This window comes from Oncorhynchus nerka, linkage group LG10 (genome assembly GCF_034236695.1).
Source record: "Oncorhynchus nerka isolate Pitt River linkage group LG10, Oner_Uvic_2.0, whole genome shotgun sequence".
Lineage (NCBI taxonomy): Eukaryota > Metazoa > Chordata > Actinopteri > Salmoniformes > Salmonidae > Oncorhynchus > Oncorhynchus nerka.
The window spans coordinates 52,856,362-52,910,266 of record NC_088405.1 but is presented as its reverse complement, the minus strand read 5'-3'; the positions used below and the strand labels follow the sequence as shown (position 1 = coordinate 52,910,266).

Below are 53,905 nucleotides of genomic sequence, written 5' to 3'. Positions count from 1 at the left end.
GGTAGGTAAAAATGGGTGGGCTATTTGCCGATAGACTATGTACAGCTGCAGCGATCGGTTAACTGCTCAGATAGCAGATGTTTGAAGTTGGTGAGGGAGATAAAAGTCTCCAACTTCAGCAATTTTTCCAATTCGTTCCAGTCACAGGCAGCAGAGAACTGGAACGAAAGGCGGCCAAATGAGGTGTTGGCTTTAGGGATGATCAGTGAGATACACCTGCTGGAGCGCGTGCTACGGATGGGTGTTGCCATCGTGACCAGTGAACTGAGATAAGGCGGAGCTTTACCTGGCATGGACTTGTAGATGACCTGGAGCCAGTGGATCTGGCGACGAATATGTAGCGAGGGCCAGCCGACTAGAGCGTACAAGTCGCAGTGGTGGAAGGTATAAGGTGCTTTAGTGACAAAACGGATGGCACTGTGATAAACTGCAGGGAATCGCCCGCAGCAAGAGCAACATCATTGATATATACAGAAAAAAGAGTCGTCCCGAGGATTGAACCCTGTGGCACCCCCATAGAGACTTCCAGAGGACCAGACAGCATGCCCTCCGATTTGACACACTGAACTGTCTGCAAAGTAATTGGTGAACCAGGCAAGGCAGTCATCCGAAAAACCGAGGCTACTGAGTCTGCCGATAAGAATATGGTGATTGACCGAGTCGAAAGCCTTGGCAAGGTCGATGAAGATGGCTGCACAGTACTGTCTTTTATCGATGGCGGTTATGATATCGTTTAGTACCTTGAGCGTGGCTGAGGTGCACCCGATCTGAGAGACAAGGTAAGAAGTGCCTTCTACACCATCAAAAGGAACATACATTTCGACATCCCATGTAGGACCTGGCAAAAATACTTAAATCAGTTGTAGAACCCATTGCCCTGTATGGTTGTGAGGTCTGGGGTCCGCTCACCAACCAAGAATTCACAAAATGTAACAAACACCAAATTGAGACTCTGCATTCCATTCCAAGATGGCGCAGCAGTAAGGATGTGTTTGTTTTCATCCCATGTAAATATTGTCTTTTTCTGGGGTTTTTTGTATACATTTCAATCTCTTTTTCCATTTTCGAAATAAATATACATTCCTGCAACCCGCCTCAACCGATGTGGTACGGATCAGCTATTTATTTTAGCTTTTAATTGGAACCTCCATCAGAGGCTAGACAGCGAATTAGCTACTAGCTATTCAGTCATTTTTAGCCTCTGCTAGCGGTCTTTACCTTTAGCTCGGACTCCTGCCGCTTTAGCCTAGACAGCCCAGATAATACCTGCCAGTCTGCACAGAGCAATACCAGCCCTGAGCATATCGGACTACTCTTTTTCACTACATCACCGGATTCCTGCCGCATCATCGGGACTCCTGCCGCTTTAGCCTAGACAGCCCAGATAATACCTGCCAGTCTTCACAGCGCGATACCAGCCCTGAGCATACCGGACTGCTCTTGTCCACTACATCACCGGATTCCTGCCGCAAGCTGGACCATTACACCAGATCTTCACGGCTAGCTAGTTGCTACCGAGGAGCTATTGTGGCTAACGCCCTTAGCTCCAAGCTAGGCCCATCTCCCAGCTAGCAAACAAAGTACACCAACTACAACACTTCTCTTACCAATTGGCCTGGATCCTTTGTTGACACGGAGCCCCTCCGATCCATCACGACTGGTCTGCTGGTCAACTGACATAACTCGACCGATGAGCTCTCAACCGGCCTCTGGGTCGTGGATGTTTGGTGATGATCTATCTGCAAACCCCGGCCTGCTATAGCACCCTGAACGCTGTGTCTTCCGCTTTCTCAACGTAGTAATCGACTACCGAACTGTTTCCTGTTTCATCTAGTGCTGCTCATTGGACCCTATGATCAATCGGCTACACAGCCGATGCCTGCTTGACTGTCCATTAAAACAAACCGGAACCCCCAATAGAAGCTAGCCGGCTAACTAGCTACTAGCTAGAAGTCAGTTAGCCACTGCTAGCAGTCATCAGCTAACCTTAGCCCGGTCAACTCCTGCCAGTCTGCACAGCGCGATTCAACCCAGGGCATACCGGACTGCCTTTTCTCCACCAAATCTCCATATCTCCGGATTGCTACCACAAGCTCTGAACCTTTTCACCTGGATCAGCGCAGCTAGCTAGCTGCTATCCAAGTGGCTACTCCTGGCTAACGTCTCTGTCCGGAAGCAAGCACCAGTTAGCAGGGAACTAGCCTCGTGCTAGGCCAATCTCCCGGCTAGCTGAAGAGGTCCATCTGCCACTCCTTGGGCTACAATACCTATTTTGCCAATTGACCTGGACCCCTTTTACTGCCGACATGGAGCCCGCTGATCCATCACGACTGGTCTACCGATGTAATCCAACCGAGGGGGTTTCAACAGGCTCCTCCGTCGCGTCCCCTGAAGCCCATCTGCTAGTCTGCTAGCTGCGGCCCGCTAGCTGTCTAGAGCATATCGGACTGTTAACTGAAGAGGTCCATCAGACAATTTCTTGGGCTACAATACCAATTGGCCTGAACCCTTTTACTCCCTACACGGAGCCCTGCCAATCCATCACGACTGGTCTGCCGACAGAGGGGGCTACAACATACTCTTCCGTCGCGACTTCCCCCTAAGGCCCTTCTACTAGCATGCTATCCCCGGCCCGCTAGCTGTCTGAATCGCCATGTCTCCAGCTCGCCTAGCTACTCACTGGTCCCTATGATCCCTTGGTTACGCATGCCTTTCCCTAATGTCAATATGCCTTGTCCATTGCTGTTTTGGTTAGTGATTATTGTCTTATCTCTCTGTAGAGCCTCCAGCCCTGCTCAACATCCCTTAGCTAGCCCTTTTTCCACCTCCCAAAAATGTGGTGACCTCACATGGTTTAAATGGTGTCTTTAGAGACAAAACCTCTCTGATCGTCACTCATTGCCTAGGTTTACCTCCACTGTACTCACATCCTACCATAGGATGTACATTCTGCTTTGAATCTGTTCTTCCGCACCCAGAAATCTGCTCATTTTACTCTCTGTTCCAAACGCACTAGACGACCAGTTCTTATAACCTTTAGCCATACCCTTGTCCTACTCCTCCTCTGTTCCACTGGTGATGTAGAGGTTAATCCAGGCCCTGCATGTTGACATTAGAAGCCTCCTCCCTAAGTGTGTTTTATTCACTGCTTTAGCACACTCTGCCAACCCTGATGTCCTAGCCATATCTGAATCCTGACTTAGGAAGGCCACCCTAACTATAACATTTTCCGACAAGATAGAACTGCCAAAGGGGGCGCAGTTGCAATCTACTACAGAGATAGCCTGCAGAGTTCTGTCATACTTTCCAGGTCTGTGCCAAACAGTTCAAGCTTCTACTTCTAAAAATCCACCTTTCCAGAAACAAGTCTCTCACCGTTGCCGCTTGCTATAGACCAACTTCAGCCCCCAGCTGTGCCCTGGACACCGTATGTGAATTGATTGCCCCCTATCTATCTTCAGAGCTCGTACTGTTAGGTGACCTAAATTGGGACATGCGTAACACCCCGGCCATCCTACAATCTAAGATAGATGCCCTCAATCTCACACAAATTATCAATGAACCTACCAGGTACAACCCCAAGTCCATGAACACGGGCACCCTCATAGATATAATCCTGACCAACCTGCCCTCTAAATGCACCTCTGCTGTCTTCAACCAGGATCTCAGTGATCACTGCCTCATTGCCTGCGTCCGTAATGGGTCTGCGGTCAAACGACCACCCCTCATCACTGTCAAACACTCCCTAAAACACTTCAGTGAGCAGGCCTTTCTAATTGAACTGGCCCCGGTATCCTGGAAGGATATTGACCTCATTCCGTCAGTAGAGGATGCCTGGTTATTCTTTAAAAGTGCTTTTCTCACCATTTTAAATATGCATGCCATATTTAAAAAATTTAGAACCAGGAACAGATATAGTCCTTGGTTTCTGACTGCCCTTGACCAGCACAAAAACATCCTGTGGCGTACCGCATTAGCATCGAATAGCCCCCGCGGTATGCAACTTTTCAGGGAAGTTAGGAACCAATATACACAGGCAGTTAGGAAAGCAAAGGCTAGCTTTTTCAAACAGAAATTTGCATCCTGTAGCAAAAAAGGGGGACACTTCGCCACTACGGCCTATTTATTGCCTTACCTCCCTAATCTTACCCCATTTACACACACTGTATATAGACTTTGTCTATTGTGTTATTAACTGTACGTTTGTTTATTCCGTGTGGACGAGGTGCAGGGCGATCCGGATGGAGATGGTGGAACTCTCACAGCAGGGAAGGATCTAGCACGTCCTTCACCGGAACCCAGCATCTCTCCTCCGGACCGTACCCCTCCCAGTCCACGAGGTACTGAAGGCCCCTGGCCCGACGTCTCGAATCCAGGATGAATCGAACAGAGTACGCCGGAGCCCCCTCGATGTCCAGAGGGGGCGGAGGAATCTCCCGCACCTCAGCTTCCTGGAGCGGGCCAGCCACCACCGGCCTGAGGAGAGACACATGGAACGAGGGGTTAATGCGGTAATCGGGGAGAAGCTGTAACCTATAACATACCTCGTTCACTCTCCTCAGGACTTTAAATGGCCCCACAAACTGCGGACCCAGCATCCGACAGGGCTGGCGGAGAAGCAGGTTCCGGGTCGAGAGCCAGACCCGGTCCCCCGGTGAGAACACCGGAGCCTCACTGCGGTGATGGTCTGGCGCAGCACGGCGTGCTGAAGATGGTGGCGTCCCATGTCTCCTCCGCGCGCCGTAACCAGTCATCCACCGCAGCAGCTTCGGTCTGACTCTGATCCCAAGGAGCCAGAACCGGCTGATACCCCAACACACACTGGAAGGGAGAGAGGTTAGTGGAGGAGTGGCGGGTGATGTGTGGGCCCAATAGATCAGCCGGTCATGAACAGCAGACGGAACGTACAGACGCCCAGTGGGACACTGGAGGGGAGCGGGCTCTGTATGCAATGCCCGCTCAATGTCCGCGTCTATCTCCCACACTACCGGCACCACTAGGCAAGAGGCCGGGAGTATGGGAGTGGGGAGTATGGGAGTGGGATCCATGGGCCGCTCGTCTGTGTCATACAGCCGGGACAGTGCGTCTGCCTTCACATTCTGGGAATCTGGTCTGTAAGAGAGGGTGGAAATGGGGGAAAACCCAGCCAAACTTGCCTGGCGAGGGTTCAGTCTCCTCACCGCCCGGATGTACTCCAGATTGCGGTGGTCAGTCCAGATGAGAAAAGGGTGTTTAGCCCCTTCAAGCCAATGTCTCCACGCCTTCAAAGCCTTGACAACAGCCAACAACTCCCGGTCCCCCACGGCGGAACTTCGGTGGCGTACCCGAGCACTGAGAGAGCATAGCTCCTATCCCAGCCTCGGACACGTCCACCTCCACTATGCACGCCAAAGAGGCATCCGGATGGGCCAGCACGGGAGCCGAAGTAAACAGATCCCTCAGATGACTAAAAGCCCTGTCCGCCTCAGCTGTCCACTGCAAGCGCAACGGGCCCCCCTTCAGCAGTGAGGTAATGGGAGCTGCTACCTGACCAAAACCTCGAATAAACCTCCGGTAGTAGTTGGCAAAGCCTAAGAACCACTGCACCTCCTTTACCGTGGTGGGAGTCGGCCAATTACACACGGCTGCAATGCGGTCACTCTCCATCTCCACCGCTGAGGTGGAAATGTAATACCCTAGGAAGGAGACAGACTGTTCAAATAACATGCATTTCGCAACCTTGGCGTACAGGTCATGCTCCAACAGTCGACCAGCTCGGCGTGTGTAGCGGAGTATATCAGAAGGTCATCAATATACACCACTACACCCTGCCCGTGCAGGTCCCTGAAAATCTTGTTTACAAAAGCTTGGAAGACTGATGGAGCATTCATCAACCCGTACAGCATGACGAGGCACTCATAGTGCCCAGAGGTGGTACTAAACGCCGTCTTCCACTCATCTCCCTCCTGGATACGCACCAGGTTATAAGCGCTCCTGAGATCTAGTTTGGTAAAGAAGCGCACCCCGTGCATTGACTCTACCACTGTGGCTATGAGCGGTAGCGTGTAACTATACCTCACAGTTATCTGATTCAGACCACGATAGTCAATACACGGGCGCAGACCTCCCTCCTTCTTCTTCACAAAAAATAACCTTGAGGAGGAGGGTGAAGTGGAGGACCGAATGTACCCCTGAAGCAGGGATTCGGAGACATATGTTTCCATAGCCACCGTCTCCTCCTGTGAGAGGGGATACACGTGACTCCTGGGAAGTGCAGCACCGACCAGGAGATCAATCGCCCTGTCGATGAGGTGGTAATTGAGTCAGGTAATTGCATATTCAGGGGAAATGCGCACGGTGGAGACCTGGTTTGGACTCTCCACTGTAGTGGCACCAACAGGAACCACTAAACACCTACCTGATACCCCAGTGTGACATCAGCAGCAAGATTTGTGACCTGTTGATACAAGAAAAGGCCAACCTTTTATTTTCCTTTTTGTACTTTAACTATTTGCACATCGTTATAACCCTGTACATAATATGCCATAATATGACATTTGAAATGTGTCTATTCCTATGAAACTTTTGTGAATGTAATATTGTTCATTTTTTATTGTTTATTTCACTTTTGTTGATTATCTATTTCACTTGCTTTGGCAATAAAAACATATGCTTCCCATGCCAATAAAGAGAGAGAGAGAGGGAGAGAGAGAGATTTAGAGATAATGTGCAGGGGGAAACTATACCTCAGCCCTTCAGGATATCACTGATTGGGATAAACCAGGTATTACAACTGACATACTAGAGAAATCCAGAGATTGTGGCAGTTATGTCAGAGTATAAATGTAGTATATTTAATACATATGTAGGAAAAACACACATAATGTATATAGTTGGAAGGCCATACAGTATGTTAGCATCTGAATATCCCTCGTTTTGGAGACAAGGGCATTTAGTTCCCTCATTGGATTTAGTGTTTTAAAGGGTATTTCCTTGTGTGCTCCTTGAGTGGTCTGAACAGGGTGACAGATTGAGTGAGTGCAAGAATAGAGTGTAAATCTTCTTCGTGGTAGAAACCTGTGATAGAGCTCATGTGAGTATCCAGGGCCAGAATGAAAAGGTCAGTCTGTCTTCTTAATGAAGTAACACAAAGAGGGGTATCTGTGTATGAGCTTGTGTTCCTACATGAAAAGGTGTGTGTGTGTGTGTGTGTGGGGGGGGGGGGGTCAACATCGCAAGGGTTATGGGACTCGTGTAGATACTGACATCATGCCGTTCTATGTTTTGATTGGCTTGGAATGTGTCAGTTGGTATGTGTTTAAAGTCGAGCCCCACCATCCTCTACCCTGGGGAGCATTCGTAGGTCATGGTCAAAGTGCTTGTCTTTCACCGATACCCCCCCCCACACACTCCCAGTCCATCAGCTGTCAGTCCTGTCAAAACACTGTCTCACCCTCTGGCCTCGGGGTCAAAGGTTAATGAGCTCTGTGACAAACTCAACACAGAGAGCAGCACTGGGAAATCGAATTAGACAAATGGAACTGTAGCCTTGTAGTCTTCACTGCTCTCTCATCACTGCTTATTCCTTAGAGAGGGTAGAGATGTGTTTTAGTCATATCTCTCTCTCTCTTTCTCTGTGTGTGTCTACCGCTCTCTTTCTCTCATTCATCCTCTCATTCACTCTCTATCTATATATCTCTCTGTCTGTCTGTCACCTCTTCCTAGCACCACGTGACCATGCTGGTGTGGAGAGGCAGTAAACCATAAATGAGAGAGCTGTGTGGAGTATGTAGCCAAACGGTTTCTGTAGACAGGTAGTAAAATCAGGAGTAATCAGGAATAATAACTCACAGCTCTGCTGTGGCGGTCTCCCGCCCCCCCGGGGAGGTCTCCTAGAACAGTGTTCAGCGACTGTGCTCTGAGGTGATAATAATGGTGCTAAGTCAGCCCACCTGTTGGAACAGCAACAGTCGCACAGATCATTCAGTTCTGTTCATGACCCCAGACCACAGTCACTTATCACACGCTGAGTAGGGCTCCGCCAGATCACTGTGCAGGCAGCAGTCTGATGAACTCTGGGCATGTTTGCACAAAGTTGATAATGATTCATTTAGATTGGAATCTGCCTCGTTATTTATGGAGATTGTATTTTTGCAGTTCTTTTCCCCTCTGATCTCTTTAAACTGAGACTCATGCCCCCCCCCCCCCCACCCCCACCCCATTATGACCATCCATATCCTCTCGCCTAACCCTCAGAATCCATGCTAACCTTGCGAGGAAGAGCGACAAGCAGAGCGAGAGGGCTGTTCTGTCATTAGATCAGACCCCTCCTCCCTCCCTGCCCCCTCCATCCACTTCCAAAAAAATGTGTCACCTCATAAAAGGGACCCCATAAGCTGTTCTGTGGAGTCTCTCCAAGACGAGATTCACACAGAAATAGCTGCGCTGTGTCCTTGTCTCAGGTGGAGAGGCCGAGGGGTGAGTTAGGGGCGGGGCTTGGCGGATTGCTGTTGACAGGACGCAGAGCGTCCGCGTCTCCGTTTGCAGGCCCAAGATTAGCGCCCTTATTTCTGAACCACAGAACCATGTCACCCACCTGTCCACATCCCTCTGCTGCAGAGGTCACCCCCACACACGTACACACGCCATGACACATGCTCTCACACACACACACACACACACACATGTGCGTGCGCACACACACATGTGCGTGCGCACACACACACACACACACACACACACACACAGTACTGTACGTAAATACACTCCCGTTACACAGAAAACATTACGTCAAATTTTGACACACATGCTTATCACGTGCACCAAGAGTTACACACCACACACTTTGTGAGCACATTTTTAGTCGGCTGTCTTACTTGTCTTAGGTAGTGGCCCATTCTATGATTATAACCAATAACCCTCTGATCCATATTGAACTGCACAGTCGTATTGCTGCCCACACATTATAATGGTCAAATGGTGCAGTCCAAAATTAAGTTACATGAATTTATCTTACAGTCAGAGTTCCCATCATCAAAAGTCTCTCTGTCTCTCTCTCTGTCTCTCTCTCTCTCTGACCCTCTCCTCCCTCTCTTCCTCATATCTCCCTGTGTGTCTATCTCAGTCTCTCTCACTTATTGCAGCTGTTGGGGTAGAGAGGGGGCCCTGTCTGCCACACAAGCGTCTCCTGATTAGCAGTCATTAGTGGTTATTATGACTCCTCCTGTGTGTGGATCTGAAGTTCCATTTAAATGCTGTTTATAACCCTCTCACTCAATTATCCTCCATTTAAAGGAAATCATAGTGGCTTACTCTGATGCAGAGTGTTGAATTACTGAATAAATTTGCTAATTAAATGTGTTTTTCCTGAGGTTGTCATGAATCCTGGCAGCAAGTCTCTCTCAGCAGCTGTTAGAGTTCGCAACAGTGCACACCATTTCCCAGTTTCACGCAGATACAGAGAAGTTGGAAAGTTGTGTGTGTGTGTGTGTGTGTGTGTGTGTGTGTGTGTGTGTGTGTGTGTGTGTGTGTGTGTGTGTGTGTGTGTGTGTGTGTGTGTGTGAGTGCGTGCGCTGTTCAGGCCCCTCATGGATATCTTAACAAAAATGCTGTTGTTTTAACCCCACTGCGACACAAAACCCAAACTGCACCACCTGTCTCACCACCACTTTAGCACAGGCCCATTACCCATTCATAGAGAATGATGTGTAAACATTTTGGAATTCCTCCATCCAATTAAGAGAGCCCTTTGCAAAACAGTGGATTTGGGTTTCCTCTGCACTAACAGCAATGATAATGAAGACAGCTCTAAATGTCCACTAATTAGCCAGAGAAATAGAGGCATCTGGGAGATAAACGCAGTAGCCCACTGAACTTGGTCTGGCACACAGCGGAACACGTCACTGATCTAGAGGATTACACGACACTCATAAAAGGCTGTCAAATCATGTAGTGGGCCCAGAGTTTTTCATGACCACGTGACTGGACCCACGGGATCTAACAACTCCTGACCCTACTTAAAGAATATCCATGAATTTACAAAGAATACTAATGAAGCTCTCGTCAAATGTCTGTGTTTTTCTGCATCTCCCATTACATGGACGACGGTGATATATGTATATAACTTTACAGAGACACATACCCCCATGTGTGAGCCCTGTTTGCATTGTTGTCTGTAGATGGTGCTATTAATAAGCAATAGTTTACTTGGTTGCATCTTGCGCTGTAAAGGAGTTACTGTGAATTTGACAGTAGCGTACAGGCAGCTCGGTGGTAAGTAAAATGATGTATTTCATATTGCAGTACACCTGCTGCAATACGAATATGGTATCAAAACAAGTACTGTGTAATGACACACAGTACAATACTGTAAAATTGACTGAATTATACTGTAAAAAAAAAACTCAAAGCTACCGTAATCGGAATGAATGAATAAATGAATACACGGATTAATTAATTACATTTATTGAAGGGAGGGGTTTGTATTTCACAGTAATTTACTGTAATTACATGGGATTGGTGCAAGCAGGTTGGCTACTAAGTGTTTACACATTACAGTATATTCATCTTCCAGAGGCCTTGACAAAGACTTTCAAAATGGCAGCGACTACAAGGCACAATGCTTTGACCATTTAAGGTTTAAGACTTTCTAACTCTCCAATCTGTCCCCTGTACATGTTTGGTTGACGGGGCACTTTAACCACATAGGAGTAAAATTGGTACAGCATTCTCACTCACGGGTGCAACAAATCTTACAAGGCACGCCTCAAAATATGTTAATAAGCCAGAAACAACAATACCAAGTAACCCACTAGTGTTCAAAAGGTTTTTGGCGCTCTAAAGATACAGTATGGTACTGTATTCTGTGGGGTGGAATTACAGTGTCATTCAAAATACAGCAATTTCCCCACAGTGTTCCACAATTTACAGAATGCTGCAGTAAAACGTTTTCAAGTTTTTTACTGTGGATAATACCTAAAATTACCATATAAATGACAGTTTTCTGTTACAGTGTATGAAATAGGACCCTGTAAATCAAATCAAATCAAATCAACAACAAAAAATGTCACATACACATGGTTAGCAGATGTTAATGCGAGTGTAGCCAAAATGCTTGTGCTTCTAGTTCCGACAATGCAGTAATAACCAACGAGTAATCTAACCTAACAATTTCACAACAGCTACCCTTTACACACACAAGTGTAAAGGGATGAAGAATATGTACATAAAGATATATGAATGAGTGATGGTACAGAACGGCATAGGCAAGATGCAGTAGATGGTATCGAGTACAGTATATGCATATGAGATGAGTAATGTAGGGTATGTAAACATATAAAAGTGGCATTGTTTAAAGTGGCTAGTGATACATGTATTACATAAAGATGGCAAGATGCAGTAGATGGTATCGAGTACAGTATGTATATGCATATGAGATGAGTAATGTAGGGTATGTAAACATTATATCAAGTGGCATTGTTTAAAGTGGCTGTAAGTCCATCTACTCCTGCACTTTAAATACAGTATTTTTTTGAATAAAATATACACTTGCTGCATAATCCAATGTCTACTATTATATCCATTATTACTTTGTTCACAATAACAAGAGCACACATTATAGGGATGCCAAAGGACACTCAGGACAACGCCTTGAGTGTTGAAATGATTAATGTTTAGGCCACTTTTTGGTAAAGCACCCTTAATAAGAGTCTAGTTTGAACAAATACATTGTGGAAAACAGACAAAACACATTAGAAAGCTGGTTCCTAACCCAGTCCTCACCTGTCCAAACCCCTCCCAAGCCATTATTGTTTGGAATGAGTGAAACCCACAATCCCACCCCTGTAATAAAGAATTCCTCTTAGCTATAGAAGACTGGACAAATACAGTGGGGCAGTTTGTCTTTTAGTAGATGGAGGAAAGTAAAGATGCGGGGGGTGAAGCTAACATGGCTACAGATAAGAAATTGGTGTTGTTTGTTGAGAGTCCTGTCCAAACAGAGGCATTAATCAAGACGAGAGATGAAGAGTCTAGGACACCTCGCTACTGTTCTCATTAGCAGGCTTACATTCTCAGGGGGCAAAGGCAAATATACATTTACACATTCACTCCCCAGTCTGGCCCAGCATCGCTAGCAGAAATAACAGTGTGGCACAAAGACCTAGTAGGCTATTTACCCCGCTTTAATGGAGGTTGCCATGGCGCTTCACAAATTATTGCAATTACGCTCACCATGCAGGTCGCCCATGGTAACCGGCTGGTGGAAGGCTAGGATGGAGGGGGGAGTGATAATCTGTGATAAACAATAGGTCAAATTGCTGAATAGAAAGCCCTTGATTAACCAGAACATGTAAAAGAGGGCTTGTTTGGTGCCTTTTCTTTGGGCTAACTCCTCTTCGCTTAGAGCCAAGGTGGGAGACGGACGTTTACAGCTGCACAAAAGACTACCAAGGGAGAGAGAGATATATAGAGAAAAGAGCAACGAGAGACATTGTAGGTTGGTTGCTTTAAATGCTGTGCCCATGGAGCTTTGCTCTTGTTTTGTTAAATGACCTAGAATTCATAGCGGAGGTGCATGTGTTCATCACATTAGAAATTGACTGGTATAATTATGCAATTGGGAGAGCTTTATATCCTTGGAATGAGCTGTCAGCTGCTAGAATTGATTTATTTCCTTTCCTCACCTCTCTGACATCCTAATTTCTCCCCATAATAACTGACTAAATAATGTAGGCTGCAGTGCTGTCATAAGGCATCTCTGCATTTAAGTGTTCCCTTCATAGTAGCCATGAAGAATTTCCACAACAACAACAAAAAAACATGTCAAATGTATAATATACTCACAGCCTGGACTTACAAAGGTAGAGTTGAGCAACCGTTTTCTAGAAGAAGGGACGCGTGAGTCCATTTTAGGCAGTGGGATTGTAGCTGGGGGTCAGATATCCAATGCACTGTAGGTGATGGCCCAGGTCAAAATGAATGGCAGAGGAACCTGTCAGATTGACTGGGAGTTGATGGGATCATCATTAGATATGAGCGAGAGATTCATTCCTCATTTCCTTCCTTCACATGGAGTGGCACGGACTTCTCCTCCGCTGAGTAATTTGCCTCATCAGATATTCAAAAAATAGGACAAATATTGCTCAGATCAATTTGCGTTTCTTCCGCTGGTTAACCACGAAAGGTGCATGCTGCTGCACACATACCTGTCTAGGAATAGTGATTTATTAGTGCGGTGGTGTGTGATAATGTCATACCAGTGTGAATTTAGCTTATTTCGCCAGGGGAAAGGCAGCTGCCAATTAAGTCTGAGTAGGAACTGAGTAAAGGTACCTCTATTACATGCACTTCTGTTATGAAGGAAAGTAAATTAAACCCCATCACAGTACAAACAACCCCACCCCCTGTCTGCCCTGCCCACTATCATGATGGACCAAAATTGCTCAAAGTAGACGGGATTGATTCACTGGTTCCTACTGATTTTGAAAGAAACCTCTGGTTTTATAATGATTCTATTCAAGCTGTTACAATGGATGCTGATTTGCGCTAGATAGTTGAGAGAGAGGGGGGGGGTAGAGGGAGAGAGAGAGAGAGAGAGAGACGGAGAGAGAGAGAGAGAGAGAGAGGGCGAGAGAGAGAGAGCGAAAGAGAGAGAGAGACAGAGAGAGACAGAGAGAGAGAGGGCGAGAGAGAGAGCGAGAGCGAGCAAGAGAGAGGGAGAGAGAGAGAGAGGGCGAGAGAGAGAGAGGGGAGGGAGAGAGAGAGAGAGGGCGAGAGAGAGAGAGAGAGGGCGAGAGAGAGAGAGGGAGGGAGAGAGAGAGAGAGGGCGAGAGAGAGAGAGGGAGGGCGAGAGAGAGAGAGGGAGGGAGAGAGAGAGAGGGCGAGAGAGAGAGAGGGAGGGCGAGAGAGAGAGAGCGAGAGCGAGCAAGAGAGAGAGAGAGACGGAGAGAGACAGAGAGAGAGAGAGAGAGGGCGAGAGAGAGAGCGAGAGCGAGCAAGAGAGAGAGAGAGACGGAGAGAGACAGAGAGAGAGAGAGAGAGGGCGAGCGAGAGAGCGAGAGAGAGGAGAGAGGGAGAGAGAGAGAGAGAGGGCGAGAGAGAGAGGAGAGAGAGAGACTGATTTGAGGTCGGGTTATGGGGTCGTTGAGCTGCATGTTTGTCCAAGAGGGCTGGGATTTCGTGGACAGTGACTTTCCACCTCATTTTTTTTATTGCTCTCCCTCCTATATCTCCCCCTTTTTTTTATCTCCCCCTCACTTTTCCCTTTTCTTCCTCAGTTGTATTGATGTACATGCAGGCGTCCATTATAGTTTCCTTTTTTCTCCCGTTCAAATTGCAGCATGTTATTTCTCCCACAAATTACTGCAATAACAGGTATCTCTCTGTGATACTTTATAAAGGGGAGCAATCAGGGATAATTGAGTGCCTTTCAAATGGAGCCCAGCACATTCACTCCATTTCAAAGACCATCCATTTACTGCCTAATCGCTCTTTAAGCACTGAATTTCTGGAACACAAATTCATGTCATAATTTTGCATAAGTGTATTTAGGAATCACAGTCTTTTGAGCAAGGATAATTGAAATCAAATCCCTTTCACGAGAGCTGACATTTCTACATTTCCCAATTGAAATTAATTTCTAAAATTTAGAATGAATAACTTCAAATTGCAGACAATTATAGCTTTCAATGGGAACAAATTATGCGCAGCAAAAAGTGGAGACATCAACTGGTGCTTCAGTTAAATGTCTTTGTTTCCCACAGTGTTTGCCTTGTAAAGATTTACATATTGACTCAGGAGGCGACCCTGCTCTGTGGATTGCTTTTCATTCTCATTTTTGCCCATCAAATTAACTCAAATTGGCTCTTCTTGTTAAGCTTCATCAAACCTGTTTGGGATTTTATTTTTTCAACGGCAGCTGCAGACATAACTGTTGAAGTCTGTACAATGGAAGTTGGAGGACCAGAATCATGCTGCATGAGCAACAAGCTCTCACAGTCTCACTGCAGAATTAGACGTTCATCCACGTTCTCCAAATGTCAAATTTCGAAGTTGCTCCTGCTGCTCTGCATGGTTCCAATTCTCCAAACGTCAAATTTTGAAGTTAAGGGTTAAGTATAGGTACTCATTCTGAATGGTTAAGGTAAGGGTTAAGGTTTGGGATAGGTTCAAACATTAAGTTTAGGCACTCATCCTGAATGGTTAAGGTAAGGGGTAATGTTTGAGATAGGGTTCAAATAAAAAACTTGTGTCCTTGACTGGGATCAAACATGCAACCTTCCGATCGAGAGTCCACAACACCATGGCAATACCCAAGCCTAGTTGATGGCAATAGCTCTCACTCTTGCCCCTAGCTCTTGCCCCTAGTGGCTGGTTTTGAAGGCATTTTCCTCAGGACATGGATAGATGTCTGATTTCAGTTTCAATCCCGAACGACCTGGCTGGATGGAGCTCTAATCATTTGCTTAACTGTTGATTTTAGGTGTAGCAAAGCATTCTGTTTGAATTACTAGACTGGACACCAACGTGGACTGAATAATTTCAGGTATTGGACAGATTCAGGTATTGGATAGATTTAAGGTGTGTTCTTTCCCTGGTGACCATTGTGCAGGTCTGTGTGTGTGTGTGTGTGTGTGTGTGTGTGTGTGTGTGTGTGTGTGTGTGTGTGTGTGTGTGTGTGTGTGTGTGTGTGTGTGTGTGTGTGTGTGTGTGTGTGTGTGTGTGAGGGGGGGGCTTGTAGAGGGGGTTGCAGTCAAAGGACGGCGAACATTGAATTGCTCTGATAAAGAAGTAATTTCACAGATGGTTTAGTCCAGCGTTGCTCAGGCTGAAAAATCTGCAACTTTGTGGTGAAATAGCTTTTAGCCTTACAACAAAATAAATCAACAAAGAGGAGTCATGGGGTGTCATAGTGTGTGTGTGTGTGTGTGTGTGTGTGTGTGTGTGTGTGTGTGTGTGTGTGTGTGTGTGTGTGTGTGTGTGTGTGTGTGTGTGTGTGTGTGTGTGTGTGTGTGTGTGTGTGTGTGTGTGTACTTGGTTGGAGATGAAGGGTTCATTATAGTGCATTGTGCATTGCTGAATTGACAGGCTACAGTGCATGGGTCAACAGTTGCCAAGCCAAACGAAAGTATTGAGAGCAATTAAAACCCTGCACATATCTTCTTAATTCCCCCCTAAGTGTTATTCATGCGAGGATTGCATGGCTTCTATGGTGACACAGTGGCGCAGGCCCAATAATGACAATTAACAGAAAGAATAACGCCTAATCAAATTGACAGTCACTGCTCATCGGCTCCGCACACAATGCCTTATCAAAACAAACTGTTATGAAGGAGGTAATTTCTCCGCGTTTCTCCATTGCTCGTGTGTATGACCGGAACAACAGTGGCAGGTGTTGTGTTGGGTTAGGGCAATTACTGACAGATTTACAAACAAAACAAAAGGTTTCCACAGCTCTGTTCCCTTCTCTCACAGACAACACAGGGAACGGTGCAGGATACATCTCTGCTCCTCCATAACAATATTTCTCATGATACATTTCTCATGATCTCTTTGTGTGGGTGGCAGTTTTGATGATCAACTACTTTGGAGGATAGCTCTGATAGAAGCCCAGCTATTTGTCCAGCCACTCCTGTAGAATCTATTCCTACAATTCCTGACCCCTCAGACTGTCTATTTTTTTTCTCCAGTGAAGCCAGTTGAAATGTTTTCAATAGGGGGGTAGAACAAATGATGTTCCTATATATTCCCCTCAGGTCAAGACATTTTGACAGCGCTCATTTTAGCAGTGGATGCAATCAAGACACGTCCACAATGCAAAGTGGACCAATCACTGTCCTAGGAGCGGGATGAGGAGACCGAGGGAAGGAGGAATACTCTGCACCGTCACACTGCATGGACGGCCCATGTTGATTGAAAACAGTCCTCAGACTCAGGGAATTGATAGGGAGAGTAATTGACGAGAGGGCAAAAGGATAGCCCTTCATAAATAATGGGACATGGAGCATGTGTTTGAGCTGGCAGGCTAGGCCTCGTTTGGAACGCTTATGTCCAGCTCCAGGCCTGGTATTTTCATCTGGAGCACTGAGGGACCTAAGGGATCGTTATCATCACACGTTGCTGTGATTGATGTCACTTGATTGAAAAAGGGGGCCCTCTTACAATGGATTCGTTTAAATGTGAGTGAACACTTTGGGAGTTTGGAGTGAAAGGCAGGGAGGCTGGTTGGTTGTGTAATCAATAGATGAACGCTCATCTGTCTAAGCCGGAGTCGAGGGGAGAGGCTAACATGATTATGTCTTCGTCCTCCGTTCTTCAGACACCACTTAGGCATTCATGAACTATTGCTGTATATATTTATTCATCACTTTATTTGTATTCCCCCTGATTCAGGGGCCACTGTTCAGCAGCGCGCAATAGTTCACCCGTATAATTTTGAGAAAACACACACACATACACGCATCAAGACAAATGAACACACGCCTCTACTGACAATAAAATCCATTTGCATGTTAAACTCCCTTCAATAAGACATTGTAGTGATTCCCTCATACATTTCTACATAACTGAAAGCATGCAAGACCCTATTGGAATACCTACTACAGAAATATGTGTAATCATGCAGTACCAAACACTATAAGCTGCTTGGCTAGAATTAATGAAAAATACATTTGCATCTTTTTTCAACCACTACACTCAAAATGGAATACACAACTTGGTCCAACACGAAAGGCATCCCAGTTGGAAATTTGATTCATTCTTCCCTATGAATATTTCTGCCAATGCTGTACGGATGAGACCATAGAACAATGATTGGACTCAGTTCTGTGGTTCACTGATTAGGCCCCTGTAATTTAGTACCGACCAGATTTGGCCCCTGGTCATCTGCAAACAGACCTACAAAAGCATAGTTCCCTGAAGAATGTGTTCTCTCACCTGCATCACATAGAAACCTTCTAAACCAATTTCCCCTTAATCATTCACAGAAACATTTGTTCCCTTTTTTCCTCTTAAAACACAATTGCTCAGGAATAAGCTCTGATTTATGAATAGAACGGGCAAAAGCGAAGAGAGAGGGACAGAGAGAGCAGTGGAGGAAGGAGTAGAGGAGTACGTATGATTGAGATTCAGGGGACGGCGTTCACAGCTGATCTACATGTAGACCACAATCCTCTCTGCCTGATTGCTGGCTACCAAGTTAAATGTGGCGACAATTTGAAACACAGTGTGAGCTATTCAGTGAAACATAAAAACATAGACAACTGAATATCCAATATCGACAGATTCTCATTAGACTTTGATTCTATTCTTATTAGAACAACTTTTTATTTCCCGTCTTGCTACTGCTCTCTATTTTCTCTCATGCCCTGTATCTGTAACTCCTCATGTCATATAATGTGGTCTGTGCGATTACATGCATATTTACGTGTAATTTACCACATTGATAACTTAAAATGGTCCTTGATCCGCTTTGCTCATTTTCTCTCAGACCTTCATGTCTACCCGGTACTCACTCAGCCCACCTACCACCCCCTGAGCCCTGCAAGCATTGTGAATCCACTGGTACAATTGTCAAATTAATTATTCATTCTCTGCAATTACCCTTGCACAAAGAACTTTTCTCTGCTCGGAGTGATGATTAAATTAACAGCTATTCCAGCTGCCTAATAACATCTAATAGAATATTCATAAGCAGCTCAAATGGAATGTGTTATCTCCATTAACTTCATCATGCTCACTTAATTACATGCTTGTTATTGTATTTACACCTTGTTAGCACTCACTGAAGCTGATACACTCACTGACTGGCTGTACGCCTGTAGAAGAGATTATCACAGCATCTCTCTCTCTCTCTCTCTCTCTCTCTCTCTCTCTCTCTCTCTCTCTCTCTCTCTCTCTCCTCATCTCTCCCTCCTATTTTCCTGTCTCCTTTAGATGTAGTTTTCATAAGTTCTTTTGCAATCTTCCGTTATCTTTTTGTTTGGCTATTTTCTCCTCTCATTTTAGGTCCCATTCTCTTTTCTCTCCATCTTTCTATTCGTCGTCCTGTGCTGTAAGGCATGCCATTTGACTTGTGATATGACCCCTGCTGTGCTCGAGCGGTTCTCGCAGGGGGAAGTGTTCAAGGGGAAAAGATGACGCATACAGCGCCTACTGCTTTAAAGTGATCCATCTACCTCTCCAGTCCTCGCATCGTTAAAATACAAATCGGAGAGCGAGAAAGGAAAAATATCTAATCTTGAAGAATTGATGCCATGTTTTCTTTTAGGTTGATTACCTTTAATCCTCCTCTTTATGCTTTCCTGCATTCTCTTGTATTGGGATTGGTTGGTGCACTCATCATGTGCTCATCTCTCAGAGTTTCACCCCTGACCCTCAATCTGTGCCAGTTGAGCAGTATTTGTCCAACTCTTGGTAAAAGGCCTGGCTGTGTGATGGCCATTGTCACAATCCCTGTTACTCAGCGATGGTCATTAATAGTGTGTTTGAAATGATAAACAATGATCACCTTTGAATAAAAAATGATTGTTAAACGTATTATTACGTCAATTTACACTCCTATACTTACACTCTACTTATTCTTTGCAAATATATTTACCTCTTTCCGTATGTTTCTCTTTCCTTAGATTCTCTCTCCCTCTGTCCTTTACCTCATTTACCCCTCTAGTCATCTCATCTAATTTGTACCTTCAGAATACATCAACGGAAGAATAGGCATGAAATGGTCTTCCATGGGAAGGTTTGAATTATGCCTGAATGCTCAAGAAAATGTTTGTCTATAGCAGAATTATAATGATGTTTTGTAAATCTCCCTCTGTCTCTGAGCCACCTACCCAATGCCCACCCTTTCTCTTATTTTCGCTCCCTCTCTCCTTCTTCTCTTCTAGTTGCCCACATGGCAGTAAATCAAAGTTTGGTTATCACTCCCCTACAGCTGTGCGGTGGAGTAAATAGTCCCCTTTTCTCCAACACGGTGGGAAAAGTCAATAGCCCATCTACAGAGTGGGTAAACCCTCTCTGTCTCTCTTACTCTCACTCTCTCTCACTCTATTTTCTCTGAATTCCAAGGAGAGGCTTTCCACTGCAGTCCTATTATAGTGCACTATTGTCCATTTGATAGTGAGTTACTTTTTTATGTTATTGATGGACTCATTTGTAGGGCCAAGAAAATGCCTGGCATCTGAGGCAGAAGTTGCCCAGTGACAACTTCCACTTGGTGGCTGACGCTGGCTAATGCTCATGCTGCATTTATTAGCCCCTGTTGATCCAAATTATATAACGTTCCATTGTTTCATGTCCTATTGTCGGAAATAACACAACTTGTGTGTGGTTACCCAAATGTGTTCAAATGCATCTTGGCATTCAGATGAGTGTTTTAGCAAGGCCTGTGTTCCTCTTTGAGGCTACGCCAAAGACTGTCGAACAACCGTCACAATGTGACAGGTGTTTGGCTCTTCTTAATTTTCTTCTTGCCTCCGCGTCTTTTTTAAATGCCTGGATTAGGCTAGGCCTACTCAGTGAAATTCGATGTATTATGTTGCTGATAGGCCTTTGAAGGGGGATTGGTGTAGGCCTAGTCCTGCTCTATTATTCTCTCACCGTTATTCATTACATTGTCGAATATGTAAGTAGCCTACTTCAGGGAAATAATGGAATCTCCAGCCTTTTAACAGACAAAGTGATTTCCTTGTTGCTCTGAATGGAAAGCTATGAGATGACAAACCGCTTAATAAAGTCGTCTAATTTGATGCAGGAGACGGAGCTGCAAAGGAATTAACGCAAATCACACAATATGAGTGCCAGATTTAAGTCATTTAATGCGTTTCAAACTCTATCAGTCCTTATCCGAGGACAGGCTTCGTTAATCGGTTTATAATCTATTTTTAAAGATTCTTTCTCGAGATGCAGATGAGTGGCTTCTATGTTACTTTTGGAAAAAATATAAATTTTATGCATAGAAATTGACGTTCTAGGTAATTAACCAATCACAACCCTCCTGCATGATTGCACATTCAGCAAATCACGAGCAGAGGAAGTTCTCTTTGAATCCAATTTTCCATTAACTGTGTTGGTGGTGCTCATAAAATATATAATAAATTTAAAAGTAGCAGAGAGCCCACTCTGGAAATGTGACGTACTTGTGCACTATATTGTTTAAAAAATATGTTTAAAAAATAACCAAATCAGAAAGGGTGCTTTTGAGATATTAATATCAATCGTTTTAATGTTAAATAAATTCATGTGTAAAATTGTATTTCAGAATGTAACTATACTCCATATTTTAGAGCACACTATTAGGAGTATAGTGACACCAAGCAGTTGTCTGTATCATGTATGGTTCATGAATCATTGGGTCTTACAGGGGGCATATATAGGTCTTAAAACTTAAAAGGGCCTAAAATGGCCACTTCCATCGTGATTTTTTTGTGTTACAAATGTAAAAAGCATATCAAACATCCTTGTAAAAACGGTAAATGTAATAGCACCTATAAATGTAATAACTTTTCAATTTGTAATAACTTTTCGATTGTGTATGTAACAAACCCAGTAAATAAAAGAACTTGCCTGGAAACGCGATAAAATGTTGAACGGTAAAATGAACTTTTCCGCTAACTGTAATAAGATATTACATCAACCAGTGGGTATTACATTAACCAGTGAGTAACAACTTTTTATGAATTACGTAATCTGATATACCTTTCTTGGCCTTTTATAAACACATTTCATGCAATTCTACTAGACTTTATATGACGGAAGACATTAGCATAATCTTTTTTTAATAATACGACAAACATTACATTGTAGCCTACACTCTAAGAATTAGATGTTCAATAATGAACCTTGAAATGTAAAAAAGGTTATTTTCATCTGGAGAATTCCTCTTTCTTATTATAAATGGTTCTTGGAGGAACCTCAGGGCGAAAAGGTTCCTCGAGGAAACGTTCAATATGCTCGCGCCCTCTTATTATCAATAGCTTGCGCACAACTACTGTCATAAAAAAACGTACACTCAAGTTTATGCACACTTCATTTTTTCAGGTGGTATAACGTCCACTGAAGACACCAGACGCAATCGTATGGAAATTCAGTTGTTCATGTACGAGTGCATTTCTCATCGAGTGCCTTCAGAAAGTATTCACACCCTTGACTTATTTCACATTTTGTTGTGTTACAGCCTGCATTTAAAATTGTTTAAATTGAGATTTTTGTCACTGACCTACACACAATACCCCATAAAGTCAAAGTGGAATTATGTTTTTACAAATTTGTACAAATGAATTCTAAATGAAAAGATGAAATGTATTGAATCAATAGGTATACAAACCCTTTGTTATGGCAAGCCTAGATATGTTTGTGTGCAATAATAGTGTTTAACATGGTTTTTTGAAAGACTACCTCATCTCTGTACCCCACACATACAATTATCTGTAAGGTCCCACAGTCAAGCAGCAAATTTAAAACAGATTCAACCACAAAGAGGGAGGTTTTCCAATGCCTTGCAAAGAAGGGCACCTATTGGTAAGACATTGAATATCCCTTTGAGCATGGTGAAGTTATTAATTACACGATGGATGCTGTATCAATACTCAGTTACCAGATAGGATGGAAACCGTTACGGAATATCACCTTTAGGCCAATGTTGACTTTAAAACAGTTACGTGATAGGAGAAAAGTGAGGATGGATCAACAACATTGTAGTTACTAACACAATACTAACCTAAATGACAAAGTGAAAAGAAGGAAGCCTGTACATAATAAAAATATTAAAAAACATGCATCCTGTTTGCAAAGTAAAACTGCAAAACAATTGATAAAGAAATGTACTTTATGTCCTGAATAGAAAGCATTATGTTTAGGGAAAATCCAACACAACACATCACTGAGTACCACTCTTCTTATTTTCAAGCATGCTGATGGCTGCATCATGTTATGGATATGCTTGTCATCGGCAAAGACTATGGAGTTTTTTTTAAATAAAAAGAAACGGAATAGAACTAAGCACAGGCAAAATCCTAAAGGAAAGCCTGGTTCAGTCTGCTTTCCAAAATACACTGGGAGACAAATTCACCTTTCAGCAGGACAATAATTTACCATGACAAGATTACAATGTGACAAAATATTGTACAATCCGGGTATGCAAAGCTCTTTGAGACTTACCCAGAAAGACTCACAGTTGTAAATCACTACCAAAGGTGATTCTAACAGGGATGTGAATAGTTACATAAATGAGATATTTCTGTATTTCATTTTCAAAAAAATGTATATTTCACCAAGGGATTTTGTGTGTATGGGTGAAAGAAAAAAATATTTTATTTTGTGAAATAAAATGTGGAATAAATCAAGTTTATGAATACTTTCTGAAGTAAGCATTATATCACAATGATATAGGAAAGAAGATCCAACTGAAGATTGCAACAGACTATTAATTATTGCTCCAATCTGTCACATGTACTTATGTTAGCTTTTTCAAAAACTTTAAAACTGGCAGTAATGATGTTCAAAGTGGATCAACCTACAGAATAAACCAACAGCCCACAACAATAACATTCTCCGTAATGGTTACATATATTTTGGGGATATTGCTATGACTGTGTTATGTTGTTGTTTATCTACCTTAGTTGAATGCATTGACTGTCAGTCACTCTGGATAAGACCGTCTGCTGAACAACCCAAATGTAAATGTAAAACCAACACTTGCAAAGCAGGTTGGGTATTGTTCTAATGAACCATGCCCCCAAACAAGTACAAATTCGGTTGGTGCAGACCAGATCCAAATCTGAACAAGTCATAGACTTCTAGGCTATGTTTCACACGTTTGAACAACACATTACAGTATGGCAGTTTAGTACAGCAGATCACAGTTGAGCACCGTAGAGTGTATTACAGTATGGTACGGTATGGTATGGTACAGGACAGTCACGTTTTATTCAGTAGAGTAGAGTACAGTAGAGTATGATACAGTATAGTAGAGGTTAATCCAGTAGAGTACAGTTTAGTTCAGTAGAGTAGAGTACATTATAGTAAAGTAGGGTACAATACAGTACACTATACTTTACTTTATTGTACTCTACTGTGCTCTACTGTACTGATGTCGCCTGTACTCTACTGTAGAGGACAATATAATGTGGACCTCTATTGCTCAGTTGGTAGAGCATAGCTTTGGTGCTTGCAATGCCAGGATAGTGGGTTTGATTCCCGGGACCACCGATATGTATAGTGTATGCACGCATGACTGTAAGTCGCTTTGGATAAAAGTGTCTGCTAAATGGCATTATTATATATATATATATGTATTTTTTAATTTCACCTTTATTTAACCAGGTAGGCCAGTTGAGAACAAGTTCTCATTTACAACTGAGACCTATTACTGTACTAGGTTTCTTTACTGTACTATGTACCCTAATGTACTGTACTCTGCTGTGTTCGACTGTACTGTACTGTGCTGTCCAAACTTGTGAAACATAGATGTCTATGATTGGTTCTGATTTGGTCTGGACCAATTATAGGCGTCTATTTTTGGGCCAAATCAAGGCTGGTCCGCACCTGACCAAAAAATACTTCCAAAAGATGTCGCCTGATTTGCCTAGTTAAATAAAGATTAGAACAAATATTTTGCAAAGAAATGTCAAATGCTTAGTGGGTTAGGCCTATAGGCCCTATAAGAAAGGCAATCTGGCTGGTGAAAGATGAAATAAGGCTGCTTGCTGTAAGTACTCCTTTTATCTAAATTATTTCCTAAAAAATCCACTTGATTGTGTCATTAAAATGAGGCGAGATTAGCAAGTAAAAGGTTTTCAATAAACAACAATTAGTTAATTAATTAATTAATCCAAGAGGTAGTTTCAGACGATTTGGTTCAGCACCATGGAAGGAGTCAAATGGGGGAGAAGATTACTTTTTGCAAGGAGCAGTAGGCTAACTGCTATCGAGTTAACTTCAATGGGAGGACTCGCGGATTAAGACGGGAGCTACTTACTGTTTTGCCGGACACCCCCACTGGCCCCGCAAGGTCCACGAGCTCTGGGGGCCATTGCGCCTGTCATCGATGTCTATTTGTATATATGTATATCTATATATATATATATATAAATCATTTGTACAGTAACCTTTCCAAAAACTATTTGATAAACATGTTAAGTGTCCACATGTACTAGGAAGCTAACAGTTTGTTGCTTGGTCTTCAAGAATGTGACGAATGAAAGTGCCTCAAGCCTTGTGAAATAAATAATTTAACTGAAAGTAAGGGGATAGTGGTGAACAAATGCGTGGTCAAGGTTACGAAGGCCCCAGTGCAATGAGTGGCATGAGTCATGTGTTAAAAAGCGCATATCAGAACTAGAGCCTAATGCTTCTTAGGTAGTTCTTTATTAGTTTTAGTTCATATCTTCGCAGAAGCGACAGTTACAAGGATGGTTAAAAACGGCTTGATTGCCGTAGCAACATCAGGGAAAATGGTCAGAATGAGTGGTGCTTCAAATAAGCCATTCTGCAACATATTTAATTGAATCTCTCGTTCTCCTTAATTGCCGGCCTCAACACGTGAACCAGCGTTTGAGTTGTGTGGTTGCAGTATCAACAGTCCCATTTCTCTGGACTACATGCATCTTTCAATATTAAGTTTAAATGGTGTGAAGCGCAATGGACATATCATCCAAAATGTCTCAGGAAAGACTGTCTGGGTTATCAATACTTAGTATATAGAAAACAGTCGGCCCCGCAACCTTAGGTCTAGGGCCTGCACACAAAAATGAAAGGCGGCGCAGTCGCATACTCTAGCTAATACAGCCCTCTACATATAAAAAGGAGAGAGACAACGGACACAGATACACTTTAAGAGAAAGAAAGAGAAAAAGAGACAGACATGGAGAGAGCAAGGAATACTTCAGGAGAATTGTTAGGCTATTTAATGTGTCATTTTTATAGAAAAATAAGTGTATAAATAGCAGCTACATAAGCAGTTCAGTACTATATATATATGGCTATAGATAGCATTGGCTACACTGCACAATAAAACAATCCCTTGTAAGATAGTGTTTTGAGGGTGGACTGGCTCTATTATTCGGCATCCAACAAATGTAAATGTCAGGAGTTTGCTAAATGGCACTGGCTTTTGGATTGAAACCGGTGCTTGGTTGGATGACATGAAAATAGAGCTCTTTGGCCACACCAGTGGTGGGTTTGGTGTCAATGAGAATGCATGAAGCAGAAAATAACTCACTTTCTACTGTGAAATATTGTGGTTGATGTTATGGCGCTATTTTGCTTCCACTGGTCCTGGGGCCCTTGTCAACGGCGTCATTAACTTTACCCAGTACCAGGACATTTTAGCCAAAAACCTGGTTGCCTCTGCCAGGAGGCTGACACTTGGCCGCAAGTGGATCTTTCAGCAAGATAATAACCCCAAGCACAAATCAAAAATCAGCAAAGACATGGTTAATTGGCCACAAAAATCTACATTTTGCAATGGCCACCTGTCTCCGGACTTGAAACCCATTGGGTTTGGATTAAAGAGGGCAGTCCATGAACGCAGACGAAATATATCAAAGATCTGGAAGGATTATGTATGGAGGAATGGTCTAAGATCCCTCCCAATGTGCTTCTCCAAGTCATAAAACAATTAGGAAAAAGGTATTGAAAATAGGGGTGTCAATAATATTTTACCTCTACCTTTATGAGAAAAAAAGTATTACTTCTTATTAAACAAAATACTTTTTTTCTGAGCAATTGTATTAGTATAAAATAATATAATTTCCCAAACGTTTTGAGCATACAATATAGCTCAGTATTTGAACCATTTATTTTATACAGTCATTTTTCCTCATCTTTATCAAAGTTTAAATGATTTCGAACTCCACTGTATGACCATATAAATCCTTAATCCACACCTTCGTCCCTGAATCCAGCTCTTGAGGTCCATCAGTGAGACTGTAGGCTACACCAGTATTTGGAGAGGCCGCTGTTTACGTCGTCTGTTGCAAGCTTGTTATTATATTGTTTCATGCTGTTGAATACACCTCTCAATTCTGTCCACATAATTATTTCACTTTTAATTTTTTATTTCACTGCAACACAGTTAAAAGCAACGAAAGGTGAAACGTTTTCCAGTTGACAGTTTATTGTCTTAGCTTTTTTCAACTGATTCATCTGAAACCAGGAAATCATTTTTAAAATAAAATTCAATGTTCCTCCTGAAAACTTCCTTCTGGCTCATACAGGACTGATCATAAATACAAACTTGAATAACCAACTAATTTAAGAAGACTGCGAAAATCTATCAACAGACACCATGTTATCAATACATGAAATGTACATTATATGATATCTAAACTTACACAGTCTGTAGTCTACAGCATTTCTCTCCATTTGAACCTCTCCAGGGCCTAGATCTATCCCTTTGGTGGCTTGTAGCACAGTGTTTTTCCAACTCCGGTCCTCCAGTATCCCCAACAGTACATGTTTTTTTGTTGTGACCCCGGACAATCACACCTGATTCTAGTTGTCAACTAATCGTCAAGCCCTTGACAAATTGAATCGGGTGTTTTTGTCCAGGGCTACAACAAAAATGTGTGCTGTTGTGGATAGTGGAGTTGGTAAACACTGCGTAGCACCCTGTGAGAAGCTGCTAACGGGTCATTCCTGAGGGTGAAAGGGCAGGGAGTCCACTTACCAAAATAAAAAATAAATCTCTCTTCTTCAGTTCATGAGGAAAGCATGTTTCACTGTTGTGGAGAGTGTGGGGTAACAGAACTTTGGGACAACTAACTGGGGAGGAGTTTAGACAAGGTTAAGTTGTGCTATACCACTTCTAAGCTGCTATTCCTTTGGTCATGACTCATGCTCCATGTCGGGGGAATTGGAGGGAGTTTGATGTCTCTCAACACACCTCCTTCCCAGTCATGCTGGAAGGTAGGATGTTGAGTTGTGTCAGCTGAGCTGAGTGCTCTTTAGCTTTGAGCCGCAGTGCTGCGATGCTGGATGCCCGGCGGTCCACAGGCGAGGAGGGGGAGGGCTCTGACAATGCCATCGGGGGCTGGACTGGAGTCTCTACAGCGGGTATGGGCTGGCGTAAGAGTGTCAGAGGACCCATGCTAGAGAAGAGTCTGCCGATGGAGGAAGAGAGAGTGAGAAGGTTGGAAGAGAGAGGGGATATACAGAACATGACGGAAGGGAACGAGAGAAAAGTGAGAAATAGTTCATTAGACATACAATCCAGATGGCACCGATCCAATCAGATGCAGCCTTACAAATGTAGAGCTGTGGGCAGTGCTCACCTTCCAAAGGAGGGGCTAATAAAGGTGGGGTGTCTAAACATGGCTGCTCCCAGGAAAGGGCCAAATCCCAGGGGGGAGGCAGAGCTGGCAAGGGGCTGGGTCAGACCCTGGAACGAGGTGGCTGCAGCAGTCCAGGCAGACTCCAGGGAGGGGTGAGAGTGGGGCGAGAAAGGACTTCCCTCCAGGTAGTGGCTCAAGTGGTGTGCTGCACCCAGGGGTCCAGAGAAGGGGTGTCCTGGGGGGTGAGTCGGAACCCCGGCTTTCTCCCGCTTCCGCCACTTAGCTCGCCGGTTTTGGAACCACACCTTAGAGAGAAGGAGGAAGTGAAAGACCATTAGGCCTAGGATTGAGGTTAGGTTTTGTTGATTTCAAAATTTTGGGAAACAGTTGTCTATTTATTAATTGTTTTACATATTACAATTTGGGCTTATCAATAAAGCACATTATGTGCAAATTGAAAGTAAATCAACTTATGTGGAGACAGTGAGAGAACAGAGAGGGAGAGAATGTGCAACCAGGTTCCCCTCCCATTCAGACTTGACACTGGCTATAAAATGAAACATATGGAATTTACAAGGTTTTATCACCTCTCCAAAGAGTGATTTGCTCATCTACAGCTCTGAAGCGAGTGACATGTGGGAGGGGTAAATGCGTAGTCTGGTATCTAAGGTTGAGACTCAAGTTTCAAAATGTAAGCAATGTTCTAAATGAGGATGGCAGGGTAGCTAACCTACAATGGCGTTTATCTCACTTAAGGTGTGAGAAATCCGATCAATGCGCGGCTATTATAATAAGAAGATGGGAAATCAAATAGCATTACCCCGCCACCGCTATGCAAGGAGGTCACTTTCGTCAATACTAGCTCTGTTTGCGCTGTTAAGTGCATGATACCGTCATCAACGCCCTGAAGCAAATTCATTTTTCTGGTGTGTTTGAATAATTTCTCCTCTCGCTGCATGTCTAAAGTGAACTGTATTACAAATGTATTACACGTGTATTACAAATGTAGTAATAATAATACTCCTAATGTACAATTAGGTCTACAATATACAATGTTATTATAATTAACGTTATCATAGGCTACCCTATAATGTTGTTGCATGTAATTGTTGTTGCACGAAATTAAATACGATAGTGGAATGACTAGCACTAATAGGCTATTATAGCCTGGTCACAATAATGTAAAATATGAACTAACAATAATTGACACTCACTTGCACACGAGCCTCAGTGAGATCCAACCGCATCGCTAACTCCTCCCTAAATCGAAAGAAGAAAACAATTGCACATGATTTTCAGTTATCATCACAGATTTCGTCGTACAATTCCAAATCCAATAATGACAATAATACAAGCCTAAATGATAACGATACAAATGACATTATATTAAATCAATATCGTCGTTGGATTAGGCTGTGTGCGTAGGCTTCTTTGAAAAATAAATCATATCAATTGTGCCTACATGATCTCTACTAACAGCCACGAATCTTCTTCCAAACGTTCCTTTGTGAATCAAGCAATAAATATCCTATCTCACAAATATGTTTTTGTAAAGATGCAATTATGCCAACAATTTTTTTTATCTGTAGCAGTCAACTTTAATTGACATCATGAATTTAAGCGTTTCGTAAAAATATTTTTGGGAAATCTTTTTTTGGCAACCACAATTAGGCTATCAATAATAAAAATCCACAATAACAATTCATCATAATTCAGATGAGAACGACTTTGTGCAGATCAACATTACAATTGGTCTAAACTGTTATTATATTCCTTGATAGGGATTGTTGCGCGCGCACACATCTTTTAATATTTCGTTTTGTTGTGTGATTTATATTATTAGTGTATTACATGTATTATTATTATTATTGCGTACTTATCATAATTAATCATAATAATGTCATTAATAATATTACTCTTCTGATAATTCTCAAATGTAAAAATAAAATGTTTCATATTCTTACATTTCTAAGCCAAACAATGTCCATGTCATTATTTTTTTTTTTATCACCTCAATGCAAGAATTTACTATTAAGAAAGGCTCACTTTCGAATCATATCTATAGACTTCCTATTTGGATTATCAATTATTATTTTGTATTTAAGAGCACAGTGTTTATTTTTATGACCATAAGCCTCTAGGCGTATATGCAACAGATTTTCAGAGTGTTCAAATAACTGATAAGCGCAGGCAAATGAGAACGCTACCTCGTGAACACATCCGGGTAGTGCGTCTTCTGGAAAGCTCTCTCCAACTCCTCAAGCTGATAACTGGTAAACGTAGTCCTGTATCTCCTCTGTTTTCGCTTTAGCATCCCCTCCTCTGAGTCACTGCCAGCTGAGAGGCACACGCTGTCCTCTCCGTCTTTTACATCTCCATTGATGTACAAAGTCTCTCCGTGCTTTGGGGATATTTCTGTGTCTTCGCAGATAAGCTCCTTGCCAGTGTCCTCCTCGAACTTTAGGGCGCCAAGCTCCGCGTGCTCCTCTGTCCGTTGCCCGAGGTTCCTATCTTCATCGCTCTGACTGTGGGACGCGTTTTCCCTGTATGATTTACTGCGGCTGATGCTAACTTGTGGCGCCTGGGTGATTTTCAGATTTTCGTAGACTTTGTCTAGAGGACGCTCCTTCTGTTCTTGCTCCTCATTCTCGTGAATACCCCGTCTGGAATCCATGAGCTTTCCCCCTGGGCCATACAGACGCTGCAACTTGGGGGGCAAGTGCATGTCCGCATCTTTCTGAGAGGCTGCAAAGAGATATAGTTTATTTTTAAGAAATGTATAAATAATAAACAGCGCAACATGCAATATGATACGTTTCATCACATTATAATAGCCCTTTTTATAAGACAATGTTGTTTATAGGACATGGGCTTCTTTAAAACCCCTTAGGCCTAATGAAATGTACTTTAAATGCAAAGGTCATTCGCCTCATTAAATAAAATGCAAGTGTGTTTAGCTGCAAATGCAGTATACATGTGGAGATGTTTTCTATAATTGCATATGGGTTACAGATAAAGTTAGCAGTCAACCTACAACATATTATCTTACCTTCCAAAGGCGCATTATGCTCCGCACTCCCAGTCAGTAGCATTGGTAAACTTTGCATTCCTGTGAGTCTGACTTTGAGGGGACTTCGTCGGCCGAGAATGCTTTCGATGCAGTATGATGAAAGCATGGGCGATTTAGGTTTACTTTCGATTGTGCCCGAGGCATCTTTCTCATTTGGATGGCTCATGTCTTGCGCCTAACAGGTGAGCCTCTAGTCTGGACAGAGCTTGAATTCGTAAACGCCTATTCTTCGACCGCCCTGCCTCCCCTCTCTCCTCCTCTGTCTACACTGACATCTGAATGCTACTTTACTTACCACCGTTTCCAAATCTGTCGCATCCACGTATCCTTGGCTTCCTATTGGTTGCCAGATGAGAAGAGAAACATCTTAGCCCCGGATTGATTGTCAGTCAAGATCAATTTCAAGAACCAGCCAGATCATAGCCTATCTTTTTTCAAGAGCTGTTTCCATATCTTTCCATGTTTAGATCAGATGGCACTTTGACATATGGATACAATTGTGTTATAGAGCAAGGTGGGGAGGTGCTATCTAGAACCTACAAGGGTTCTAAGGCTGTCCCCATAGGAGAAACATATGAAAAAACAGTTTTGGTTCCAGACAGAACCTTTTTGGGTTCCATGTAGAACCCTTTGTAGTAAGGGCTCTACATGGAACCCAAATGGGTTCTGCCTGGAACCGAAAATGGTTCTCCTATGAGGACAGCATAATAACCCTATTTTATAAGAGTGTATAGGCTATAGGTTATAGGACAGGTGAAATGGAGGACTGACATTTGAATATGCAGAGATCAGTGCAAAAGTGTGTGTATGTGTATGTGTGTGAGGGAGAAAGGGAGAGAGAGAGAGAGAGAGAGAGAGAGAGAGAGAGAGAAGAGAAAGAGAGAGAGAGAATGAGAGAAAAAGCTGTTAGGCTGTGTGTGTGTCATTTGAGCGGTCCTTTACATGTAGCATCAACTGCGAATTGAATATGCCACCTGCTGCAATTGTTTTGCCATTGCAGGTTAGGAAATGAACGGTTCTCGTTTTCTCTCTCTCTCTCTCTCTCTCTCTTTAATTTCTCTCTCGCCATTCAATGTGCTATATTTGCTGTGAAATACACAGACAAATAATTACATTAAAAAATCACATCAAATACATTCACATAAGTGCCAATGACATTGGATATGGTTTATTTATATGTAATGTTTTATTCGCCGGCCTCATGTGCGTAATTGTTGTAGTTGAGGAATAAAGGAGAGTGAAATGTAAGTATTTATTTTCATTTAGATTCAAAATCATCTACATTGATTTCAAAATTGATATTTGAAAATAAAAGAAACCGTAACTTGACAACACATGAGATATTGGCAAAACAAACTAACAGTTAAAACTAAGTAAATATAAATAAACATATCTAGTAATGGCACAATGAGGCCAGGTGTCAAACTCATTTCTCAGAGGCCCCGTGTCTGCGGGTTTTCGATCCATGCTAGTACTTGATGGATTAATTAAGGTCACTCATTAGTAAGGAACTCTCATCACCTGGTGAATGAATGAATTGCACTTTATTTTCGCGTCCAATCGCCAATTGGCACATAAACAAACATTACAATAATTCAATGGTAATTATTCTCCCGCTGTTCTCTGCACTGCGCATCGCATAAAGACTGAAAAATACAAGGAGGTAAAAATCAATACATAATAGTAAATAAGGTTATCCAAACAATAATTATATCCCTAGAGCAGTAAAATTATATACATACATACATACATACATACATACATACATACATTTCTTTGTTTTTATTTTCTACATTGTATAATAATAGACATCAAAACTATGAAATAACACATACGGAATTATGTAATAACCAAAACAATGTTACACAAATCAAGATAAATGTTATATTTGAGATTATTCAAAATAGCCACCCTTTGCCTTGATGACAGCTTTGCATACTCTTGGCATTCTCTAAACCAGCTTCACCTGGAATGCTTTTCCAACAGTCTTGTTAAAAGTTAATTTCTTTCCTTCTTAATGCATTTGAGCCAATCAGTTGTGATGTGACCAGGTAGGGGTGGTATACAGAAGATAGCCCTATTTGGTAAAATACCAAGTCCATATTATGGCAAGAACTGTCACATTCTGACCTTTATTTCCTTTGTTTAGTCTTTATTTAGTATGGTCAGGGCGTGAGTTGGAGTGGGCAGTCTGTGTTTAGCCTGATATGGTTCTCAATCAGAGGCAGCTGTTTATCGTTGTCCCTGATTGAGAACCATATTTAGGTAGCCTGGGTTTCACTGTTGGTTTGTGGGTGTTTGTTTCCATGTATGTTTGTCGCCACACGGTACTGTTTCGGTTTGGTTATTTCACGTATTCGTTTATTGTTTTCATAGTGTTCAGTGCTTTTCTTATTAAAATCGTCATGAACACTTACCATGCCGCATTTTGTTTGGATCCTTACTCCTCTTCAGACGAAGAGGAGGAAATCTGCCGTTACAAGAACAGCACAAATAAGCAAAGAGAAATGACAGTCCATCATTACTTTAAGACATGAAGGCCAGTCAATGTGGAACATTTCAAGAACTTTGAAAGTTTCTTCAAGTGCAGTCGCAAAAAACATCCAGCGCTATGATGAAACTAGCTCTCATGAGGACCTCCACAGGAAAGGAAGACCCCGAGTTACCTCTGCTGCAGAGGATAAGTTCATTAGAGTTACCAACCTCAGATTGAAGCCCAAATAAATGCTTCACAGAGTTCAAGTAACAGACACATCACAACATCAACTGTTCAGAGGAGACTTTGTGAATCAGGCCTTCATGGTTGAATTGGTGCAAGGAAACCACTACTAAAGCACACCAATAACAAGAGACTTGCTTGGATCAAGAAACACAAGCAGTGGACATTAGACCTGTGGAAACCTGTCCCTTGGTCTGATGAGTCCAAATTTGAGATTTTTGGTTCCAACCGCCATGTCTTTGTGAGACGCAGAATAGGTGAACTGATGATCTCCGCATGTGTGGTTCCCACTGTGAAGCATGGAGGAGGAGGTGTGATGGTGCTTTGCTGGTGGTTTATTTAGAATTCAAGGTACACTGAACCAGCATGGCTACCACAACATTCTGCAGCGATACGCCATCCCATCTGGTTTGCGCTTAGAGGGACTATCATTTGTTTTTCAACAGGACAATGACCCAACACACCTCCAGGATGTGTAAGTGCTATTTGACCAAGAAGGAGAGGGATGGAGTGCTGCATCAGATGACCTGGCCTCCACAATCACCCGACCTCAACCCAATTGAGGTGGTTTGAGATGAGTTGGAGCGCAGCGTGAAGGGAAAGCTGCCAACAAGGTCCCCGCATATGTGGGAACTCTTTCAAGACTGTTGGGAAAGCATTCTTCATGAAGCTGGTTGAGAGAATGTCAAGCATGTGCAAAGCTATCATCAAGGCAAATGGTGGCTATTTGAAGATTCTCAAATATAAAATATATTTTGATTTGTTTAACACTTTTTTGGTTACTACATGATTCTATATGTGTTATTTTAAAGTTTTGATGTGTTCACTATTATTCTACAATGTAGATAATAGTGAAAAATAAAGAAAATCCCTTGAATGAGTAGGTGTATCCAAACTATTGACTGGTACTATACATACATACATACACTGATAAATAAATACAAAAAAAAAGAAACAGAAAGCATTTGAACCCAGTCAGGCACAAAGAGAAGATTCATATGGGAGACAAGCCTATACACAATCTATATACCGTTGAGGTCAGAAGTTTACATACACCTTAGCCAAATATATTTAAATTCAGTTTTTCACAATTCCTGACATTTACTCCTAGTAAAAAGTCCCTGTCTTAGGTCAGTTAGGATCACCACTTTATTTTAAGAATGTGAAATGTCAGAATAATAGTAGAGAGAATGATTTACTTCAGCTTTTATTTCTTTCATCACATTCCCAATGGGTCAGATGTTTACATACACTCAATTAGTATTTGGTGGCATTGCCTTTAAATTGTTTAACTTAGGTCATACGTTGTGTGTAGCCTTCCAAAAGCTTCCCACAATAAGTTGGGTGAATTTTGTCCCATTCCTCCTGACAGAGCCGGTGTAACTGAGTCAGGTTTGTAGGCCTCCTTGCTCGCACACACTTTTTCAGTTCTGCCCACACATTTTCTATGGGACTGAGGTCAGGGCTTTGTGATGGCCGCCCCAATACTTCGACTTTGTTGTCCTTAAGCCATTTTGCCACAACTTTGGAAGTATGCTTGGGGTCATTGTCCATTTGGAAGACCCATTTGCGACCAAGCTTTAACTTCCTGACTGATGTCTTGAGTTGTTGCTTCAATATATCAACATCATTTTTTCCACCCTCATAATGTCATCTATTTTGTGAAGTGCACCAGTCCCTCCTGCAGCAATGCACCCCCACAACCACAACATGATGCTGCCACCTCCGTGCTTCACGGTTGGGATGGTGTTCTTCGGCTTGCACTCTCCCTTTTTCCTCCAAACATAAAGATGGTCATTATGGCCAAACAGTTCTATTTTGTTTCATCAGACCAGAGGATATTTCTCCAAAAGTGTGATCTTTGTCCCCATGTGCAGTTGCCAACCGTAGTCTGACTTTTTTTAAGACAGTTTTGGAGCAGTGGCTTCTTCCTTGCTGAGCAGCCTTTCAGGTTATGTCGATATAGGACTTGTTTTACTGTGGATATATATACTTTTGCCCATTTCCTCCAGCATCTTCACAAGGTGCTTTGCTGTTGTTCTGGGATCGATTTGCACTTTTCGCACAAAATTACATTAATCTCCAGGAGACAGAACACATCTCCTTCCTGGGCGGTATTGACGGCTGCCTGATCCCATGGTATTTAAACCTGCGTGCTATTGTTTGTACAGATGAACGTGGTACCTTCAGGTGTTTGGAAATTGCTCCCAAGGATGAACCAGACTTGTGGAGGTCTACACCTTTTCTGAGGTCTTGGCTGATTTCTTTTGATTTTCTCATGATGTCAAGCAACAGGGCACTGAGTTTGAAGGTTGGCCTTGAAATATATTTATTCATTTATTTTTATTTCACCTTTATTTAACCAGGTAGGCTAGTTGAGAACAAGTTCTCATTTGCAACTGCGACCTGGCCATGATAAAGTGTAGCAATTCGACACATACAACAACACAGAGTTACACATGGAATAAACAAAACATACAGTCAATAATACAGTAGAACAAAAGAAAACAAAAAGTCTATATACAGTGAGTGCAAATGAGGTAAGTTAAGGAAATCAATATAGCAATTAAACACTGGGATGGTAGATCGGCAGAAGATGAATGTGCAGGTAGAGATACTGGGGTGCAAAGGAGCAAAATAAATAAATAAATACCAGTATGGGGATGAGGTAGGTAGATAGATGGGCTGTTTACAGATAGGCTAAGTACAGGTGCAGTGATCTGTAATCTGCTCTGACAGCTGGTGCTTAAAGCTAGTGAGGGAGATGTGGGTCTCCAGCTTCAGAGATTTTTGCAATTCGTTCTAGTCATGGGCAGCAGAGAACTGGAAGGAAAGACGACCAAAGGAGGAATTGGCTTTGGGGTGACCAGTGAGATATACCTGCTGGAGCGCGTGTTACGAGTGGGTGCTGCTATGGTGACCAGTGAGCTGAGATAAGGCGGTGCTTTACCTAGCAGAGACTTGTAGATAACCTGTAGCCAGTGGGTTTGGCGACGAGTATGAAGCGAGGGCCAGCCAACGAGAGCGTACAGGTCGCAATGGTAGGTAGTGTATGGGGCTTTGGTGATAAAACGGATGGCACTGTGATCGACTGCATCCAGTTTGTTGAGTAGAGTGTTGGAAGCTATTTTATAGATAACATCACCGAAGTCGAGGATCGGTAGGATGGTCAGTTTTACGAGGGTATGTTTGGCAGCATGAGTGAAGGATGCTTTGTTGCAATATAGGAAGCCGATTCTAGATTTAATTTTGGATTGGAGATGCTTAATGTGAGTCTGGAAGGAGAGTTTACAGCCTAACCAGACACCCAGGTATTTGTAGTTGTCCACGTATTCTAAGTCAGAGCCGTCCAGAGTAGTGAATGTGGACGGGTGAGCAGGTGCGGGCAGCAATCGATTGAAAAGCATGCATTTAGTTTTACTTGCATTTAAGAGCAGTTGGAGGCCATGGAAGGAGAGTTGTATGGCATTGAAGCTCGTCTGGAGGTTAGTTAACACAGTGTCCAAGGAGGGGCCAAGAGTATACAGAATGGTGTCGTCTGCGTAGAGGTGGATCAGAGAATCACCAGCAGCAAGAGCAACATCATTGATGTATACAGAAAAGAGAGTCGGCCCGAGAATTGAACCCTGTGGCACACCCATGGAGACTGTCAGAGGTCCAGACAACAGGCCCTCCGATTTGACACACTGAACTCTATCAGAGAAGTAGTTGGTAAACCAGGCGAGGCAATCATTTGAGAAACCAAGGCTGTCGAGTCTGCTAATAAGAATGTTGTGATTGACAGAGTCGAAAGCCTTGGCCAGGTCAATGAATACGGCTGCACAGTAAATGTCTCTTATCGATAGCGGTTATGATGTCGTTCAGAACCTTGAGCGTGGCTGAGGTGCACCCCCATGACCAGCTCTGAAACCAGATTGCATAGCGGAGAAGGTATAGTGAGATTTCAAAATGGTCAGTAATCTGTTTGTTAACTTGGCTTTCGAAGACCTTAGAAAGACAGGGTAGGATAGATATAGGTCTGTAGCAGTTTGGGTCAAGAGTGTCACCCCCTTTGAAGAGGGGGATGACCGTGGCAGCCTTCCAATCTTTGGGAATCTCAGACGATATGAAAGAGAGTTTGAACAGGCTAGTAATAGGGGTTGCAACAATTTCGGCAGATAATTTTAGAAAGAGAGGGTCCAGATTGTCCAGCCCGGCTGATTTGTAGGGGTCCAGATTTTGCAGCTCTTTCAGAACATCTGCTATCTGGATTTGGATAAAGGAGAAATGGTGGGGGCTTTGGCGGGTTGCTGTGAAGGGTGCCCGGGCAGTTGACTGGGGTAGGGGTAGCCATGTGGAAAGCATGGCCAGCTGTAGAGAAATGCTTATTGAAATTCTCAATTATAGTGTATTTATCGGTGGTGACAATATTTCCTAGCCTCAGAGCAGTGGGCAGCTGTGAGGAGGTGCTCTTATTCTCCATGGACTTTACAGTGTCCCAGAACTTTTTGGAGTTAGTACTACAGGATGCAAATTACTGTTTGAAAAAGCTTGCCTTAGCTTTTCTAACTGTCTGTGTATATTTGTTCCTAACTTCCCTGAAAAGTTGCATATCACGGGGGATATTCGATGCTAATGCAGAACGCCACATGATGTTTTTGTGCTGGTCAAGGGCAGACAGGTCTGGCAGACAGGTCTCACCAAGGACTATATCTATTCCTAGTTCTACATTTTTTGAGAGGGGCATGCTTATTTAAGATGGTGAGGAAGGCACTTTTAAAGAATAGCCAGGCACCATCTACTGACGGGATGAGGTCAATGTCATTCCAGGATACCCCGGCCAGGTCTGCTCGCAGAAGTGTTTCAGGGAGCGTTTGACATTGATGAGGGGTGGTCGTTTGGTCGCAGACCCATTACGGATGCAGGCAATCGCTGAGATATTGATTGAAAACAGCAGAGGTGTATTTGGAGGGCGAATTAGTTACAGTGCAGGCTTCAAACATAAAGATATAAAACTGTATTTTTTGCCCCACAATTGAACTTTGCGACAAACTTTTTTAACCACATTATCAGGTTGTCCGTTTGTAAATTCATCAGTTATTCTGCGTGTCTGGCACACTCAGACGAGAGTCCTCTGAAACTGTAGAAGATAGCCAAAGGGAATTTACAAACTTAATGTTGCGTAAATTAGTGACCATGGAGGAGGGTAAACAAACGCAGAAAGGGGTTGTTGGACGAATGGCTGCGACAAATGAAAGCGCAAGAATCTGTCGATGGGCCATATTACCTCGAAAAGGTGTCGATACCAGATTACTCAAAAGACGATTATCAATATGAGGAAGTTCTGGCCTATGAAGAAAGGAGCATGGCAGAGGGGGATGAGGATTTGGAGGCTGCGATAAGAGCATTGCGCGATGCCTCAGAGGAAACAGGGTCCGTGTTACAGAGCAGAGGCTCAGCTAAGCAACCCATCTCCCACATTCCAGAAGTGGTGGATCATTTTATCCGCAACTTCCTTGTCAAAATGGGCATGAGCAGAACTTTGGATTGCTTCCAAGCAGAGTGCTACGAAATGGAGCAAAGGGGGTTGTTGAATACCGTGGCGTTTGTGCCTGACGCATATATGCACAACAAATGTATAGACAATGAGCCGAAGAATATGCAAAGTGAGCGGGACAGTTTAAGTCTGGCAGCTTTCAAAGCTGGTGAAACACTGGTCAAGCTTCAGAAAGAGAGGGATTTCCATCACCTGCAGAATTAGTGTCTTGCCCAAGAGAAGAACAGGCTTGTTTAATACATCAAACAACTGAAGAAGCACTGTGGTTCATATGAGCATGCACTGAAGCAGCTGGGTGATAGGTACCAAGTGGGGCTGAAACAGAAAATGCTCATCAGTTTAGAGGGACAGAACATGTGGCCAACAGCCTGGAAGCCACCCTGCATAATACACACTGGTCTTCCCCCAGAACAGGAGAAATACCAGAGTCTGGGGAAAGAGTCCGACTACAGAATGATGGATTTGCCCTCTATGACCATGACAAAGACCCAACCAAAAACACAGCTCAGTTTCCTGTCAGCAACTGTGTGAACCCCTACTTAGGCCAAATAAAAGCTCTGCCATCACAGGGCACGAAAGCATCTGAATTCCGCCTCACCAACTCACTGAAGGTTCATACCCTGCCAATAAGCTGCCTTGCCCTGCACCCCCGCAAGTTTATTGTAGCCTCCTCCAGTGACGACCAGCTCTGGAGGTTGTGGGGTACGTCTGTCGGGGAGATGAACATGACTGGAGAGGGTCATAGTGATTGGCTCTTTGGCTGCAGCTTTCACCCAAATGGTGGAATCCTGGGCCACCACCAGTGGAGACACAACAGTAAGGATCTGGGATTTCTTCCAAGGCCACTGCATCCGGACTCTGGATGGACACACCCATGCCACGTGGTGCTGCTCCTTCCACTCATGTGGTGACTTTGTTGCCTACTGCTCAAAGGACAACACCACAAAGGCGTGGGACCTGCAAAGCTGCTGATAAAACCCTGTCTTTGTGGGAAGCCAGGATTGGACTGTGTGCACAGACCTTTTATCGCCACCAGCATTCCTGCAACCATGCCACCTTTAATGCACTGGGCGACACTGTTGCCTCCTATGAATCATACGGTGTGGTCAAACTATGGGATATGAGGAAAGTAACAGTCATGATAACCATGGAAACTGGGCCACATCCTAGCAACCAAGTGGCCTTCCACCCATCAGGCCGGACCCTGGCTATCACAAGGAAGGATTGTTCAGTTAAGCTGGTGGAGCTGGCATCAACTCAGGTGTCCAGTTTATTGTCCATAGTGTAATCTTTGATCACAAAGGGGAGTACTAATTATCAGAAGGGTCAGATTCTCACCTGGTCATGAAATTAATAAATGCTTAAAATTCTTTCTTGCTGATTATGAATGTCAAAAAGCCTTCTTATTGCTGACATGTGTTTTTTACATGTGCTATATTGTTTGATTATCTTATTTGTGAAGAACATTTACAACTTTTCCAGAATAAAATACAGTTTTTAAAAAAGTAGATTACTCATTTATTTCTGAATTGAGGCATGCATAAATAAATAAGCTTTTAACAACATATTTTATATTAATAAACCTTATTTGTCTACATGATGCACATTAGCAAAACATGTACACTGCTCAAAAAAATAAAGGGAACACTAAAATAACACATCCTAGATCTGAATGAATGAAATATTCTTATTAAATACTTTTTCTTTACATAGTTGAATGTGCTGACAACAAAATCACACAAAAATGATCAATGGAAATCAAATTTATCAACCCATGGAGGTCTGGATTTGGAGTCACACTCAAAATCAAAGTGGAAAACCACACTACAGTCTGATCCAACTTTGATGTAATGTCCTTAAAACAAGTCAAAATGAGGCTCAGTAGTGTGTGTGGCCTCCACGTGCCTGTATGACCTCCCTACAATGCCTGGGCATGCTCCTGATGAGGTGGCGGATGGTCTCCTGAGGGATCTCCTCCCAGACCTGGACTAAAGCATCCGCCAACTCCTGGACAGTCTGTGGTGCAACGTGGCGTTGGTGGATGGAGCGAGACATGATGTCCCAGATGTGCTCAATTGGATTCAGGTCTGGGGAACGGGTGGGCCAGTCCATAGCATCAATGACTTCCTCTTGCAGGAACTGCTGACACACTCCAGCCACATGAGGTCTAGCATTGTCTTGCAGTAGGAGGAACCCAGGGCCAACCGCACCAGCATATGGTCTCACAAGGGGTCTGAGGATCTCATCTCGGTACCTAATGGCAGTCAGGCTACCTCTGGTGAGCACATGGAGGGCTGTGCGGCCCCCCCAAAGAAATGCCACCCCACACCATGACTGACCCACCGCCAAACCGGTCATACTGGAGGATGTTGCAGCAATGTTCCATGGCATCTCCAGACTGTCACGTCTGTCACATGTGATCAGTGTGAACCTGCTTTCATCTGTGAAGAGCGCCAGTGGCGAATTTGCCAATCTTGGTGTTCTCTGGCAAATGCCAACCCCCACCTATGGACGTCAGGCCCTCATACCACCCTCATGGAGTCTGTTTCTGACCGTTTGAGCAGACACATGCACATTTGTGGCCTGCTGGAGGTCATTTAGCAGGGCTCTGGCAGTGCTCCTCCTTGCACAAAGGCGGAGGTAGCGGCCCTGCTGCTGGGTTGTTGCCCTCCTACGGCCTCCTCCACGTCTCCTGATGTAAATCAAATCAAATTTTATTTGTCACATACACATGGTTAGCAGATGTTAATGCGAGTGTAGCGAAATGCTTATGCTTCTAGTTCCGACAATGCAGTAATAACCAACAAGTAATCTAGCTAACAATTCCAAAACTACTACCTTATAGACACAAGTGTAAGGGGATAAGAATATGTACATAAAGATATAGGAGTGAGTGATGGTACAGAGCGGCATAGACAAGATACAGTAGATGGTATTGAGTGCAGTATATACATATGAGATGAGTATGTAAACAAAGTGGCATAGTTAAAGTGGCTAGTGATACATGTATTACATAAAGATGCAGTAGATGATATAGAGTACAGTATATACATATGAGATGAATAATGTAGGGTATGTAAACATTATATTAGGTAGCTAGTGATATATTTTACATCATTTCCCATCAATTCCCATTATTAAAGTGGCTGGAGTTGAGTCAGTGTGTTGGCAGCAGCCACTCAATGTTAGTGGTGGCTGTTTAACAGTCTGATGGCCTTGAGATAGAAGCTGTTTTTCAGTCTCTCAGTCCCAGCTTTGATGCACCTGTACTAACCTCGCCTTCTGGATGATAGCGGGGTGAACAGGCAGTGGCTCGGGTGGTTGTTGTCCTTGATGATCTTTATGGCCTTCCTGTGACATCGGGTGGTGTAGGTGTCCTGGAGGGCAGGTAGTTTGCCCCCGGTGATGCGTTGTGCAGACCTCACTACCCTCTGGAGAGCCTTACGGTTGTGGGCGGGGCAGTTGCCGTACCAGGCGGTGATACAGCCCGACAGGATGCTCTCGATTGTGCATCTGTAAAAGTTTGTGAGTGCTTTTGGTGACAAGCAGAATTTCTTCAGGCTCCTGAGGTTGAAGAGGCGCTGCTGCGCCTTCTTCACGGTGCTGTCTGTGTGGGTGGACCAATTCAGTTTGTCTGTGATGTGTACGCCGAGGAACTTAAAACTTGCTACCCTCTCCACTACTGTCCCATCAACTACTGTCCCATCAATGTGGATGTACTGGCCTGTCTCCTGGTAGTGCCTCTATGCTCTGGACACTACGCTGACAGACACAGAAAACCTTCTTGCCACATCTCGCATTGATGTGCCATCCTGGAATCAGCTGCACTACCTGAGCCACTTGTGTGGGTTGTAGACTCCGTCTCATGCTACCACTAGAGTGAAAGCACCGCCAACATTCAAAAGTGACCAAAACATCAGACAGGAAGCATAGGAACTGAGAAGTGGTCTGTGGTCCCCACCTGCAGAACCACTCCTTTATTGGGGGTGTCTTGCTAAATGCCTATAATTTCCACCTGTTGTCTATTCCATTTGCACAACAGCATGTGAAATTTATTGTCAATCAGTGTTGCTTCCTAATTGGACAGTTTGATTTCACAGAAGTGTGATTGACTTGGAGTTACATTGTGTTGTTTAAGTGTTCCCTTTATTTTTTTGAATAGTGTATATCACTAATGGACTTCAAACAACTAGCCTAGCAGTGGGCCAAAAAAGAAAACGAGTAATTTATCTAGAATGGCCGGGAGAGGCGCTATGATTTTAGAGGCCACTTTGAGTTGAGGGCGGGAGTCGAGAGCGGAAGTGGGAAGAAACACACGACAATATCAACAAAACAAAACAAAAGGTGCACACGAGATACAATTAGATTTTTTTTAAAGGTTCACCGTGGTTAAAGCTTGGTATCAACCCAGATTAACGTTGTTTACATATGATTGCGTGCATTATTTTTTTAATGATCATGTTCTGCATCGCACATTAGCTAATTGCTAGCTAGCCAGCCAGTATTGCTAACGTTATTTAACGTTTATTTGGACTGTTAACTTGGCAACACTGCGTAAACAACAATGGAAAGCCTGTACAAGCGTAAAGTGTTCGCAACGTTGCGAAAAAATAAAGCTGAAGCGTCGAAGAAAAGGGCTCAAATCGGTTTGCCGTCGTCTATCCTTGATGACAGTGACGAGGAGTCCTGCGCGAGCACGACCAGCATCAGCGCTTCAGAGAGTGACTATCAGAATTCGGACAGTGGGAGCGAAAGTACACCTGCCAGTGGGGAACAGAGCCCTGCCAGCGATGGTAGCAGCTCCAGCGAAGGTAGGTCGCGTCCTCGTCGGAAGCGCGTCCTCGCAGACAGCTCCAGCGACTCTGACAGCGACGTAGGAACCAAGCCTAAAAGGAAAGTCGTTCCCAAAAAACGCGTAAAACAACAAAGCCACGATTCCGATTCGGAGGACGAGAGTGCTGCAGAAAAGGACAAAAAAGTTGCCGAAGCTAAACAGACCGCAGCTAAACGAAAGCAACGCCAGTCTAAACTCCTGGCATTATCCAAGAAGATGAAGTCCCGCGTTCCTAAACGCAGGGGCACGTTGGAGGTATCTTACCACCATATCATGTAAACGAGCATGACATAAGTGTTGATCCTTTGGGCAGAATCATTGTTGCATATACCCACAATAATCTGTCCATATATGGACTGAGGAAACATTCTTTGTTGTTGAACATTGTTTTACAACCCATGTATTGCTGTGGTTCTCTTGTAAATATCCAGGATTCAAGTGATGAAGACAAGGGTAAAGTAGCTGAAGATGTTAGTGGCGATAATGATGAAGAAGAGGATACCCCCGAACTATTGCTGGGCAGCAGTGAAGAAGAGGCAGCGGATCACAGCGACAGTCTGAAGGACTTCATAGTTGAGGATAAGACAGGGGACAAGAATGAGGAGGTGTCAGATGAAATAGCTGTTTCTCTTCCACGCCAGTGTGAGTCAGCTGACACACTTTATCATGGGTCAATATTCACAGGTAAAAGCACACCGTGTTGTATGATTCCTTTGCTTCTTTCCTCCTTTTGCTAGTCATCACTGGGTCTCAGCTCAATCACTTTCAAGTGGTCCTCAAAGCCCTTATGATCAACGTCCTGGATGAAACCTTTCTCAAGTCTCTTTATGGTAAGTGTTTTTAAACAATAGCGGTCTCAAAAACCATCACCAATCAACTGCATGATCCAAGTGTAGGGAATCTATTTGGTTGATAACTGTGAGCAGGCGGTGATCGGACAAAGCGATATGCTCAGGAGATGAAGGCGTCGCTGTTCCACTTTGATGAGCGGACAATCCTCCCTCGCCTGGAGAACCTGAAACAGCGGAGCCGCTGGACTGACCGGTACAAGGTGAAGAACCATTTCACAGATAACTTAGACAGAAGTTTGTGTGTAGTCATTCAACGTTGGCTGCATATTCACTGATCTCATCTGTATACAGCTATTCTTGTACTTTGGCTAAGTCGTCCATTCTTATATTATGTTCAAAAACAGTATATGCAAACTGGTATGTGTTTTTGTGTGTCCACGTGCAGGAGCGTGTGGAGTGTTACCCCAAGGTCCGGCTTTTGAAGTTAGGATTGCATCGGAGTGTTTGTGAGGCATGCAAGCTCCAGAGACCATGCAGTTTCAGTGTGCGTCTCTCAGGGCAACTGTACAATCTCAACAGCCTCGAAGAGGACCAATTCATGCCCGATGACACACAGGTACTACATCTGAGAAGAAATCAACACTGTCTTTGTTTTATCCATCTCGGTCCCTAGAAGAAAGCATACAGTACATGTGACATTGGCTTCCCATAAAATCCCACTAACAAAAAGTACATCATCAAATCAAATAATTCTGTATGGGACCTTGCACCAATTTATCCTTTTGTGAAATGTCAGGTTTGCTGTTTGTCTAAGTGTTTTAAATGACAGGTCACCTTGCATGTGACGGCAGGGTAGCCTAGTGGTTAGGCGGCAGGGTAGCCTAGTGGTTAGAGCGTTGGACTAGTAACCGAAAGGCTGCAAGTCCAAGTCCCCAAGCTGACAAGGTACAAATCTGTCGTTCTGCCCCTGAACAGACAGTTCCTAGGCCGTCATTGAAAATAAGAATTTGTTCTTAACTGACTTGCCTAGTTAAATAAAGGTAAAATAAATAAAATGTGTCTTTCCTAAATGGCAGGCTTTCAGTGTGGGTTCCGTTTGTGCCAGCCGAACAGAGGTGTATCATGCTCTGAAACACTTCAAATACCACTTGTTTCAACACTGCCGGACAGTGATGGAGGAGGAGGAGAAGAATGGAGAGGAGCCAGTGAAGGAAACAGTGAAAAGGGTTTTCACCAAACTGGAGGAGAGGGGCTGGATCTCAGAGGTATGTACCCCACTTGCCCTCCATAAAATAACAGTACCCCTCATTGAATTACCATCCACATCTGTTTGTTTCAGAAAACCTTCTGATTTGTTCCCCCACGCTGTCATTTTGTGGAATAGAAATCAATACTCTCTGATTTTCCTCACTGACACTCCCTCGTCACTTCACTCCCACATCTCTCTTTCAGCAATATGAGAAGTTCCAGGACCATCTCAATGATGCAGACTACTTCCAGGAGGAGAAGCTAGACTGAAGGATTACGACAGACAGGATAAAGGATCCATATCTACATCCTATTATAGGCATCCATTTAACAGTTTTCTGGTTTATTCTGCACATTGTTAGGGAAGACGTATTTGATTAATATATATATATACTGTTTATTTGACTTCAATTCAATGTTAACGTTTAAGATTAGTGAGAAGCTTTTAAAAACCATTTCCTCCTTTTGTTACCATTTAAGAAGACATCTATTACTTCTTTATTATATCAACCATTTTATATCATGCTCATAACTCTTACAGTATATAACATACGTCTGCACTAAATTTATCTGCAAAGTTTGAGAGATGATGCAGAATACTCTGGTACTGCTGTAAATCAAAGAAATGTTACTCCTGAGTTCTTTAAACTATCCTGGTTACGTTCCCTACTTAGTTGAAGCAGTGTTGTCCATCCAATAGTTAAGATAATGCCAAATGGAGTTTGCAACGACAGATGACCTCAAATGACATGAGTAATGTTCTATATTGTGGATTACACTATCTAGTGTAGAAAGATGGTACGACTCTTCTGAGTTTTGCTTCATTTCTATTAAAAAGCTTGTGTGATGCTTCATAAAAGAAATAATAAAAACTCCATTAAACAATATCTTGTCCATCAGCATATAATTGCAGTATGAAATATGATTGTCTTTAAAGACATGCAAGAAGCCAACCAAAAGTATTAAAAAAATACAAATGAAACCACATACATGACAAATGTAACATAGTTAGGAGACATCCTTTTTCAATTCTACCGCATCTGCTGTCTTGACCTCTGAATGCTCGACTATGAAAAGCCAACTGACATTGATTCCTGAGGTACTGACCGTGCCCCCTCCACAACCACTGATTATTTGACCCAGTTGGTCGTTTATGAAGAACAATCTGACTTTAATGGCCATGTACTCATAATCTCCACACGGCACAGCCAGAAGAGGACTGGCCACCCATCAAAGCCTGGTTCCTCTAGGTTTCTTCCTAGGTTCCTGCCTTTCTAAGGAGTTTTTCCTAGCCACCGTGCTTCTGCATTGCTTGCTGTTTGGGGTTTTAGGCTGGCCTACACACAATACCCCATAATGTCAAAGTGCAATTATGTACAAATTAATTAAAAGTGAAAAGCTGAAATGTCTTGAGTCAATAAGTATTCAAATCCTTTGTTATGGCAAGCCTAAATAAGTTCAGGAGTAAAAATGGGCTTAACAAGTCACATAATAATTTGCATGGACTCACTATGTGTGCAATAATAATGTTTAACATGATTTTTGAATGACTACCTCATCTCTGTACCCCATACACACAATTATCTGTAAGGTCCCTCAGTCGAGCAGTGAATTTCAAACACAGATTCAACCACAAAGACCCTGGTTTTCCAATGCCTCGCACAGAAGGGCACCTATTGGTAGGATGGGTACAATTTTCAAAAGCAGACATTGAAAACAGTGGTGGTCAGTACCATTTAAGATGAGGGAGAACAATTTATTTTTTCATGAGCATGGCCTTGGTTCTATTACAGCATATTGGATGACTGTCATTCATATTTAATTCACCCAGTTTAATGTAACAGCGATAGGTTTAGGCTACTACATGATACTCTAATTTTCCCTATACCCATCATGAGGTTGCTAAAACCTAGCCTAGGAATGACAGTTTACAATGTAGGTGCGCACAGGTCGAGATATTTTTTTTTGAGGTGACAATACCACCCTGCACACTCTTGCCTGCATCTAGCTGATTTAGTGTGTAATCATTAGTCCAACAGTTGCAAACGAGAGTTTCTATTGGACTCATTCAGGTATGTTTTATCCTCGTTGTGTTCCATTTGCTTGCATTTAAGATTTTTTTTCTCAACATAATCGGCGGAATGAATACACCCCTGATCACGCGCAAATGCAGTTCACTTTCATAGCAGCCCGTTGTATTCCTTCTCTCATCTATGTGCTCTCCTCTCACGTTGTCCCTTCGTATGTGGACTTCAATGCACAACACATCAGCTGTATGTGACCAAAAACCTTTCCAAGCTAAACTGCTACACACAGCCTACATCATTGTCACCCTATATAAGTAACGTCATAGTCAGCATAGCTAATAGAACTAAGGTGTTAGTAAACCTGCTACAATCATGCAGTAACGTTACAGTGTACAGTCAGTAAGCAGTTACACCGGTGGCAAAACATTTGTAAAACCAAAAGCTTACCTTGACTTGGAAGACTTCCAGTGTTGATGAAAAGTCATAGCCAGCAAGCTGACCTAACATCCCTCTGTTTGAGCAGCGTGTTTCAGTAGGCTAAACTAGATAAGTAAGTGAAACTGAAAGTTTAAAAAATAATGAAATCTCTCTCTAATTCTCTCTTGCTTCTCCTTCATTTTGGAATACATTTGTTAAACTGTTCAACTACTGTGTTTCTCTCTCTTTGAGTCAACTACTCACCACATTTCATGTACTGCAGTGCTAGCTGTAGCGTATGCTCTCAGTACTAAATACATTTTCTGATTGTTTGATTGGGTGGACAACATGACTACATCCTGCAAGAGCTCTGGTAGGTTGGAGGGCGTCCTCCGGAAGTTGTCATAATTACTGTGTAAGTCTATGGAAGGGGGTGAGAACCATGAGCCTCTTATGTTTTGATTTGAAGTCAATGTACCCAGAGGAAAGCTAGCATTCCTCCAGCTACACCATGGTGCTACCCTACAGAGTGCTGTTGAGGCTACTGTAGACCTTCTTTGCAAAATAGAGTGTTCAATCAATTAGTTGGTGACGTGATTATATTTAGTATAGGTCAATCTAAAAAGAATAACTTTAATGTTTTACCATTTTTATTTTTATGAAATTCCCTGAGGATGGTCCTCCCCTTCCTCCTCTGAGGAGCCTCCACTGATTGAATATCCTTTTGAGCAAATTACACTTTGGATGGGTATCAATACATCCAGTCACTACAAAGATACAAGCGTCCTTCCTATCTCAGTTGCCAGAGAGGAAGGAAACCGCTCAGGGATTTCACCATGAAGCCAATGTTGACTTTAAAACGGTTACATAGTTTAATGGCTGTGACAGGAGAAAACTGAGAATGGATCAACAACATTGTAGTTACTCCACAATACTAACCTAATTGACAGATATAACACATTACGTAGTACCACTGCATATTTTCATACATAGTGGTTGCTGCAGGGTAGCCTAGTGGTTAGAGCATTGGACTAGTAATTGAAAGGTTGCAAGTTCAAATCCCCGAGCTGACAAGGTACAAAATCGGTCGTTCTGCCCCTGAACAGGCAGTTAACCCACTATTCCTAGGCCGTCATTGAAAATAAGAATTTGTTCTTAACTGACTTGCCTAGTAAAATAAAGGTCAAAAATTAAAATGTTATGGGTATACTTGCAATAATTAAGGATGGGGGAGTTTTTCGGATAAAAATTAAACGGAATGGAGCTAAGCACCGGCAAACCCCTAGACAAAAACCTGGTTCACTCTGCTTTTCACCAGACACCTGGAGATGAATTAACCTTTCAGCAGGACAATAATCTAAAACACAAGGCCAAATCTACACTGGATTTGGTTACCAAGAAGACAGTGAATGTTCCTGAGTGGCAGAGTTACAGTTTTGACTTAAATCTGCATAAAAATCTATGGCAAGACCTGAAAATGGTTGTAAAGCAATTTGACAGAGCTTGAAGAATTTTGAAAAGAATAATGGCAAATGTTGCACAATCCAGGTGTGGAAAGCTCTTAAGAGATTTACCCAGAAAGACTATAATCCCTGCCAAAGGTGATTCTAACATGTATTAAGTCAGGGGGTTAAATACATATCGAATCAAATCAAAATCAAATCGAACTTTATTTGTCACATGCACCGAGTACAAGTGTAGACTTTACCGTGAAATGCTTACTTTACAAACCCTTAACCAACAGTGCAGTTCAAGAAGAAGAAAATATTTACCAAGTAGATTAAAATAAAAAGTAATAATAAAAAGTAACACAACAATACATAACGATAACGAAGCTACAGTGGGGCACAAAAGTATTTAGTCAGCCACCAATTGTGCAAGTTCTCCAACTTAAAAAGATGGGAGAGGCCTGTATTTTCATCATAGGTACACTTCAACTATGACAGACAAAATGAAGAAAAAAAAATCCAGAAAATCAAATTAATGAATTTATTTGCAAATTATGGTGGAAAATAAGTATTTGGTCACCTACAAACCAGCAAGAGTTCTGGCTCTCACAGACCTGTAACTTCTTCTTTAAGAGGCTCTTCTGTCCTCCACTCGTTACCTGTATTATTGGCACCTGTTTGAACTTGTTATCAGCATAAAAGACACCTGTCCACAACCTCAAATAGTCACACTCCAAACTCCACTATGGCCAAGACCAAAGAGCTGTCAAAGGACACCAGAAACAAAATTGTAGACCTGCACCAGGCTGGGAAGACTGAATCTGCAATAGGTAAGCAGCTTGGTTTGAAGAAATCAACTGTGGGAGCAATTATTAGGAAATGGAAGACATACAAGACCACTGATAATCTCCCTCGATCTGGGGCTCCACGCAAGATCTCACCCCGTGGGGTCAAAATGATCACAAGAACGGTGAGCAAAAATCCCAGAAACACACGGGGGGACCTAGTGAATGACCTGCAGAGAGCTGGGACCAAAGTAACAAAGCCTACCATTAGTAACACACTACGCCACCAGGGACTCAAATCCTGCAGTGCCAGACGTGTCCCCCTGCTTAAGCCAGTACATGTCCAGGCCCGTCTGAAGTTTGTTAGAGAGCAATTGGATGATCCAGAAGAAGATTGGGGGAATGTCATGTGGTCAGATGAAACCAAAATAGAACTTTTTGGTAAAAACTCAACTCGTCGTGTTTGGAGGACAAAGAATGCAGAGTTGCATCCAAAGAACACCATACCTACTGTGAAGCATGGGGGTGGAAACATCATGCTTTGGGGCTGTTTTTATGCAAAGGGACCAGGACGACTGATCCGTGTAAAGGAAAGAATGAATGGGGCCATGTATCGTGAGATTTTGAGTGAAAACCTCCTTCCATCAGCAAGGGCATTGAAGATGAAACGTGTCTGGGTCTTTTAGCATGACAATTATCCCAAACACACCGCCCGGGCAACGAAGGAGTGGCTTCGTAGGAAGCATTTCAAGGTCCTGGAGTGGCCTAGCCAGAGTTGAAAGTCTGTGTTGCCCAGCAACAGCCCCAAAACATCACTGCTCTAGAGGAGATCTGCCTGACCTTGTGAAGACTTTTGACCTCTGTCATTGCCAACAAAGGGTATATAACAAAGTATTGAGATAAACTTTTGTTATAGACCAAAGACTTATTTTCCACCATAATTTGCAAATAAATTCATTACAAATCTTACAATGTGATTTTCTGGATTTTCTTTCCTAATTTTGTCTGTCATAGTTGAAGTGTACCTATGATGAAAATGACAGGCCTCTCTCATCTTTTTAAGTGGGAGAACTTGCACAATTGGTGGCTGACTAAAAACTTTTTTGCCCCACTGTATATACAGGGGGCACCGGTACCGAGTCTGTGTGCGGGGGTACAGGCTATTTGAGGTAATCTGTACATGTAGGTGGGGGTGAAGCGACTATGCATAGGTAACAAACAAACAGCGAGAAGCAGCAGAGTAAAAAGGGATCGTCAATGTAAATTGTCCAGTGGCAATTTTATGAATTGTTCAGCAGTCTTATGGCTTGGGGGTAGAAGCTGTTGAGGGGCCTTTTGGTCCTAGACTTGGCGCTCTGGTTCCGCTTGCCGTGCGTTAGCAGAGAAAACAGTCTATAACTTGGGTGACTGGAGTCTCTGACAATTTTATGGGCTTTCCTCTAACACCTATTATATAGGTCCTTGATGGCAGGAAGCTTGGCCCCAGTGATATACTGGGCCGTTCGCACTACCCTCTGTAGCGCCTTACGGTAAGATGCCAAGCAGTTGCCATACCTAGCGGTGATGCAACAGGTCAGGATGCTCTCAATGGTGCAGCTGTAGAACCTTTTGAGAATCTGGGGACCCATGCCAATGACCCACATCTAATCTAGATATATAAGCATTTAAAAATATATATTTTTAGTTTCTTCCACTTTTACATTACAAAGTATGTTGTGTGGGTCCTTGACAAAAAATGACAATTAAATCAATTTTAATCCCACTTTGTAACAACTAAATGTGAAAAAATGCAAGGGGTGTGAATACTTTCTGAAGGCACTGTATGTGTGTTTGTGAGTAGGTAGGGCCAGTGTGGGTAGGAAACCGGCCCATTTTAAACCAGCAAGTCTAATTTTTTTCTCTAAGAGTTCCAGTGGATAACTGGGGAGTTGCTCATTCCTCACGCTGGAAAACCTGTGGGTACAGTAACACAAGACATATCGTGTTTATCACTGGGTGTCAGTAAATGGGCTTTGGCCAATACTTTTTTAATTGGCATCAGTAAAAAGGTGTTCCCTGAATATGTGTTTTGGCTGACACTCACCTGCTTCAGAGCGTGTCCTGGACACCACAAGGTCCCTCTTGGGGACATAGACCTGTGACTGGAACAATGTCCTTTAGTTGTGCATATAGTCCACGACAATTCTGCAATACAGAGAAGACACCAGGCTGTAGAAAATGTACTTCAATGTAGTTGCCTCTGAGTGCTGATTAGGTTACCTTGCTAGTTAATTAGTTATGGTATAGAAAAATAACCCAAGATCTGTGTTGTGTTTAGAGGCAACCTGCACCTCTCTACTGTACAGACTCCATTCCGTTCATATGTGGAGAAGGAGCTCAATGAATTTCTCAATTTCTCAATCTTTGGGGAGCAGATAAGGAAAGTCCCGTTACAATCAAATACACTGATAACTAAACTCAGCAAAAAAAGAAATGTCCTCTCAGTCAACTGCATTTATTTTCAGCAAACTTAACATGTGTAAATATTTGTATGACATAAGATTCAACAACTGAGACATAAAACTGAACAAATTCCACAGACATGTGACTAACAGAAATGGAATAAAATGTCCCTGAACAAAGGGGGGGTCAAAATCAAAAGTAACAGTCAGTATCTGTTATGTACTGCAGTGCATCTTCTCCTCATGGACTGCACCAGATTTGTCAATTCTTGCTGTGAGATGTTACCCAACTCTTCCACCAAGACACCTGCAAGTTCCATGACATTTATGGGGGGAATG

The 53,905-nt window shown here is 43.0% G+C and overlaps 2 protein-coding genes, 1 long non-coding RNA gene and 1 pseudogene across 3 annotated transcripts; 2 read left to right on the top strand and 2 right to left on the bottom strand.

Moving 5' to 3' along the window:
• Positions 1–27,072: 27,072 nt before the first annotated feature.
• LOC115136411 (aristaless-related homeobox protein-like) lies at positions 27,073–31,654 on the bottom strand. Its single transcript, XM_029671993.2, has 5 exons — positions 31,300–31,654; positions 30,458–30,995; positions 29,465–29,510; positions 28,251–28,555; positions 27,073–28,079 (listed from the first exon to the last, which is right to left on the bottom strand). The coding sequence occupies exons 1-5, from the start codon at positions 31,484–31,486 to the stop codon at positions 27,854–27,856; spliced, it is 1,302 nt and encodes a 433-aa protein (XP_029527853.2). The 5' UTR covers positions 31,487–31,654; the 3' UTR covers positions 27,073–27,853.
• Positions 31,655–39,269: 7,615 nt separating this feature from the next.
• On the top strand, positions 39,270–40,940 carry LOC135573710 (sperm-associated antigen 16 protein-like; annotated as a pseudogene).
• Positions 40,941–43,855: 2,915 nt separating this feature from the next.
• On the top strand, positions 43,856–47,333 carry LOC115135558 (coiled-coil domain-containing protein 82-like). Its single transcript, XM_029670359.2, has 7 exons — positions 43,856–44,664; positions 44,841–45,051; positions 45,147–45,239; positions 45,336–45,460; positions 45,646–45,816; positions 46,277–46,465; positions 46,653–47,333. The coding sequence occupies exons 1-7, from the start codon at positions 44,140–44,142 to the stop codon at positions 46,716–46,718; spliced, it is 1,380 nt and encodes a 459-aa protein (XP_029526219.1). The 5' UTR covers positions 43,856–44,139; the 3' UTR covers positions 46,719–47,333.
• A 3,210-nt stretch (positions 47,334–50,543) lies between these two features.
• On the bottom strand, positions 50,544–53,304 carry LOC135573577 (uncharacterized). The gene is made up of 2 exons (XR_010464790.1): positions 53,209–53,304; positions 50,544–53,078 (listed from the first exon to the last, which is right to left on the bottom strand). It is a non-coding gene; the product is annotated as an uncharacterized LOC135573577 (long non-coding RNA).
• Between the last annotated feature and the right edge of the window lie 601 nt (positions 53,305–53,905).

What these genes read in the sequence shown, in the direction of transcription:
- LOC115136411 (XM_029671993.2), bottom strand. Translation starts at nt 31,486, where the DNA reads ATGAGCCATCCAAATGAGAAAGATGCCTCGGGCACAATCGAAAGTAAA. An exon ending in GCATAATGCGCCTTTGGAAG is followed by an intron (nt 30,996 to 31,299) that starts GTAAGATAATAT and finishes ATCTCTTTGCAG; the next exon opens with CCTCTCAGAAAGATGCGGAC. An exon ending in ATTAGCCCCTCCTTTGGAAG is followed by an intron (nt 28,080 to 28,250) that starts GTGAGCACTGCC and finishes CTCCATCGGCAG; the next exon opens with ACTCTTCTCTAGCATGGGTC.
- LOC115135558 (XM_029670359.2), top strand. Translation starts at nt 44,140, where the DNA reads ATGGAAAGCCTGTACAAGCGTAAAGTGTTCGCAACGTTGCGAAAAAAT. An exon ending in AACGCAGGGGCACGTTGGAG is followed by an intron (nt 44,665 to 44,840) that starts GTATCTTACCAC and finishes GTAAATATCCAG; the next exon opens with GATTCAAGTGATGAAGACAA. An exon ending in TGTTTCTCTTCCACGCCAGT is followed by an intron (nt 45,052 to 45,146) that starts GTGAGTCAGCTG and finishes TCCTTTTGCTAG; the next exon opens with TCATCACTGGGTCTCAGCTC.